Source organism: Ostrea edulis, chromosome 2 (assembly GCF_947568905.1).
Source record: "Ostrea edulis chromosome 2, xbOstEdul1.1, whole genome shotgun sequence".
NCBI classification, from domain to species: domain Eukaryota; kingdom Metazoa; phylum Mollusca; class Bivalvia; order Ostreida; family Ostreidae; genus Ostrea; species Ostrea edulis.
Genome location: NC_079165.1, coordinates 64822357 through 64894445, shown reverse-complemented (window position 1 = coordinate 64894445; position 72089 = coordinate 64822357). Strand labels below are relative to the sequence as shown.

Sequence of the window (72089 nt, the reverse complement as noted above, 5' to 3'; positions counted from 1 at the left end):
GTTCAAGGAGTGGCCATGGTAGAGGCTCCACTATTTACATAGAAATACAAGGGAAAGATATGCGAGAATATTCCTTTAAAGAATCACAAGGGAACAATATGTCAATTTGATTCCTTATGCATTGTAGGATATTGTGCTCTATGTTTAAAAGGCCCATAATTTCTTGTGTGAGCGATGTGGCCCATGGACCTCTTGTTATGGTATTTTGATAGAATAGATATATGTAAAAGATGTTCTCGGTAACATGACCACCGGTTCAAAATTGGCTTGATTAACCTTCGTGACCATAGTCTCTATGATTTTATTTAATCTATACGGTGAGCTCTGTTGTTTTCCGACAACTCTATTAAGATATTGAAACTCGAGAAAAAGATATATTCAATTTTTAAAAAAAAGATAAAAATATCATGGATTTTGAATATACTTTTAAGGATCAGTCTGTTAGAAAACCACACAAAACTATCTAAATACAATTATCTATTGCAAATATTAAAAATATTTTACAAAACAAAACTCTATCTAAAATATTTTTACATGCTTGAACGATAGATCTACGTCACGAGGTAGACAAAAGTGGGCTGGAAAACTACAAAATTTACAGATTCAAGGCGTCAAGGATACGTATTTCAAAACATAAAAACTTTTATAAATTTATGCATATTTCATCAACATGGAATTACTTCGATTTCTTAGAAAATATACCATGAATCTAGCTGTTTATAAGAATAAATACCGTCCATGAGTACGTTTTTTTGTGTTTGTCATAAAAAATTTTATAACAAAGATTTTTTTTGGGGAAAATTGCATCAACAAATTTCACAACATTTACTTCACAATTGGTAAAATTGAGAATTTTGATCTGTTTTCTGGCAGACGGGCTCTTAAAAGTAGACGGACAGAAATCCTCAGAAAGGTTTTTAGATGTATACAATAAAATCTAACATATTGGACTGAGAAATAGATGCGCAACTCTTACTGTTTGTATCTGTTCATCATTTCAATTCACGACATTTTGACACGTTTAAGCACTTGAAAATTGCATAATACCAGTTGAACTTACTAGCTGAACACAGAGTAAGAAAATTCCTTGTTGGTGGCTTTACGTAGAAATAATGATTTATTGTTGTAAAGCTTGCAGATGATATTTCTAAATTTCTGACAATGTTGTTATGGAGTACATTAAGATTATTAAAATGATATTGCATACGTGGAGGTATGCCTAGTGCTATCAAAGATACTACGAGAGAGAGAGAGAGAGAGAGAGAGAGAGAGAGAGAGAGAGAGAAAACAAGATTATTGTATTCTATCGAGGATGCACAGAAATTAACATTAGTTTAAACTGTATTTCATTTCAATAAAAAGAACGATTGAATACATATCTATGGAAAGCCGTGGCGTGCCCCCATATTATTATACCGAAATTATAATAGCTACCAAAAATTAAAAACTATTTGTTGACATTATTATTATATCGCAGCGATAATCATAATCTATCCCGATTTTTAAACACCAAATCATAACACACACCCCTCCTATCGACTGGAAAACAGGTGCATATATATGCACTTATACCAATTCCTCTCTCTCTCGTAAAGAATTTAATGTTGCATGAAAACCACCCAATACGATATTTTTGGAATTTTATATAAATATACTGTAAAGGGCGGTCGGACCAATCACGGCAAAACGATGATCTCCCTGGGGGCCGACAATAAACGACAGGTGTATATAATCTACATCCATTTACTTGTGCGGCAATTCATTATATTTCCTCAAAATAGAATTCTTCGTCTGGACGCTGATGAAGAGCTGAAGAAGTGTTGAAAAACATTTATAACCAATGAACAACAAAAAGTGATAATGTTTTTTTTTTAAAACGGCAGTAACACTGGAATCGGATGATATTGGACTTGGGACGCAAGTGTGAAAAATGTTAAAAAAGCATATTGACTTGTTGGATTTGTTTGTAACAATTATTGTCAAATGTGTGTCCGGCAACGAGTCATCAAACGATCAAAACATGGCAAATGTTCTCTCATCTGAAAGACATTGAGGCATATAATATATCGGTAAAGTAGCATGATCTGGGAAGTTCAAAAATAGCCCAGTCACCTTGTTTTCTTGTTCTTTCAATTAAACATCAAACGGAAGTGTTGTTCCTTGACTACAAAATGTTCTGTTCGTTAACAGTCTTTGTTAAAACCCAAGAAAACATCCCAGAGTTCTGCCAAACACCGGCTTTTCCAGATCCATCGTACATTGCAGAGAAGATATGAATAATTCTAGCCAGATTCCTGAGACATCAACGAATGATGTCATTTTTGCGTTATCTGGGATGTATCGCTACCGTGACGTATATCTGCTGACTGGTCTTTTGGTGACGTTGATGGGTATGACGGGTAACGCTATCATTTTTACGTCAGTCTTAAAGAAAGAGAAACTGCACACGCCTATGTTTGCCGTTATTGGATGTCTGTCCGTTGCCGATTTCATGGCAATCATTATTCGCCTGATATACTGTTGCCTCTTGTGGTATGACGTCGAGGGGATAGTGTTTGATGTTGCTATCATAATATCCGCATTTACGCTGGACAGTTCTTGTGCACATAACGTACTATTGGCAATAGTCCGCTTTATCCTTCTAGTTTATCCGTTTCGATACCAGGGAAAGTTTGAACCCAAGAAAATTATACACTACTCTTGCATAGCATGGCTGGTCGCGTTTATCATCAATATCGGGTATGGCATCTTCACCTTTCAAATCTCACATGGGTCAATTCCAGGAAATTTCCTACAGTACGTAGAACCGAGTGTCATGGCGTTTAAATTTTCCGTCATGTTTTTCACCATCACTATCTTGCATTTTATTTTCGTTTGGAATATGTGGAGAAAAGATACTCACAATTTTGCCCGAATGACGTCACAACTGTCGTTCGTGGTAACGCTCGTCCTATTGGTGCAAGTGCTCTGTATGGCACCGTTTGTGACGTCATGGATTATCCTTTCACTTTATCACCACGGACTCGTTCAGATGAAAACGGAAGACTACATAACAATGAACACGGTTTCAAGCTTTGCACTGCTTCTGAATCACGGCGTTAACCCCATTATTTACGTCATATTTCTACGTCAAGTACGGAATATCTGCTGTGGAATTTGCAAAAAGATATTTTCCAAGAACTTTCGACGCGGAGAAAGAAGTCGAACAACAGAGTTCAGTGACATACCAGAGACCACTAAGATGCACCCTACGAAACACACCTCGGTGTAGTAATGGTGGCAAATTATCTCATATCCCAAGTCTTTCAGAATATTCATTAATTCATTCTTTATTTGATTTTTGTTTTTGTGGCGTTATTTTTCTTTTCGCCATTTTGAAACAGTATACTTAGGGTTAGTAAAACCTTTCACTCTCATATATATTTACATGATATTTGGTAAATACAGGTCACCCTCGTAAAAAATTCGTAGAATTGGCGGTTATTTTTACCATAGTTTACATTTCTGCCCTGTTACGTCAACCCGAATTTTTCTCCAATGGGGAAGGAAATCTTATTCTAAAGTGTAATTAACACGATATGTACATGTAGTTTATTTGGCGTTGATTGAAACCGCACGGGGAATATAATTGATGGTGTATGAGGAAAATTTCATTAAACACTCTGCATTCCATTATCCATATCTTGTGATAGACACACGATTTACAAATTAAGTAACGTTGTTTTGACAATTAAAAACCAATAAATTTTGTATCAGTTATTCATATTCTATAAAGGACAATCTGGTTGTCGACAAGCTTTAGTTTAAATGTGTTTTTGTTAACATTCTTTTTTAATACACAGCATACATAGAAACACGAGCTTTCCTCTCCCAATAAAAGCTCTACAGATCATGGTTTCTCCTTCAGAAAGACATGCGACTCAACACAATGTCAAACCCATTTTTGGAAAACTGCGATACATAGCTTACAAATAATTTTGACAAGCTATAACTAATTCTATTCAAAAGGTATCTGATGTTCAGGAAAATCTTCACGGGCCAAGAGTGTCTATATCGGAATCCATTGGCTAGAGAAGATGGTTTTAACTATTTCCTATTTAGCTTCCTCATGGAGGGAGTAATTTGAGGGACTCCGTGTCAAGTTTGGTTAAATCAGCTAAGAGGATAGAAAACTGGTATGGATGGAAAGTGAACGATGATTACAATAAGATTTTGAAATCGGAACCTTAAACTTTTAAGTAGAAAGTAATCAAGCAAAATAAAACCTTGCAAGACATTTGAAATCCCGATTCACAAAAACAGTGGTAACCTCTCTCTCTCATTGATATACATGTATATCACGATAACATAACAATTCATTAAAACCTACAATAACACACAAGTATCACATATTTTGAATGTGAAGATGACATTGATTATAATCTTATGTCTGTATAAACCTAGTTACATCCAGAATTAGTTTATTAGTATTTGTCTTCTTTTACAGAATCTGCATACCAAGAGACAAAAGGTTATCCAAAACACATTCATGTTTGTTTCTTTTTGTTAAAATTGACATGAAGAGTTCTTCAAAATTTATTCATTATCTCAACAATGACTAAATGATAAAGTACAGAATTATCTTTGCAATTGGCACACGTTGACCCAATGGCTATCCATTGAAATTTTAAAAAGTCATAAATAAATTATCTAAATTCATTTGTCTATTTTAAGTTTCGCAACGATGTCAGCCAGAATATTCTAATACGAGGGATATTTATCAAGTATTTATTACCCCCCCCCCCCCCCCCGGTTAAAAATGAATGTATATGTATGAGAGTATCTTGTATACATATACTGACAGATACACGCTGTATAAGTTCTATTTCACGGACAGCACACTTTCTATGGAATGAAATTGTTTCCGGGATGATTACGGGAAGCCATATAATATGACCTGTCAAACATTCCTTTAAAACTCGAGTAGTGAATATGATATCATTGCATTTAGCTATACAGATGGAACTTTCTGGAGTGACCATATTTATTCTAGCTTGAATTCTATATTCAATGTAGCAACAGCAGACGCATGTTTCTCGGAACATGGTGGTTATTAATTCATGTATGCTTTCAAAAGGATTGATTGATTTTATATTGTTTAACGTCCATCTCGAGAATTATAGGAAGCCGATGAGGCATATATAGATCTGCAATTGTTTCAAAGGATACATATTACCAAGATGAAGCCGACTGTCATTAAATTTGCAACAGCCGACAAGAACGTGACGCCTTTTCCTCAAAATGTTTGTAGTTGATCGTTAATTTCCCCGTTTGTCGATTACAGGTACAAGTGATATTATGCGTATGCTACTAATAATCAAATGATTACGGAAGCTTATTCCAGCCAATCATTTTTTTTTATTGCAAATAAACGCAGAGTTTTGCAATTAAACCAGTGAACTTTGCGAATAAATGCAAAACCTTTTGCATTTAACGGCAATATTTTTTTTTGCGATTAAATGCTATTAATGTGAATAAACGTATATCAATCTAATTTTAATTAGATTGAACGTAAATGTATTCAATTCCAAAACTTTTGCATTTGTTCAGCAATAGAAAATATCTCCCAAACAATTGTGTATTTAGAAAGAATATTTCAGATTCTGTGGGCTTGATTTCTGGTGTCGTCATCTTTACCATAATTCACTTTGTATTGGCGGATGTTTTGACACATATCCATGATTGGGTGATTTTACATTAAACTATATAGGCGGGAGTAGATTAGGTCATTAAAAATAAGAGAGAGGTGAAAAGACACCCCCCTTCCCACACTTGCATGTACTTATCTAAGATAAAATTAATCATGCATGGAGGCTCCTATAGATTTACAACATACTATAAATGTAGGTACTTTATATCTAAATATGGATATGTGTGAGTGAAGGATGGACAAAGGTGAACAAGTCTGGTCCTCTCCATCAGAGTAAATTACTGTGTATGACTGTGAAAACACGTCACCATTCCCTCGCAATATCATCCATTTATCATCAGAAGGGAACTCAAGAACTGAATATACCCCAGGACAGAATTGTGTATGTTTTGCTGATGGCCTTCAGCTGCACTGTTTACACTCGGTATCACAAGCCATTCCACACTAATGTTCACCGCCCTTGTTACATAACCTTAATGGGGAAGGCGTTTCACCATAAATTTAACAAGTCGGCCAATTTACTTGTCCAACAGTCACTTGAAAACAAGGCATCTAGCACTTACACTGATAAGCAGGTATTTTCTGTTTGTTCTAATGTTTTGGCTGACAAGAGTTTGATTTGAGTGACAAATGATTGCTATTTCTGACACTGTCTCTCCCTCAGAATGAGCTTTTGTTGTGCACCATGTTAGGACAAGCCTTCAAGATTTCTTCCTTAAATCTCCATTTCAGAGGATAATGCTACATTAACTCCTTGCCTTTGATATGGCAGGTCTTTAGTTAATTGAAAAGCACCTTGAACATATAAAAATAAAGATATCTTTAACATTATTAATTACTCTCTATAGTGACATTTGTTAAGGTTCTATGAAAACATGACCTTGTGTTTGATAACCTTGGTAAACAGGAAACATTCTACTGAGGTACTCAGGCTTTTCTGATAATTTATTAGGAATGTACATTTCAAATTCATGTATGTTCTTGTAAATCATGTATTTCCATTTAAAATATTGCACTGCAGAAACGTGTAACAAATTACATTTGGATGTACGTGTAATTGCACACGTGTACACTACAAGACATTCTCTCATCACAGGTTTTCACTTCTAAAAAGTTGGTTTATATTTTTTGACTTCTACCATGACATGATGAATATTAATGAGTTCATTTCTAATTTGCATATTTTTGTATGGTCCCTGTCCGAGGACTTTCTGGAATCTGTGGTAATATTGAATCAGCTGTGTCAATGCTCCCTGGAATAAAAAGATTTTCAACATTCAAAAAGTTTGACTCAATCATTGACTCTCTAAAAGAATGCATGTACAACCAACTCGCTATGAAATATACTTTATAAAGAAATAAACTTAATATTTGAAAATACATGAGAGTATGGACTACAACGCTTCGCGTCGGTGTGTTAGTGCTTCATGAAATGTGTTAGTGCTTCATGAAATGTGTTAGTGCTTCATGAAATGTATGCAAGCATGATGCATTGCAGTTCATACTCTCGCGTACTTTCAAAAATGAAATTTATTTCTTAAATTTTTATTTTACATGTACTTCCATATCTGTCAGAATTCCTAGCCGTTAAAATAGACATACTATATATATATATATATATATTAAGATTCATATATGTATTGCTTACAACTGCAACACATTCACAAGAAAATGGCTACCATTACAATTTGTAAAGACTATACATGTATAAAAGGCAAAAACATTGGAAATGTAAATGTAGTCTTTACTCATATCATATTTGTTCTTGATTTTTAGCTGTATCAGGACTTGAAACCTCTTATTACTGACTGAAAAAACAAAAACTAGATATGAGGAGCTGTATCTAGCAAGGATATACATGTTTATTTCGTATGTAACTTGTAAGACTAGTTCTGATTGGTAAACAAGACATGTGTAAAATGTCTGTACACCCTGCGGAAGGCAGGGATAAATAAAGTGACGTCGCTATGCAATGTATATCTACACACAAAGAATTTTTTTTGTTCCTTAAACTGCATTTGTCATGTTTCAATGTATTGTGATGTCATGTTATTTACCCCTGCCTTGTAAAACACGTAAAATATCTGACATGAATTTCCTGATTTTAATCATTAAATAATTACATATAATATCATTTGGTTGCATGGGAAATAAATTTGTTATCTAGGTCAAATCCAGTGTGTACAAGGATTTACCCTGGGTTGCATTTCATACACCATTTGGCCTGCAGCCTCAGTGTTTGTAGAACATGGCCCAGGATAAATTCCTCCACACCCTTGATTTGACCTGGATAACTAATAATTTTCATACAAAATGCAAAAGTGCACTTGAATATCATTTCTTTTCCAAAATGCCAAATTTATGATTGTGTTCATGTACCCGTTAATTAAAATTTCATAATTAACACAATGATTAAATCATCAAAGACAATTTATTGTTAGAATCAACTGAGTAAAAGAGAAAATTTTCTCTAGCAAAAGTGATTTATGGTATGTTTACCTGAGAAAGAAAGTAAAATGATATCTAGATTAATAAAGAAGTATTACATCATCTCTGGACCTTGTTAATAGGAAATTTCATTACCTGTAAAATCTGGGTGCCATTTTTGAAGTTGGTAAATGCTCTCATTACATCCCCATTGATCAGTTCTAGAGCTCTTTTCCAATCGCTGTTAAATCCACGTACAATAGATTGAACTCGTCCTGTAAATAAATGATACGCAACAATAATACTTATTTACTTTTAACATTTTAATCATCTTCCTAAATATGTCCTTTAAACTATTCAGAAAACAAACTTCAACTGTTATACCAAGACCAATAATTTCCCTCCATCTTTTTGCATGAGGCACAATCAAACTTGACCATATCTCACCTTGAATGAATGACTTGATTCACATACTTTTGCTACACTCTCTGGTCAAAAGCAACCTTTATGTCAAGTATGAGCACTCTCGATTACAAAGTCAACACCCAGACAAACATGCAGATGGAAAGACAAATGAGCTGTTCCAACCCTCTCCCCCCACCCCCCAAACTGTGTTCAAGGTTTTTACTCTATTTTTTGGCAAATTATGTTATTTTCGTATGCTGGAAGTTTCCAAACTAGAGAACATTGACTGAATTTGCAAATTCAGTCAATGTTCTAGTTTGGAAACTTCCAGCATACGAAAATAACATAATTTGCCAAAAAATAGAGTAAAAATAAGTACATACGTTCATCTGGCCTAAGTGCTTCCACTCCTGCCCTCTCAATAATGTTTTCACAGTCCTTAACAAATGAGATCATTCCACCGAAGTGAGGTGACAAGACTTCCTCTATGAACTCCTGAGTACGAGCAGTCAGCAGTTCCTTAAAACTCTCAGATTCCTTCGATTCTTCTGTTGTTCGCTCCTAGAAAACCAAAGCAAAAACATTTTTATACCCAGATTTCTATTTTTACTATCCTAGGCCTTAATTTGAATATTGATTGTTTCCCTTTATTGACCCACCATTTTTACCAATCAGTATGTAAGCAGGGATTCACTTTTTGGCAAAAAATGTATAAAATGAATTATCCGTAATATTCAATAGACAAAGTACAGAAAATGTATAAAATAAATTATCTGTAATATTCAATTGACAAAGACAAAGTACTTTTACCAAGAGATATTGTTTCAGCAGATAGTTCCAGCAAAGATCTCATACTTAAAAACAAGTAAATAAAAAAAAAAGCAAATCCATGAGAAATGTAGAAATCATATTGATGAAGTGGCACATTTTTTTTCTGGTTCAATTGATAAGGGGAACCAACAAACTTCAATCCAGGCCCAAACAAATATCATTACTATATTCTTTTAGTTGTATGCACCATAATTTTGAACACATGTAATGTATTCCTATATTTTATCTTGAGTATGCAAAAAGCCAACTCGGTATTTATTTAAATAGTAAATTAAAAAAAAAAAAAAACCCATGAAAATAAGATTTCTAAAACCTATCTTTGATTTACAGCATACAAAGATACTGTCTGTAAAGAATTTTTAATTTCAAATTTCAAGCATCTACATCTATATACTGTATCACATGAGTGTGTACATGTGACCTTACCAAACAAGAAAGAATAAAAGATAATATAATGGGCAAAATCCAGTTTTACTTCATAGAGCATTAAACTACTCATTGTAATATGTGCATGTATCGGGTATACAATTTTATTATAAATTGTATCACTATCATTAATTACAACACAGGGCCTTTATATTTGAGTGTCAAAATTGTATAAGGAATTGGATTTGTGAAGAAAGGCAGAGAGGACAGCAACTAGTCAATGATCAAGGAGCATCCAATATTTCACATAAAAGAATATGTCAAGATAAATGAACCATAACTTAATATGAGTAAATTTAATGTACTTGTATAATCATGTTTTTTTCATATCATGTACCATAATGTAAATGTCTGTAGATTCCATAAATTATGTAGAGGGTAATCTGAATGTAGAAGCAAGCATTTCTTGGGTAAAAATATAGGTAATTGTAGATAAGAGTATATATCATAAAGAAATATTACCTGTCTAAACTTAGTAGCAGATGCATGCTAAATCATAAATCATGATCAATCAATCAATGTCACACAAAAGCTTTGTTTTCTTTTTTAAAAAGTATATTAGAACAAAACAGTGCTATCATAATTAAATGCAAAATCATTTAATGTAATGAATGCGACAAACTTGATTATTTTTCTTAAAATCATCCAGCCTTACCATTAGTACTCCTAACATCATATCATAGTTATTGATGAGGAAGATGAGTTGTTCTTTCCTCAGAGGAAACTCGGCTGCCATCTTCAAGATGAAGTTTTCCACCTCAGTCTGCAACTGTTCCAGATTGTGTAGCACTCTGTCATCAGGGAAGGACTGATTAATCCCCACGATGGCTGCTGAAAACTCAGCATATCTCCTGGTGATCTACAAGTTCATGATCGTGGAAACAGTTTACATAGATAAGAAACCACTACTTTCAAACAACCCCCCCCCCCTTAAATTATTTATCACTGGCAGATTGGTTATGATTTAGGATCCACAGAGAAAACTATACTTTCGATTTCAGCTCAGATAAACACAAAATGTGTCAGCTTTTTATCATAATGTACATTTGATTTGCTAAGGAAAACAAATTGATGGTTTTTTTTCCCAACAGCACAACTCTCTTTGTTCCAACTTTGTCTATAATTATTATGAAAAAGGGAAGATAACAAACGGTGATCAATCTCATAATTCCAATAAAGAATACAAAATTAAGAGTAGGGCTAATATGGACCCCTGAACACACCTGAGGTGGGATCAGGGCACATATTCACAAAATATCTTACGACTAAGATCAAAATTTACAAACACTGTAATTTCCTTATTTTTCATTTCTTATAGACTTTCTTAATTAATATGTAAAGTACATCCATGGTTTATAAAAGTTGAATACATACTTATGACCTTGTGCTCGGTATTTGATTATCAAACAGAGTTCTTTTTTCCATCTTAGTCGTAAGATATTTTGTGAATAAGGGCCCAGGTGCCTAGGAGAAGTAAGCATTTTCTTTTGACTGGTCACACCCACCATGAATCTATATCTTGATCAGATAGATGGTGTAATCCGCAGTCAAAATCAATGTGTAAAGAACGGCGTAACACTGTCAGACTATCCAATGTTTTAGGGGAATACAACATATACTAATTTTTACCACTGTACAGATAATAAAAATCTGATACTGTGAAACTTACGTAATGTGGCCTGTTATCGATATGTCCAAACTTCTGAGGGTCAACATCCCGCACACTATTTATATTCAGATGTAAAATGGTTTCAAACCTAGGCCACATGATTCCTAAGAGTGTGTCCCAGTACCTACAAAGCAAAATGAAACTTGTACTGTACATTCTTTCACTTGAGACTAAGTACATGTAATAAAAGTGAGTTCCTAACCTTTACCATAAATATTGATTCATTCACAAATCATAATGCTTCATAATGTCTCCGTATTAACCATTTTCATCATAACACAAATTTCAATGATCACTGAAATTTTTTTGCATCAAATTCACTGAACTGAAAAATGGGTCCCTACTTACCTGTCTAGAGATGGGACCCCTCTTTTGTGCATTAAATTTCTATATCTGTGAACTATGTGTATGGACAGGAAAATAGCAATTGAGTCGTAGCACTCTGACACATGCTCCTCCATTGATTTCTGAAACATATGACAAAGAAAGCAATAAAGCTTGAAATATCAAATGATGATATATACACATAAACACCATTTTGATTAATACTGTACATACCAGATATGTTTGTAATGTTTTTGCCATGATGGCATTAAACAAGTCCAGAGAAGCTGTGCCTGATGCCATGTAAAAATCCACCAAGAACAGGTACTCTCTGCAGCAGTTGTCCATCAAAGCATAGTGTAAACTTCGGAACAAACTCTCAAAATTAAACTGTAATAAATCAATAGGTTTCCAAATTTTGCAGCATGTATTCACATGGTCTGTATACATGCATAACACTTTATGTAAAAAGATTATGTTTAAAGTTTAAAAAAGAAACACATTACAATGTACAGAATCATATTCTCTCAAAGAATTAACATGTGCATTCTCCTAGGGTTCTGCATTTCTCACTCAAAAATACACTAAACACACACATAATTCCATTTCAAATGTATTTTCAACTACTGTGTATCATTTCTTCATGACTTTTATTTGCAAATCTCCATTGGGAACACATTCACAATGTTCTACAGTGAGTTTTAATGAAATGACTGAATAACAGTGACGAATGTTCATAACAAAGGGATGTTTGTGAATCTTACGGATATAAACAGATACAAAATGTGGCCTCTACAGCAACTTAACTGCATTGTCTCTTAATCAGTATCTTCTAAATTTACATGGTCTTTGTAAAATTTTGAGATTAAAGAGAATATGGCAAACCTTTGTCTCTGATTTTTGCTGAGCATGAGGAACAATGATAGGTTCCTCCAATCGTGACGTCAAAACCTCCCCTCGACTACCAAGGGTAAAAACCGTTGACCGATTCTTCAAGGCTGGTTTGGAACTAAAGAAACCTATTCAACTGTTAAGAAAATGTACTGTCTTCTACTGAACAAAGTGGATAGATAATTAAAAAATATATGTTAGTTTTACATACATGTGGAACCTTAATGTGTGCATTTTTGACAGAAATGTAGCTGACAGATTTATCAGAGATCCATGTAAAAGATAAATGACAGAAAGGATACTCTTTTTAGCTGTATCTTCGACTCCCATCAAATCATCTTTGTCTGCCACTTCCTCAAACTGAAAATTACACAAATGCATTCTTGTAGTGAGTTTCATCTTTGATATAAAAAAAATTTGCTTCATATCTAAACTTTAGGTATTCCAATTATACACTGACAATATATGCATTGAATTTTTGTGGTTCCTCTTCTAACTACAAGGATTTCAGATATGTAAATGTACATGCATTTGTAAATTTAATGCATCCCAAAATTTTTAATGAAGTTTCATATCTGATTCTGTAAAATAGCTAAAAGTTGTTAATAATTGCAGGAATACTAGCGACAAAGGCTATTTTTGGCTTGACTGACCTGTAATTTCATTAGCCGACTGAGATAGCCTTTGAAGTAGGAATAGTAAATTTTGGACATTGTGTCTAGGTATTCATCACGAATCTCCCTGGCAACATGTCGTTCGTTGGCCATTAGGAACTCATTGAAAAATCTGTCAATAACAAAGATTGAATGCAAACTTAAATGAGAGAGACAATTAAGCTCTGGATTTCTCCTCAACAAAAGAGTTATACATGTAATACAAAACTGAATTCCTGATAGGTACATAGTAAACATTATTCATTTACAAAGTTTATGTGTGAAATTACAGATGACCATACTGCATGGAGTTTGGTTTCAGTCTACTTACTTTACCCTACAGTTACAAATAATGGATCTACAATCATTCACAAAAAATTATGTATATGGAAAACATATTATTTGAAATATAAAATCTTCTGAAGCAATAATATCATAAGGACATGCCATATGTGAATCTATTGTCAAAGAGAGATAACTCAAGCATTTCCCAGAATCTTAATAAAATATGAACAGCTATAAAACACATGTAAGGACATTTCATGTGACCTTGATAATTTAAAATGATATATTTATTGAATCAAACCTGAACTTCAGCATAGCGTTTTGTGGGACTTGGTAATTACTCATTGGTTTTCTAAAGGAATAGATCTTCTGCATTAAGAATTCTCTGATTTTGGAAATAGCCTGTAACAAACAAAATAGGATCAATGTTCATTATCAGACATTTCAGCTCTTGTAGACAAAAATATCTTCTAAGCTTTTCTGATCAAAATTTATATATATCTATCAACTTCTCACATTTTCAGATTCTCAGGAACCAATGAGTCACTTTCATGCAAACTGGTATAAGAGTATTATAGGGGTAAAGGGCATCTTTACAATGTACTTTGAATGCAGGACTTTATGATAATTTAATACAGAAAGAAGTGTGCTGGGTTCATTGAATATATCCTGTAGCATCACTGGATCAGAAACGACAAAATTTACAGTGTAGATTCAACCACATTCCTTACTATAGGTTCCAAATGTTGCAAGGGAATGTACAAAGGAAAGTCTGGGGGGAAAATCTCAACATGTATTAATATGCCTCAAACCATGGTCCAGTACAATTGTGCCAATATCATCTTGATAATACAAAGTCCTATTCATATAGCTTTCACCTCTCAGTTCTTTTAAGTGCTGTAAACCACTATTTGTGAGATTTACTTCCACAAAATAAAGACATCGTATCTTTCCATTAGACTTATTTTTCACAAATCATTGACATGTTAAAATGAAAAATCTATAAGAATCCTTTTGGAATACTAGTAACTGTGTGAAAACTAATCAATAATGATTGTCTGAGTGGTTCTTTGGAAAGATATAAAAATCCATTAGTTGTTTAGTTAGTACCCTGCTGCCAACACCTCGATGCCCTCTAAAACAAATTTAATTTTATACCCAGAGTCAGTATGCATAGCATAACTAATTTCTGAAAGTATAAAAAAACCATCTGAAATAATCTTCAGATAACCAATACAAGTCAAGCAATTCCTGGAATTTAAAGCAAGAATCAGGATCAGTATTCTTGAAGCAGGGACAGACAACTCTGATTTACTTATAGATGGTGTGCTTTGCGATGCCAGTATAAAAAAGAATTTGGAAAACAATTTCACACATTTATCTTAAAACTTAGTTTTATTTTGAACGGAGTATTATAATCACATTTCAAATGGTCAGCTTTGTGTTATGCATCTTGTTGCATGTGTAAACTCTGCATGTATGAAAGCCATCTTTTCTATAATAAGTTTGTATAACTCTACACAAGTACATGTAACTCATCATCCATGAAAACTTTCGCAGGATCTCATGTATTTATGCAGATACATGTATAAAGTTATCACGAATAATACATGATTTACATAATAAAGTTCAAAAGTTACACACAAGGTTAGAGTTGTGAAAAGACAGACAGACCAAATACAATATGCCCCTTGATCTTTCATTCTGGGGACATAAAAATATTTTCAATAACACCAATGTGGAAAATTTCAAATTTACATGTAAACCACTAATGTGTGCTACTTCAATAAGCAGCAGTTCTCAGTAAATAATGCAAGGTGATTCAGGTGAGCAATGAAGACAATAGGCATCTTGTTTACGATTTACACACAGTACAAGGACACATGCCAACATCTATGTTGAATAATGCAGTGAAGTACTTGTCTGTAAAGCATCAAACTTTGTATTCTACAGGTTAACAACATTTATCTCTTAAACATTGATGTGTGAAAGAGAAAAAATGTGAATGAGACATAAGGGTGAAAACTTGTTATTTGCTCTGTGAGAAAATTCATTCCTGAACACAAGTAGTCAGTAACTCAGTATGCAATTCAATTTTAGCACAAACCTTAATTTTCAGTTTTTCCAGAATATCTTTCACATCATGACATGCCCTGGCATCTCTGAAGGATTGTTCTTTAACAAAGTTGATCTTATGGTTCAGTTCGTGAAGCTGCTCTAGAAATTCTCTCTCTGTCACTGGAGTGTCCAGTATGTGACTGCAAACAAAAACATTTCTGTTTGCACACATGTAAAGATCCATCAATTGCCTTTCATACATTGAATCTTGACGGATATTCTTTTCAAGAAAATATGGAAATTCTGCTGTGTCTTTTACTGAATATGTAGGTCTTCTCCTGGGTATTCATTTGATGATGAGTTATGGCATTGAAGAAGATGCACTTGTTTTAGGGCATTTGAAAATAATAGCCTTCTTAATTACTTAATCATGCATTAACTTACTTAATCATATGTTCTGGTATCACCATTTCATCCACATACTGACTCAGTTCTCCCCTCACTGCCTACAGACAGACAGACAATTCATTGACATACTGCTGTACAATGACAAATCAAACACTGAATGTGCCTGGTCAATACTGCTTTTGATACCAATATAGATCATTGATTATAACAACATAAAAAAAAAAAACATTTGTTGTATGATATAGCAGTAATTATTTTGGTGATAACTGTGTGCTTTATTTACTTACAACAAATCACCCCCATGGAACTAGAAATAAATGATCCTCCCATAAAACATAAAAATAAAGGAGTCCTATGTAAGGAAATGACCTGACTTGTAGGTAAAAGTGCAGGTGTGAACATCACAGTGATAGTAATCCCGGAGACAGTATGGAAACAAGCCAAAGAATGGAATTTAAATTTGTGTTTCCGTTTTACATATTGTGAGAGGGCACTGAGGAAGGTCAAGATAGGTGCTGACATTCCAGATATACTTATTTAAAATGGAAAAATAAGATATACTGTTATACAATTAACAGTTATACATGTAAATGGAGCCCATCTGATTTGCAATCTGAGAGTAAAATCTGGTGTACAGCAAAGATGCAACATGTCACCAGGGCTTTTGTTTCTAAAAATAGCATAGAAAGCATATGTATGAAGCAACAACAGAAGTAATGCATATGTATGAAGCAACAACGGGGGTTACAGGTAATGCATATGTATGAAGCAACAACAGAAGTAATACATATGTCTGAAGCAACAACAGAGGCATATGTATGAAGCAACAACAGAAGTAATGCATATGTATGAAGCAACAACAGAGGTAATGCATATGTATGAAGCAACAACAGAGGTAATGCATATGCTGGAAAGACAGCAATACAGACCTCATTACACTGTATTACTATCATATTATCAAATTTCAGATTAATTCATATGTTAACCATGTAACAGGATCAGGCATTGACATCAAAATTAAAATTTGAAAAGCAAGAGCAGCATATAAGCAAATAACATCATGCAGACAACTTAGATAAGCCTCTTTAATTCCAACACTGCTTTATGGTTCTGAAACCCAGTGAACTAAATGGTTCATAAAAAAGCTACAAGTCTCCATTCATTAACAACTGCTCAGGGTGAGTTTTAAACATTAGATGGGGCATCTAATGTTTAAAACTTACCCTGAGCAGTCACACCCTCCCCCCCCCCCCCCCCTTATGGGAAAGAACAAAAAACCTTCAATAGAAATAAGAAAGAGGACATGGCAATGGATTGGACACACATTTAAAATAAATTCCAGAACTTACATCAATCAACAGGCATTTCAGTAGAACCCACAGGGAAAACAACCTAGGGGGAGACCAAAGAACAGCTGGCAAAGGAGTGTTGTGCAAGGGGAATACTAGTGGAACCAACTAGAGAGCTACCCCAAGACTGGGTGAGGTGGGGGGGGGGGGGGGGTATTGTTAATGGCCTGGATGAGGTGGGAGGGTATGGTCAATGGCTTATGCTCCTTCTAGGAGCAAAAAGCTTAAGTAAGTAAGCATCCATGCAACAAAAAATTGGCTTAAATATCTGACTCTGGTAAACATTGTGGGTTTTTTTATATAGATAGTCTCACCTGTCTGTTTTTGAGCTTTATGTTCATGCTGACAGATTGTTCCTGTAAGGTCTGAATCTCACTGCTGATACTGCTCAGATCTCCTTGGAAGCCATTTAGCATTTCCTCCATCCTCTATCATACAAACATTTCAATTTTTGAGAAAAAAAACAGTTATCTGCACTATCTTTTGACTAGATAAAATTCATACACTTGTAGGACAGTTTCCCCCCATTATTCCATGTGTGCAAAACATGAATGAACGTTGCCTTTCAAAATGCAGTCTCACAAGCAGAATAAATCCAATATTCAACTGCGGTACAGAATGTTAAATTTTCCATTTACATGTATTACATAATCAACTGTTTCTCCTGTTAATAGCCTCTTCTAAAGTCATCACAGTTTTAAACAACATTGTCAAGGGAAATGTTTCATGAATACTTAATGCTATTGAAATTTCAGTGTTTCCCAGTTTAAGTAAGATGCAAATAAATACTAACTGGCAACAAAAATAGTTCAAACTTTCTGTAAAAAAATATTCTAAAATCTAGAATGAACTTCTGGTGTTCATTTCAAACTGTGAAACATCATTTTTGTTCAATGTTTAAATCACAATATTCCAGTACGTAACAATAATCTAATAGCAATTATGGATATGTATGGTAGTTAGGTGACCTCATAAGACATCATTATCATAGTTGTGATAACCCATTATGCATATCAATGAAAATATATAGTTTTACAATAATTGACAGAATCTACCTCTAGTATGGTGTCACATGCTGCTATCTGTTTGTGTAAACTAGCAATATTTCCACTCTCTTTAATATCTTCAGAACATTTAGGAATGAAATATGTGATTTATTCATAAAAAAAAAATTGAAGCAATGTTTGATACATGTATCAATTTCATTCATTCATTATCTTCAATAAATTCATCAAGTATATTTTTTGAGATTGTTAAAATTCACAGTAGATTTTAGAGAGATCCAATACAAATTTATAAATATTTAGAGATACAATGTACACACAAGAAGGATACAATCTTGTATTGAGGCATTTTCCACATCCAGTAGCTCTCTTTCAACTTCTTTGGCATATGTTCTTAAATCGGTGCCCTGAAGAATATCAAACATTTTATGATGTAGAAGTAAATGTAAAAAAAGGTTGTATTTTTCAAAGTACATATGTGTTATTTTTTTATTTGAGTATGACTGGTCCATTATAAGACAAAATATTTGTATCTGCAAGCTAATGTCCATATGATAACTAGACTTGACTTTTTCTACATTTTTCATGGGCCAATATTTGACCACATTACAAGCTATACATGTACTTTTCCCAGTTTGATGAAAAATCAAATTCAAAATTGAGTTAACAATCACAGTCCGAAAACAATATATTCTGTATTTCCGCAAGACTTTTTCATGTCATATCAACCAGACAATTAACTACAGCACATACACCATATTGGTAAATTTGAGATGACCAAAGATCAGCTGTTTAAAATTAATCTAAATGAATCCAAGGTACTTGTATTTAAGCACAGGACAATCAGACCCAATGACATTTTCTTAAAACAAACAGAAAAGGCCAGCATAACACAAGTGTTACCTTTTTAAGAGCGTCCTGCACTACTTCATCCTCCAAGTTCTTCTGAATGTGCTCTGAAGTGTAATAACAACAAACTGATGGTACTGTATTTTGTGTACATATAAATGGGGATCGGAGTGGTTCAAAAACCCTTGGTACAAATTAAGAAAAACAGAGAATGGAATGTGCATGTGGTTTTTAATGGATTGGAGAATATCAGCGATATACATAATATAGTAGGTATGGGCAGTTACTACAGATCACTAATTTTAAAAAAAACAGACTATAAGAACTCTTCAGTATCTGGAGATAAACAATTCCTTCACAGGAGTCCTCATTTGAAAAGAAAATTCAGCTAATGTTTTTATTTTGGGATCTTCATACCTAGATGGTAAGCAATGCAAAACTAATTGTGATAAAAAGTTCGTTTAACAGTTAATTGATAGAACCGACTGACGTTGAATGTAAATTTCCAGACATTTATTATGAAGGACTGCTTTAAGATTCGGTGAAGGTGTCAGTCCAAACATTCAGCTGAGCCGAATCTAGGCCAAGATTAAGTGGTTAGGGTATTTAATTTTCAATCCCAGTACCGCATCAAAGTTAAGACGTTTAACATATAGGTATTCTTAGGTAGAGAGTGTTTCTTTGCGAAGCGAGTTGGTGTGTCACAGTAGGATTTGGCACATTAAAGAACCCTCACTGTCACAGTTATAAGCACCACGTATAGGTAAGAAGCAAGCACATTAAAGAACCCTCACTGTCACAGTTATAAGCACCACGTATAGGTAAGAATTTGTGGTACTTCGTCTAAAGCTGGTGACATCTCTCTATGAGTGGAAAATTCTGGAACGCGACATAAAACAACAAATAAAACCTTTTCTTATTTCACATGTTCTAATCATAAGCACAATCATGACAATGCATACTTTCTTCACTAACCATCTCAAAGATTACATGCTATGGCAAGGTTACGGTGATATTGCCACTATTATTAAAAAAACCATACATCAATGTTTTCAATGTCATAAATTCAGGTACATGTACAGTTGATGCATTTACCGTCAACTTCATCCAACCAAAAATCTTCTGATGTCAAATCAAGTTCTCCTAAATTCAAATTAATATCCCCCTAAAAGATAAAATTTACATATCTGAAGCAAACATACGTCTGTACAAGTGTATAGCAATAGAAATTTAGCAGGTTGGGAACACTTCCCCTATAGCGAGATATTCTCGCTAAAACGTGATTATCCCTCTTTAGTGAGAGAGTAAACATTACCATAAACAGGTGTTTTGGCGTCTTTATTGAAAATAATGGTGAATCCCGTGCAACGCTGAAAAAGTGCGACACACACTCAACTAATCTCAGCGAGATTCGTCGAGGCTGGATATTTGGACTGACGCCTCTTCGGAAGAGGCGTCAGTCCAAATATCCAGCCTTGACGAATCTCGCTGAGATTAACACTCAACATGATGCGAATTTTTCTATGAAATTCACAACATTGCATATCAAAGTTGCTGCGTAAGAGGGAAGCAGTCTGAAATCCAATACACATCGTGAGCGTTTTTGTTTTCATTAGTATATTTGCAGAAATAAATATCAGACATTTTAGCACTTTTTCTTCTTTTCACATGAGACACGAACAGATGTACTCCACGGGTGTTTTTCTAGGTTGTATGGGATATATTTACTCTCGCTTGAGAGGGATAATCGTGTTTTAGCGAGAATATCTCGCTATAGCTATAGGGGAAGTGTTTCCAACCTGTTTTATAATAGGAATCATATTAACGTATACAAAATATGAAAATATTGAATTTGCATTCTTACCATCGCAAATCCCTAATCAGTCATTTATGCTTGATGATTATGTAATTCATATCTTGATCGAGATGTACATCATTACATCCCTTTAATAAAAACATAACAAACTTTCCTGTCAGTGTGACTTGTCACTGACCACTGACTAGATATTAACCTAGTCTTCAAATTTTCGCATTTCCGGGAACTAGTTTAAAATTTAAGCAACTCGTTCTCTTACCATTTCGATCTATATGGCAATCAATGATCTATCAGCATATTTTATTTCTCGATGAAAAACTGATCGTTCACCTTAACTAAAACCTATAGGCCTATAAATGTCTAGGTTGTATGAAAACAAGGGATGGGGTAATATTGAGAAAACTGCTTTTTAAAATTAACCCACGCGGATGCTTCAAAGTTGTTCCTGATGTTCTGAAATTTAAAACAGTTTAAGAAATTCTAGCCAGCTGTTCCAATAAATTGCACAAAAGAAAATTTTTGTAAAGATATTTAGGATGCATATTTATGGAGCGCCAAATTAATATAAACACAAATAACTGAAGATATCTTTAATTATTTGAAGATATCACCAATTCATTTGATATGCGCAATATTAATGACTAATAAAATATTGATTTCGTACAAAAATCAAGAGAAACCCAATGAAACTACGTTAGCTAACCGCTCTTAATGTAAAGAAATATATAGGGAAAAATTATTGTCTTGCAAGACAATAATTATTTAATTACCAAAATTACATAATCATGTGTCTGCTTTGCGGTTAAAGGGTGTTTGAAATAATTAAATAAATGAAATACTGGTGTTATTACTGAAATAAATATTAGAGCAATTTTCATTCAATTCAATTTTGGTGACAAAATGACAGCTAATGCCCTGCCACTTTAAGATTAATTTTATTATTTTTTTTTAATTCGGTGAACCTGCAGATATTCCGACACATGACCAGTGGTTGAAATCAAATTGCAGATATTGAACACGTGAACAAAATAAATCTATAATTGGGTTTGTAGGTCATGGTAATTCTGGGACTTCACATTTATGTTGACAACAGTGTAATCTGTCAAGGTTTTATCTAAAATCACAGGCACCTGAAGTATGGATATTACTACCCCCCCCTTTTCATATTTTTTTTGGGTGGCAATAATTTCTCTGAAATGTATGAATTCTCAGTCTATCTCATCCCTCTTTCGATTCATGTAATCGTTTCACGCTTTTTGTAAGCTTTAGAGATTAGCCTTCTACCGCACAGGCACTTGTTTCTGTAAATGACTTATGACCTCTGTATACCAATAACAACACTTGTTTCTGTAAATGACTTATGACCTCTGTATACCAATAACAACACTTGTTTCTGTAAATGACTTATGACCTCTGTATACCAATAACAACACAAGGTACCTAGCTTCAAATGACACAGAATGGCACCCCCGGAGAATGTCGGCCTTTTGAGCCTCCAGGGAATATGCGATGCTAATGTATTTACTACCGTTGTATTGTACAACCATTCAACTTAAAAACCATGTATGACATGACTGCATTCATTGCCTCTTATCGCCGAAAACTGCAACAAAAAATGGATTTTCCGTTTTATACCACGAAGTGCTATGTACTGATACCGCACAGAATACGTGGGCGATTTTGACTGGCTAGCACGCTCTTCTAAAATTACGTTTGGAATTCTTTAGAGTTATTTATAGAAAGATAGAGCATCAGAGATGAATTAAAAATAACAGGCAAAAGGATGATTTTAATGGTGACCATTAACCACAATTGATCTTATTTTATATAATTTAGTTACTAACATTAGGGGGGAAATGCTACAAAAAATAAAGGAGACTCCACCCCCCCCATATTTTTTTCCACAGACACCTGATAACTTTAATCCCCCCTTCTGATTTTTTTTTTCGGTGGCAATGCCTCCAAAATGTGTGGATTCCTTGTCTCTCTCAACCCAATTTCGATTGATGTAGTTGTTTCACGCTTTTCACAAGCTTTAGAGATTGGCCTTCTACTGGACTGGTATAATATAGAATATACTTATTATAAACAGTATAAGGTATTTAAGGCTTACAAAAAAGCAAGTTTACGATTACATAAATCGAAATTAGGATGGAATAGACGGGGAATCCACACATTTCGGAGAAATAATCGCCGCCTCAAAAAATCAGAAAGGGGGGGTGTCCATACTTCAGATGCCTGTGAATTTTTCCATATCGGGAAAGATCCGTAATATTAGGGATGCGGGGAGGGGGTTCGTCGGAGAAGTTGTAAGTTGTACATGGCTTGTTTAAATTTCCTGACAGACAATGATAAAAATATGATAGTCTTGATAAAGACCTTCAGAACCTTAATTAGTGTGTGCATGGGGGGTGGGGGGTGTTATAGTGTTCGTCAATGCTGTCTCAATTTTTTCCCCCTCAGGCTGGGAGGGGGGGGGTCATTCTTTGCTCCAGGGCTTCAATTTATAACTTTCAAGCTTACATGCATTAATATCTTCTCATTCACTACTACATAGTACTATCAAAAATAGTGGAGGGGCCATTCTCGCAATATATCTTCATTTGCATGCATGAAAATAACAGTTAATGTTAAGGGTTGGCCAGTCGCCTCCGAAAAACATTGATATGTGCCTGCAGCGTTCTTGGTACTTATGGTGGGTTTCATAAAACTTCAATGTAACAACAGTTACTTGCCACATCAATACATATCACAAAGTCAATAACACATCACTAAAAAAAACTTTCCTTGCTCTATTTTGCATACTTCCAAATAATCTTTTATCTGTATTTTCTCTGACTTTCCATAGATCTGCATGAAACATGCAATTGGCAGAAATATTTCTCATACTAGTTAACGAAGTTGTATTTACAGTAAGTCATAATTATTATTATCTTCAGGCGCGTAGCCAGACAGAAAATGAAGTGTACGCAAAGTAAGGCAGGGGGTCTGGGGGCCGCCTTGAGGCCCCCAGTGGGTCCAGGGCAAAGCCCTGGTGGGGGCCCAGGGGGCGAAACCCCCGGAAGCTCCTGGGTTTTATTGATTACAATCACCAATTTTTTTTAGTATACAACGGGTTTTTTGGCTGTCAATTTTCGAAACAAACGAATTCAAACAAGACAGAAAAAGAATCACAGATTTGTTTTAGGAAGCTTGATATTACCAAATCACCAAATGTTAAATTGACACTTGCTTTACGAACTGCGTTGGTTTATTTTTTAGTTGTTGCCGACAGGTGTATGAGTAGAGTATAGACACACATGGTATATATTGCTAATAAGAAAGGGTATTCCAAATCCGTCGAACATAAATGGTGTACATTAAAATCGATTCGACATTTGCTGGACCAGGTATTAATAAGGGAATTATGGATACGTGTTCAACACAGACCTGTAATAATTCTGGTATAATAAAATACACTCAAAGTGCTAGTCCGAAATATCTGACGTTTTCCTGGCTTTTTTATGATTTTGATATTTACCGTGCCAGGAAAACGTCAAAACCGTATGGAGCGCCAAATTAACATAAACTCAAATAATTGAAGATATCTTCAATTATTTGAAGATATTATCAATTCAATTATTGCTCTCTTTAATTGAATTAATGCGCGCATTAAATCCATTATTGCTCTCATCAAATGAATTAATGCGCGCATCAATTCAATTATTGCTCTCATCAATTGATTTAATGCGCGCATTATATCAATTATTGCTCTCTTCAATTGAATTGTAGCGCGCATCAATTCAATTGTTGATATCATTAATTCATTTGAAGAGATCATTAATTCAATTAAAGCGCGCATCAATTCAGCAGAAGAATTAATGCTATCATCAATTCATTTAATGCGCGCAATAATTCAGAATTGAAGATATCATTAATTATTTGAAGAGATCTTTAATTAAATTGTTGCGCGCATCAAATGATTTGATGATATCTTCAAATAATTGAAGATATCTTCAATTATTTGAGTTTATGTTAATTTGGCGCTCCATAAAACCGGCGCCATTATGTAAACTGCAAATTCGCCGTCTGCACCTGGAGGCGGCATTCTCGGGCCGATTTTAAATACTTGCGAGCCGAATTTAATGTTAAAGTAATAATTAATCAATAAAACGATGCTTTTTGTACTAACTAATATCGATTAAAAGAAAATATCACTCCGAAATTCGATAACATAAGCACACAATTGTAGTCAACCGAATTTTCGCTGTCATTTGAGCGAACGAGTCACGTGACTCAAAACAGCTCGACTGTTTGTTAAAATGTTTTCATGAGGCTGTTTATGTTATTAAAGAACTCATAAAATCGATATTAGTAAGTACAAGAAGCATCGTTTTATTGATTAATTATGACTTTAACATTAAATTCGGCTTTTTAGGGATTTGAAATTCAAGAAGCTTTTTAAATTGGATTGAATAGACATGATGATTGGAGTTAATCATAAATCGGAAATACATAGCGCAAAGTTACACATAAAAATGTAAAAATAATTTCTCCCTTCTTTTTTTTTTATAGCAAATAATGTGTACGCAGTTGCGTACTTGCGTATAGGCAGCTACGCGCCTGATCTTCATCAGAAATGATTCCGACACGAAAATATTTTTAAATCTCCACTCGGGAGGTCTTAGCTTCTATCTTCTGATGACATGTAAAATCCCGAAACGTACGAACAGCTTTGGTTTTTTTGAGTAACTAAAAATAGCGTACAGCGTCTTCAATTCAAATTTTTTATTTTGTTAACAAAGCAATATGTTCAAGATTTTTTGGTAATAAACATCGTATCAATTTATTGTGATTATAAAACAATGAGACTTTATTTTTCAACACAACGAATATACAATTTTCATTCGATAAGAGGCAATGAATGCAGTCATGTCATACATGGTTTTTAAGTTGAATGATTGTACAATACAACGATAGTAAATACATTTACATAGCATATTCCCTGGAAGCTCAAAAGGCCGACATTCTCAGGGGTGTCATTTGAAGCTAGTTACCTTGTGTTGTTATTAGTATACAGAGGTCATAAGTCATTTACAGAAACAAGTGCCTGTGTTCTACCGGTATAATAAAATATACCGGTAGAAGGCCAATCGCTAAAGCTTACAAAAAGCGTGAAATGATTACATGAATCGAAAGAGGGATGAGATGGACTGGGAATTCATACATTTCAGAGAAATTATTGCCACCAAAAAAAAAATTATGAAAGGGGGGGGGGGGTAGTAATATCCATACTTCAGGTGCCTGTGTCTAAAATCGCTCGATAGTTTTAATGTATGTAAAGTTACCTGGCACTTTAAGATTCGTTTTCAGTTTGTGATTGTGACTAATCGGACTTTGATTTCTTTCTTTTCGTCTTATAAAATAGTGGCTCCGTGAGCATTAATCGCTCACCTGAGATTACTGTGATTTCTTTCTTTTCGTCTTATGAAATAGTGTCTCCGTGAGCATTAATCACTCACCTGAGATTATTGAACTACTTCTTGTATAACAAAGAAAACAAGGTGAACCCCTTAAACCGGGTTTTTATCATACTGGTATCACTACATCTTCATTATGGTTTTAATGAGCAAATGATTACGTTCAAGCACCCCCTGAGTTTCAGCACGGTGGCCCTAAGACCTAACCCATGCATGACCCCGCCATAAAATTCAAACCTTGATCTGACAGACTGGTCATATGCACACATACAAAATTGAAAAAAGTTGATAAGGGCCTTAACTATGACCTGTCTAAATTTTCATGAAGGGTATAACGTCAGGTAATCGAGTGGACATACACTGTCACATAACAGTACACTGTAAGTAAATACTGGTTCTCTAAATACGGGTTTTCTAACCTTAGTAGTCACCACTGAGAGGTTAGAGTGTTCGCCGCGCATGCGAAAGGTCGGGGTTTGAATGCCCAAGTCGTTAAAACAGGTAGTGATAATTTCATCGCCAAACGCTCGGCATCAGGCCAGGTGTGAATGTCACGGGTCCTCGGAGATGACCTTAAAAACGGATGCCCCGTGTCACAGTAGGTGTGGCACGCTAAATAACCCTCACTGCTCAATGGCCGTAAGCGCCGGGCATAGGCCAAAATTTGAAGCCCTTCACCGGTCTTGATGACGTCTCTATATGAGTGAACAATTCACGAGAGAGACGTTAAGCAAGATACAATCAATCAATCTAACCTAGTCATAGACAAAGGCCTTAAAGGACTTTTACAACTCGCATAATCCACCTACGTTCGACTAAAAGTTTCTTTAAAAACTGGAATGGATTGGAGAGCTAGGGGCAGATGGAATTTTGACACGACTTGGAAAATTTATAAACATTCTTTTTCAACTTTGTGCCAATAAAAAATATTCAAAATCTTGCTTCAAATCTTTTTGACACCTAAATGTTTTTTTAAAAAAATATATCATTGTTTGTTTTCTTCTATTCTGTAATATCAACACAAGTGGCATATGCATCAATCTTCAATTTACAGAAAAACGTTTTATGAGAGAGAGAGAGAGAGAGAGAGAGAGAGAGAGAGAGAGAGAGAGATGGGGGGAAAAAAGTAAATATATCAAAAGGCTGTTTCAATTGAATAAAAGGTTCCACCATTCCAGGTTGTATCAAATTTTGTTTTTTCACCATTTTTACAGAAGATGTATTTCAAGGTCTCATAGTTCTTTTTCAAATGAGATATCGCTACTACTATTAGGTAAAATCAAGGGATTTTGTACCTTTAATATAGCCCTTTCATTATTTTTTGTTTTCATTCATGCTTTTACTGCCTGTAATATACCCATAAATTCTTTAAAAAATAAAATATAATATATGTACACAAGGATAAATGGATGAAAATTTTTCATACGTATAAAAAGTACCATCTTCATGTATGATATCATTTACACATTGTATGTTATACTCAAACAGATTTTTATTGAAATACGTTTTTTTTTTTTTTTTTTTTTTTTTTTTTACCATATCATAATAAATACCTAAATGATGCCGTAAGCCGAATTCATGACGGCACCTTGATTTGTCAGTTGAACCACTATTTGGTGAACGATACGCATTTCATCGCATGATCTGGATGTGCAGCAGACGGTCACCATTTTTCACCTAAGGAGTGGTAGTATTCTACGACTCCGCCTCTTCTGGGGAAAGCTTCCTCTTACTAGGATGGACAAGAAGGATATTTATTTTGCTCGTAAAAGATTTAAGTAACCATCGATTTTATCCTTTTCTGTTACATTTTAAAGAGACAAGTCGAATTCTGGTTACGGCAACAAATATAACAGGAAAGGAGAAAATTCATGGCTGGGATTGGGAATCGAACCCGGTACACCTGCATTACTGGACTGGTGCTCTAACCACAGCTATCCGGGCCAATATCCACGGTCCATATAGCACAAACCACGACATTCCTCCCACCTTGAATTGTCTTCGCCCTCAAAGGTAGTGAATGCTCCTTTGCCGCAAGCTCGGCATTTAGAAGTGAGAATCACGGGTCTTTCGAATATGACCTTAAAACAGAGTCGTGTCGCAGCAGGCGTTAACACGCTAAAGAACCCTCATTGCTCCGGCCCTGAGCATTAAGCCTCTAGTCTAAATTTGTGGTACTTAACATTCACCTACAACTGGTGACGTCTCCATAACTCGACGGGACGTAAAACAAACAAACAATAAAACAATCAATCAATACTTTTGTAGCGACTATGTGGGCGGTTCAAACTTCTGATTTTAGTCGGAATCAAAAGTTGCTATATACACAGAAACTTTCCTTGCGGAATGATAATGAAAATTAATACAAGTAATTTCGGGGGGGGGGGGGGGGGTGTCAATCAATCGTTAGAAAACTGCTAATGCTAGAAATAGTTGATTAGAAATATGAATTAAGAACAAAAAATGCTTGTGAATTCAAATGAAACCTTTAATCGATCGACGATTAACAAAAAGAGATGATTTACAACAAAGTCTGACGTTGCAAAATTTCGGCGAAGATATTTGTGGCTAGCCAGCCTTTCCAACCTACAAAAAATATTTGACTCTATGATACATGTATACATATACAAAATGTCTTTCTTTCCATTTAATTTTAGAAAAATAATGTGTCTTTCGCAAAATGATGGCGCTTATTTTCGACTTAGTTTCGGACGCGTATACACGCATCATCATTGACAAGGCTTTTGTTTTCTTCTCAATATCTAACAGGATTCTCTCTGTAATGAAATTGATTATGTTTATCAATATGAATTTTGTAGTTTATATCATCTAAATTTCAAACAATAATAACAAATGCCATAACTATTCACCGTTCTCTTGTTTCTCTTTTTCCATGGCTTCAAATTTCAGCTTTAACTCTCGGTTTGCTAAAATATATAAAGCAAATTAGAACATTGATAAATATAGACTACATTGCTGATGAGATTTAGATGATGTAGACAAATATTAACCTTCTGCGACACTGCTCACTGTCTTGTTCATCACTGCAAGCCTCCTAGAGAACTCTCGTGCTGTATCCACAACCGAAATACACCAAGTTATCAAGCAGAAGGACGCACCGAGGTGAAGGATATCCTCCGAAGACACAGAAGACAGAATGGTGCTGACTAGGTATACGGCCTGAGTGGACAAAGAGACAGCAGTTCTGGAACAGTCTAAGCTGAACGCATACACACTGCTGAAGAGGTAAGCAAAGCAGGCATACATGTTCTCCATTTCAAAGACTGTAGTTTCAACAACACTATTGCTCAATTCGACGGAGAAATCTTTGCCATAGTTGTGGATACGAACCAACATGGCGTTCAAGTTTGAACAAATCTCAATTGCAAAAATAGCCAAATAGTCCATGACACAGGTTAGAGAGACCACGAGATCGTTTTCTTTGACTTTGATATACAGCTGTTGCTGCTGAAGATAGAGAGAAAGAAAAGAATGCCAAGTAACTGAAGTTTGAAAGTCAGAAATACGATTTATAAAGGAAATCAGTTACTGGTAACTTACGAATATATGCCAATCGACCTCCATTGTTTGATTGAACAGCACTTCTCCAAACCTCGGACGTATTGAAAAGTTTGAGGTAGATTCCCTGTAAATATTATATTTCAGTATTTTATAATAGCATCTTCCTTCCAACAGCCCACTACGACCCTCAGGCTGATTTGGAGTATTAAGTTAATACACGGTGTAATACACTATAGACAATATGTGTTATTCTCTATTCATCGTGTATTTATTTAATAATATATATATATATAAAAAAAAAAAACAAAAAAAACAAACAAACAAAAAACAAAAACAAAAACAACAATAACAACAAAAAACCAACAGAAAATTTTAGGATTCCAAAATAATTAATGCTATAAAATATTATAGATAATTTCTTCATCTACACTTACTCATACATTTCCGGCATTTCAATCGTGCCAATGTGGCCAACCGAAACAAAATATCCGAGCAAAATGATAAGCAGCATCGCCATATTGTTTATCATAGCAACTGATGCTGAGATGCGGGAACTCTTCCTTATATAGCCTCCTGTATTTTTGCGCGTTTTTGATTGGCGCGAATTTGCATGCCCTGATTGGCACTATGATATCCTCCAATCAGAAATGAGCGTGAAAATTCGCGAAAACGAAGTTGGCCATCTTGAACGTTCATTTGTGCTTCTTCTGTTGGATTGAAATAATCAATGATATCTTCAATTCTGAATTATTGCACACATTAATTGAATTCTTAATACATATGTAGCATTGATTATTCTGTTGAATTTATGAGCGCTACAGTTAAATTGTTACTCGATCTCTTTAAATGAATTAATGATAACAATAGAGACGAATAATTGCGCAATTATTGCTCGTTTCTGTTGAATTGTAATGCGCATCAATTCAATTAATGCGCGCAATAATTGAATTATTGTTCTCCTCAGTTAAATTAATTATATCATTCATTCAGTTGATGACAAAATAATTCTGTATAGCAACTATATAGTTAGAGATATCTTCCATTCACCATACCCACAATTGAATAAATAATATCTTTATTGAATTGTTGCTGTCTTTCAATTATAAACTTTTGCGAGCGATAATTCCACCACATTGATGCACGCATCAATTGAATTCACGAGCAGTAATTGAATTTCTATGCATGCATCAAATTAATCATTGAAGGAAGTTCCGAGATATCATCAAATACGCATAAACTTACTAAAATTGTGTGTCCCAGCAATTTGGGTGGTTGCATGATGTCTGATGATCATCCTTTAGGCAATATATGAAGATAACGATAAACATTTGTACCCACCGCCTGTGGACGAAAGTATGTTTTGCGTCTCACTGTGCATAAGAGTTCCACAAAGGGAAAGAACCTTTGGGCAACTCGGAAATTGCGTTGAATAACTTAAATTTTTCGATCTATCATGCGACACCTTTAGGGAAATTAACATGAGACGTGCAACACCTTCTTTCCGTCATTGTTTTTTTAAATGCTGTTTTAAATATAAGAAATCACTTTCCGGACGAAGCATTCCAAATGAATTATTAGAAAATAATTGTGACGGATCCAGGATTTCGGGGGGGGGGGGCATTTGAAAGTCAAGTACTAGCCAATATACTCAACCCAGGTGCCCAATCTGGTGTTTTACTCAAATTATTACTAAGTTTGTGGCAAGGGGGAGGGGGGGACTCTAAATTTGCCACTGGTTAACTTACTGAGTCAAAGTTTATATTTATGTATAAATTTAAAGGAATTAGTAATTTGTTGAATATCTTTTTTATCTTAAACAATTGAGCATTTTAAACATTATCCCAAAATAACTTTTTGATGAAATTATCCATATCTCACAGTCCCCCGTTTACCAAATCAAACGTTTCCAAGACCATTCATAAGTTGTGCAACTCAGCTTTGTATGCATATTTCTTTCTCGTAATTTCGAGAAAATTTTCTAGTTACTATGAAAACTTTACTCGAAATCACGAGCTCTTTTCTCGTAATAACGAAATACTTTTCTGGTAATTAAACGATCATTTTTCGTAATTTCGAGATAATTTTCTCGTAGTAACAAAATCTGTTCCCGTAATTACAAGATAATATTATCTCGTAATTATGAGATAGTGGAATGTGAATTTATTTCTTTTTTTACATGATACATCCCACCCCACAACTACAAGACAAAAATCCCCCTCAGAACAGATCGACAAACAGATAAACACCAACTAACAAAACAAAAAAAAAAGAAGAAAAGATAATGATACAACAACCCACAACTACAAGACAAAATAAGGATTATCCCCCCCCCCCCCCCCCCCCCCCCCCCCCCAAGAAGCAAAATGAAAACCCGATTAAAATAATAACATAGTAATAATAATATGTATCTATGTATATGTATGTATATAACATAAATAGAGAAGAAAAAAAAAACATTCTTGGAGACAATATCACACATTGTTTGGCGATTACCCCTCCTATTATCATGTAATCCCATTAATCCCATATTGACGACAGTGATGTCCAGCGTTACACAATGAGGAAACTGAGTGTTATCCCACAAATGAATTGGTCACTGACACATACATGGACCAACAGACGACAACCTGTCACGCGCGAAAAAATGACAGAACAATATAAAATACAAGTAGGCAATGTCAAACACGTCTACTGTTTGTCACTTTCAATCGGGACCCTATACGGTGCTGCGGTCCTAGCCTCTAGTGAATTAGCCCACGTAAAAACCATTATTTTTTCGAATTTTTCGAATCATTGGTGGAATTTCTGCAGTATGGACTGCAAATGTAAAGTGATGCAATAACTAACTGGATTTCTCAGTGAACATTAACAGTGAACAATGATTGTGATGAACAGACTATGTACATTTAATCCTATGATGGATCTCATAATTCCAGTATTATTATTATTGGTAAGTTATATCGTTTACATTGCAGAAACAGATGTCAAGATTCTAAAGCAATTGAATTTGACGTAAAATGTTTCAAGAAAAAAAATCATGTGATTCAAATCCGGACAAGAAATAGTTATGCAGCATCATAATTCCTTGAAAAATATATATTTTTGCTATTACATGTATTTGACATTTCAGCAAAGTTTTGTCTAAAAAATATTATTTTGTATATGTAAACTTATCAATCTAAATTTCCGAAAATTTAAAGTAACTTTATTTTTGTTTGACTTTGATATTGAAAACTGTCAATTCTTTTTAACGTTTTTAATATCATTTTTGAATTGGTTTTCTTTTATATATAAACTGTTAAATTGAAATTTAATTTTTCAAATGCAAGTGGTCATGCTAAAGCCCACAGGCCTCTTCTGTACATTAAACCCTGACAACAAAAATCGTGATGCAGTGGATTGTCCACGCTGTAAAAATAGACCTTTGAGACGATTTCGGCAGTTTCCAACGTCTCGTTGTCATTTTACGATGTTCTTGACAGATACTGAGGACTAATAGGGATTTATTGAAATTCTTCCCAATACATCACCTTAAAAGTGGCAAAAGCATGGCCGACAAAAACTTACAATTTCAATTTATGTAGCAGTTTTTACTGCATTTTCATGAGATTGGGATACTACGCTGGTAAATGTATTTTCCCACAGTAACTTATTCCCGATACTACGTGACCTGCATATAATTTAAAAAAACAAATCACAACGAGGTGTGAAAATGCTTATTGAAATAAAATATTGAAACAAATGTCAAACAATATTTTTGAGCCATTTCTTCAACCACCCTTCCTATTAGCAACGTACGCTCATATTTGGTCGTTCGCGCATGTGTAAATACACACTGATCTCCTCTATCTGATGTTCATACACTCATTCGCAAACGAAAAGGTAAAGATAACGAACAGTGATCAATCTCATAACTCCTATAAAGAATATGAAATTAAGAGTATAGGATACATGGACTCCTGGAACCAATGGTGGGATTAGGAGGCTATAAATAGTAAACATTCCTTGCGACCGGTCACAGCGACTAAACCCCCCCCCCCCTCCCATTTTCGTGTCGACTTAACTATTCGGCTACAGATTTAATCATAAATCAGTTTTAGTGTGATTTTGTAAGTTTTGAATAGTTATTTAATTCTGTATATTTTAGCATTTTACGCTATTTTATTTCGCCAGGTGTCATTATTCGCTGTCGCTAAATTGCCATTAACAAGCGTTACCGTTTCATTTCATCATCTAACAACGGTTTTACAGGAACAGAGTATGATTATTTATTACAATTACATTGCAGTCGTGGTAATGATTATACTCTGAATAAATAAAATCTTTTGTTGACTATCGAAGATGATACTTGCAAAAACTCATTTTCATACGATTGACATTTAACACCTGTTACCAATTTCCCCAAGGTTTATGTACAAAATAAAATAACATATACATCGGTTAAGCTTACCAAATAACAACGGCCTTCAACTGAATATATTTTTGGCAAATTGCTGTGGAAAAATCTGAATTTCATTACATTTTACATTAACGGGCGTTATCAAATACAAGAAATGAAAATAGAATTTGTACAATTAGTTCCTAGATAATTTTCAAAAAGGACTGAAAAGTCACCATACCACAGCCACGTGACAACTTCACGTGAGCGCCTTTCAGTTTCATCGACTGCATGACTACTATATCAAGATATTTTGTCATTTGCATATATAATTCTTACACTCGAATATAACGGGCTAAAGAAAAAGGAAGTTTTATATTTAGTGTGTGGATAAAATTGAATTGCTTAAAAAAAATAATAATAAACGAAATAAAAATGCGAGTTTTATAATGACTTTCTCTTATTCTTTAACATCCATTGCTAAAACGAGAGTACTGAGAACATATCAACATAGCTACAGAATTCCAGTAACATTCTTCGAATATGAACGAAATGGTATCCATGATATAAACTATTTACATTATACAATTATAAAGCACAACTTTATTTAAATCAATATTTATGACTACACAAGAAAAAAACTTAAATAAATAGAGAAGGACACCAAGAAAGAGTGTGGTCGTTACCTTACATGTCTACATCATTCATGTATTTACCGCAACGGTTCGTAAACATCAAATTCATGTTTTGTTTACAATTCTCTGTGAGTAATAATGTAATTTGTATAAATTGAGTAATGTGTTTAACATTCATTGCCATAAAATTTGCCTTCAAAGCAAACCATAAGCAAACTATTTCATATCTTAATAGCTTTTAATGACGAGTTTTTGTTTTCTTAAAAAAAAAAGAAGCGAATGAAGATATTTCAAATGCAACATTTTACCTAACTAACGTGGAGTCGCGTGTTTGAGAATGAGTGCATGACGTATATAAATTGAGTTATTATGCAAAATATATTTTTGTCAGTCGATGCAAAGAAAACGGAGTTATGATTGCTGCTTCCGAGCAGGGACAGAATACCACAGCTAAACACTGTCGCACGACGACTCGCAGCTGTTCTTTTTTTCACTCACCTCAAAACGAAACCCGTCATTGTTTTTTGGTTGTGTTTTTTTTTTTTTTTTTTACATACCCATCATGTACACTGACTATATTTCACAACCATTCAATGCTATATTTCACACCAATCCAGTACATTTACACCATACTACACACTCAGCCAATAAACAAACCATATAATATGATATATTGCACACTCATAGCGTAAACAAACTCTGGAATTTACTTTCAGCTTCAGTGACACTGCTGTTCGCTTCAAATAAGTGATTTGACAGTTAAAGTAACTCTACCACTATTAATTTTGCATTGCTTACCGACTAGGTATGAAAATCCCAAAATGAAAACAGTCACTAAATTTTCCATTCAAATGATGACTTTCATGGCACAATCTCCTGAGATTGAAGAATTCCTATAGTCTGTTTTATCAAGTTACTGATAAATTGTATCTCTACATACCTAGTTATATATCGCTAATTTAAAGAACAAACTATAGGAACTCTTCAATTTCGGGAGATGAAATATTGCACCATGGAAGTCATCATTTGAATGGAATTATTTCAGGGAATTTACATACTTAGACGGTAAGTAACGCAGCATTAATAATGATATAGAGATGGTTTAATAGTCAGCTATCTTATATGAAGCGAACAACAGTGTCTCCTAAGTGCACATTAATTGCTAGATGCAGCCAAAGCTGAAAGTAAATTTCCCGACATGAATTAAGAAGGACTGCTCCGAGATTCGGTAAAGGTGTCAGTCGAATCTCGGCCGATATTACTATGCTATATAACGCACACATCCAGTATCGGTATCTTCATCAATTGAAGTGATAGCCTTTTCCTCATGAATGTGAAAATGTGCGCTTGAATCTTGATAAATATAGTCCGACTGTTTTAACGGCTGGGAATTCTCGGACACAAATAGAAATAGAATGTAAATATAAGAAATACATTTCGTTTTTGAAAGTACCTGAGGGTATGAACAGCAAAGCTTCACATGAAGTGATAACGCGTTTCATGAAGTGATAACGCAGGCGTAAAGTTCATGCCCTCGTGTGTATTTCACATATGGAATTTATTTCTTAACACGCACCCACCTAGTACACTTATTATCATATATCCATTCAATACACTTCTAGTATGATACACATCCATCCAATACCCCTACATTATTCTCCACACCCGTTACAACTATACTATATTACACACCAATCCTTTATGCATATATAATTACACCGCTATAGCTATCCACTACACTTATATCACACACCCATGCAGTGCACTCATTTAATAATATATCAGTTTAGTACATATATACTATAATACACACCCGTTCAGTATACATGTGCTATATCACAAACCCATCCAATGATACTACAATACACATCCAATTCAGTACACCGGTAATATATTACACATCCCTCCAGTAAAACTATGTTATATAACACCTACATGTACATTATATTATGTACCCATCCGGTAGACAAACTATATCACACTTATATTTGTATATCATATGCATCCATACAGTACATCTATACTATGATACACCCCAATACTTATACTATAATGAGACCCGTAGCTAGCACTGTTTTAATGTGTAGGCAATTTTATAGGTATCACTGGGACGAGAAGCACCGAAAGGGGTTGGGGCTGGTGGTGGTGGGTCCCCTCTTGTCATTGGGATGGCGAAAAATCTTAGAAAAAATAAGGACTGGTTTACTCTAATTTGCGCATTAAATTCATTAAAATAGGTATAAACTCTCGTGCATTTTTATAGTTTTAAAGCTGTTTTGTTGGATGAAATCTGGGGGGGTGGGGGGGGGGTGTATTTTTACCAGCTGAGGCTTGGTTTATATACAGGTATCAGTAGTATGATAGGAAATGTAATGACAGGAGTTCGTAAATATCAAATATAACTTAGATCTATACTTTGGGGTACACACCCACTAATATCCCCTCCTCCTTTATGATTCTGTTACTTTATGTCAATATCTAGATCATAGAGATTGGTCAGGGAATGACTGTTTGTCGAAGGAATTATGGTATTTTGGTGTTTATATCCCCCTCAATTTCATTTTTGATTAATTACTGTTATTTGACATTGTATTTTTGATAATACATTAATGATAAGTAGATAAGTAAAAATAGTTCAAATCATGATTTTCCACTTTCCTATTTTCTGTTCATTCTGAACCAAATGTTTCCACAACAATTTAAAAAATATTTATGTAATAATGTTCATACATACACGTACTATAGCTTTGATGGGAATTCAAAGTTGTGACTTTGGAGCCATTTTGAAGTTATAAATTCAACTTTGATATTATCCGGAGTCTGAATTTTTCATTTTCCTCTTTTAAGATACCAAGATCAGGATATGAATTTCTTGTTAGGCCTACTCACGACACTGTCACTGGAGTCTACATAGAAATTATTTTTGAATTTTGGCGGGTTCTATGTAAACTTATCAAAACACTCTGAACTGTCATAACACCTTTTTAAAAGATTCGTCTAAATGACACAAGTAATAATAAAGTATGTGAAGAAAATCCCAATGAAATAAACGATAGAGAAATATAAAATTTTATTGTGAGCAATTTTTTTGGGTAAAAATATGTTACGAAAATTAAAATCATATGTAGACACGTGCCTACTCAAGCCTAACGAAGCCACGCCCCTGAGTGCACGTACATCATACAACCTTTGAGCGATGTTTCGACAAACGTATATATAGATGTTGCCCACAATGCGCTTGCTATCGGTACTCGCCACTAATCCTCATCGATCAACATGTGTGGTGACCACTTATTTACAGATTACCACATTAGGAAATGAAGCTATTGTTCTGATCATATTTAAACACATACCAATCGTCATTCGCGATAGACGAGAACGCAAACAATCAGTCACTATGCTGTCAGTATGTTGACTGGGGGTTCAAGGCAATATATTCAAGGACCGACCTAGACATCACGAGATCAGTGATAAATCTTAATATCATGATGCAATAAATCATTATGATTCCTTTAATATGAAGTGAGTGATTACTTTCAAAGTTTGGCTGGAATGTGTTGAATGAACGCCTCTAAGAAACCTGAATTTACAATTTAGTGTTCAGCTGGTCAATGTTTCGTAGATTCACAACGATAAATGTTTCCACACTGAAAGTCGTTTTCTTTGATTGGAAGTGATACAAAAATCCAACTCATCTACACGTACATGTATACTTGTAAAGGGCAATATTTACATTTAATATCATCATTATTATTGTACACTTATATAGCGCCTTATCTACTCTAAAGTACTTTACATGTAAAACAATAAAAACAAACTAAAACAAAGGACAATAAATACCTAGGAAATGGCATAAAATAATACTAAAACCGAGGTGTTGTTTTAAATAACTGTATACATAAATACTAAATTACAGATTAAATGCAAGTTTAAAAAAATATGTTTCAAGTTTGTTTTTAAAAACAGTTAATGAACCTTCGACACGAAGATCCAGCGGGAGGCAGTTCCATAGAGTTAATGAAGAAACATCACATCATTTATCAATGTTTTGTCACAATTCTCGATATAAACAGCTACACACAAGTAATCTATGAAAACCTATATCAAAAGCAGAAAGCAAGTTACACTGCGAAACACAAATATAAAGAATTAATCTTAGTTTGTATTAAGTAAGGGTATAAAAAATAGAAGTATGCATGTTAATCAGTTCCACCATTAAACAAATTATTCCCCTGCTTCCATCGTTTTCATTATACAAATAGTTTCATCACAAAATATACGAGTAAAAACCTTACGATTATATATCTAATCGTTACGGTTCATTAATAATGTATTTTATTGTCATTAAAAATGTAGTTGGAGAAAAAAGTATAACTCTACTCATAACGAATCTGTTTTGGCAGATATGGATTGCAATTGACAAAAATTGACATCTTTGATTTCCTCAGTAGAATTATACATCTAATCAACGAATATTTCCGTAAGGATAATTTACGCATTTCCCTTTTACGTGTTCTGTTATTCCCGATCTCTCGCCGAAAGTGTCGTTTTTATGCTAAACAGAAGGCAAACATTGTGTTCTTGTATTACAGCGCCGTAAAACAACGCTCCATGATGGTATCCCAAACAAATCCATCTATGTCGCAATAATTCACAGAGGAATGTGTATCACTTATCGATAAATCAGTCCGTTTTAGTTTAAGTGCCGTACAAATGATGTCAGTGATTGACAATGGGCATGAACTTGGACTGTAGTCATGGTTTTACACGGTTCATGCTAAGGACAATATAATCATGCCTCTATCAGATACGTTGACTTTGTGCATTCAGTATACATGTACTTCCTAAAGGGACAGATCAAAATTTCAATGTCGGATAAAAATCGATATTCAAGTAGTTGAGGGGTGGGGGTGGGGGTGGGGAGTCAAAACTTTCATTGGTCTCTGTTGCTTGACATCGATGACAGGATTTTTTCTGGAACGAATTAAATGTACAAATATAATTGAAGACTACATTTCCATTTTTCAATAAACAGTAGAAAATGTAGGGTGTTATTACTACTGTTAGTACTTGTGTTTGATAATCAATTTGGTTCAACATTCATCATATTTAGTTTCAAGGGGTGGGGTGGGGTGGGGTGGGATGGGGTGGGGTGAGGGTCTGGATGAAAAGTATGTGAATGTAGGTTTTATCAGATATTGTTAAAAATTACCTTATTTAGAGAAATTACAATTTTATTGTAAAATCGTCACGAGAAATAAAGTCCTAAAGGTAAGCGCACTCATGATCTACAGAATGTACGCTAAATACTTTAATTAATACCGGTAATCAACTGACATTTATTTGTACGTATTTTTTATACTCCCAACTGAAAACCTCCCCATAACTATACCAGATGTTGTTATAAGACAGTAACACCCTTACACAAGTGTTTGCCTTTGAACACACGGTACTCAACTTTAGATGAAAAACATGCCTTTGCATCACTAGCAATGTTTGACATTCAATATCTTATTAAACCCAGGTATAAAACATGTATTGAAACAAGGCATGAAAATCGTGACCGTCTCTGTCAATCGGAAATGGGATAGACTGGTTACTTATTGACTCGCCCTCGTACTCTCTGTCGTACTTGTATAACTAGAAAATATTTCTTGCTGCATATGTCAAGATGCATTGGATATTCTGTTGGGCAATCTTATACCCTATATATATCCGCTATATTTTCTTTAGAAAGTGCGGGTATAACTATCACTTCGATTAATCTCCCTGGCCTTCATTTTCACATACGTACAGTTTAATCTAATGAATCTGTATTTGTATTTCAGTAAACTTTGTTTCTTTTTGTTTTCAGATATCATCACCACCCTGCGTGGACACATTGCATGCCCCACTCAACATTACAAGAACTTTCACAGTACAGCCACCTCCAAGTTTTCAAAAACAAGTAAATTTTGGTGCTAAAAAGTCAAAAGTATTCAGCTTTTCTGGCAATGCTAACGCAGGGGTAGCAGCACCTATCGCACCCCAACCAAAGCCCCTCCCAGGAAAAACATGGAACGCAAGGAATTCTTATCAGATTCAACCCCAAAGGGTATTCCCGGCTATTCAGCCGCGGAAATCTAATGCACCACCATCATTTCAAAGGAATAGCCAGCCTAATCAGTTTATGCCACAGCCATTTAACAGAAATCAAATGCTACAGGCCGGGAATTCCGGATTTCCACCTAAACGACAATTTCCGGTGACGACTCCAGTTCCTACACCAAGTCCAGATATCTTGGGCGGTGCACAAGTGCGGTTCAATTTCAAACAAGAACAAGCCAGACAAGCTCGACTAGCTCGCATGCGCACCACTTCACCCAAACCATCACCACCCGCAATGAAGAAGAGTAAACCTAAAAAGTTTAATAAAGTCAATCGCTTTGGAAATTCAGCTGTGAAGAAGCAATATAAAGAACCAGCACCAAAACCAAAAAAGCAATACGTCTCTGGTAATGGCGTTCAGTACACAGATTTATCTAAAATAGCCAGTGACGGAAGTTATATGGGAAATCAGGATCCATTATATGTTTACTCTACAACTACGACACCACCGCCTACATATCCACCCACCCAGCCCCCCTATCGACAACCTTACAGGAACAATTATCAAAACAACTACTACCAAACCACCACATATGGATATCAGTACTATCAGACAACCAACAATTACAATTACGACCCGTACTACCAGAGTCCGTATCAGGGGAATAATGCACAGTATCAAGGAAATAATCAACAATATCAAGGAAACTATCAGGGTTATGCAACTACAACTCCATATTATCCAGACCAAGGATATCAAAATCAAGGACAATATAACCAAGGTTATCCGCAAAATCAAGGATATCAGTATACAACACCGCCATATTACCCACCTAACCAAAAATATCAAAACAACTATAGTCCTCCTGAAGGAGGAAGTTATCAAAAAAATGTATATTCAGGAAATCAAACATCCTATCAGAATTACAATTATAAAGGCCAAAATACACAATATCAACCACCAACCGCTGGAAAAGGTTCAGATAGCCAATACAAGCCACCGCCTTTAGGTCAAGGCCAAACTCCTCAATACCAACCTCCGCCAGCAGGTCAAGGGCCTCCACCTATGCAAGGTCAACCTCCACCATATGTACAGGGCCAAGGGCTCCCGCCAGTTCAAGGACAACCACCCTATCAAGGACAAGAATATCAACCAGCACAACCACAGCAAAGTTATTCTCCACCAGGAGGTCAAACAGCACAACCACAACAAGGCTATCCCCCACCAGGAAGTCAATCAGCACAACCACAGCAAGGTTATCCTCCACCAGGAAGTCAACCAGCACAACCGCAGCAAGGATATCCTCCACCAGGAAGTCAACCAGCACAACCGCAGCAAGGATATCCTCCACCAGGAAGTAAACCTGTACAACCACAGAAAGGCTATCCTCCACCAGGAAGTCAACCAGCACAACCGCAGCAAGGTTATCCACCACCAGGAAGTAAACCTGTACAACCACAGCAAGGCTATCCTCCACCAGGAAGTCAACCAGCACAACCGCAGCAAGGTTATCCTCCACCAGGAAGTCAACCACAACAACCACAGCAAGGATATCCTCCACCAGGAAGTCAATCAGCACAACCGCAGCAAGGTTATCCTCCACCAGGAAGTCAACCAGCACAACCGCAGCAAGGTTATCCTCCACAAGGAGGACCTCCTTACATAGCCAATCCTGCTTTAAAACAAAATTACCAAGCTTCCAACACAACATCCAATCAACCATATCAATATCAACCAGGACAGGGATATAATGATAATTACATAGCTCCATCAAATGCTGGATCTCCACCCTCTAAAGAACAGAAATGGGTGAGAATTGGCAACTTAATGACAACAATAAAACCACCAAATAATGAACGATGGGTACAAGTTGGATCAATCAAGCCAACATGGACAACGCAATCAACTTTAACCGTAAAACAAAATAAGAAACAGCAGGATACCACAACAAAAGCACCATCAAATGTTGCAGGATGGAGTAAGTATTATTTTGTATCCATGAAAAATAAACTATTGTTTGTTACTGTGACCTGTTTAACTATTAGCTAACAGTTCTAAATTATGTAGACCTATTCATAAAAAGTAAAGTTATCGCGTTATTTCTAATAATAGTTCAGAGACAGTATGTACGGTTGCAGTCCTTAAACTTCTCAGAAAATAATATGGATAGCAAAGCAGTTAAATCTATATATATCAGCTTAATTTTAGCTGCTTTCAGTAATCAAGTTGCATGACTTTAGAAATATATATTCAGATATGCTTATTTACGCATTACAAAATGAGCATCATGTATTGCCAATTTTGATTTTATTTATGCCAATCATTTGTTTCAGGTGACCCTGCCCCTAGCCCCAATGACATAAATCTTGATATAACTGGAGACATTCTGATAGATACTCCCATTCAGGTCACAAAAACCATTGAAACAATAGACAAAAACATTACATCTAACGCAATAGATATTGGCTTTGATAAAGTTAATAAGCCTAGGAGGGGGGACATTCAAAAAGACACGAAGAAAGAAAAAATACAGACTGTCCAGGCTGATAAAGTAGAAGTAAAAATAAGTAAAACGAAAACTAAAATATCTGAAAAAAAGAGTTCAAAACTTGATAAATCCCGTACTAACACGCACAAGATTAAAGTAAGTAAAAAACCCACTAAAGATGCTAAACTTGTTCCAGACAAGACAACGAAGAAAAATGTTGCTACAGAAGAAATAACCAAAGTAAGTGAAAAGTCTAAATCAGAGTCCAAGATTAAAGTTGAAAGCACAGTAAAAGTTGAGACGGTGAAATCTGTGGTTCCTGCAACAACAAAGGCTCCTACGAAACCTAAAACTACAACCACTACTAGCACCAGCACAACTACCACTACTACCACTACCACCACTCCCAAGCCGACGACGACGACACGCAAGCCGACAACGACCACACCCAAGCCGACAACGACCACACCCAAGCCGACAACGACCACACCCAAGCCGACAACGACGTCAACGCCGACCCCTACGACCAAGGCGCCATCAACTACAACAAAACGTCCTAAGACGACTACAGAACCTCCAAAGAAACAAACAGACTTCCCTAAAACGCAGATGACAGAGGCTTTAACCAAAGCCGAAGTCGATGTTCAAGCAGTGACTGTGAACGAAATATCAACATTGCATAAAATAGAAGCCTCTAGCAATCCTAAAAGTGAAATTTCTACGCAAGAAATATTAACAGGTAAGGATTCCCTTTCAAAGAAGACTGATACAGTCTTAACCTCGAATAGAAGAGGTCTCGGTAAATTTTCTAGTTCTAATAATGACATCAAAATTGATATATCTAAATCCTTAGAATCTGATAAACTTAAAAATTCCAAAACTTCTATCTCCTCAAAATTTCAAAACAAAATTGTTACATCCAACACAAAATCGAAACAAAACATGAAGATAAAAGATGCAGGTATTCATATGGAGAATCCCATCGGTAAAACTGAATCAACGTCAATTAAAGATAAAACGTCGTCAAAAATGACAACCAAAACAAATGAAATATTAACCAATTCCCGAGTCTCCGAAACCAAATCCATCTTGTCTAAATCTCAGAAAAAAGAAAAAATAGAATCTGTGAAAGTAAATGATATAAAAAATGAACTGAAAATGAACCGTAATAAACTAGAACAATTGACGGGAACAAGAAATGTTGTGATGATGGATGCAGAATTGATTCGTAGCTTTGTAAAGCTGATTGAACATTTTACCGCTCTGACAGAACCAGTTTTATCCGCAAGACAGGCCATTATGAGTATTAGTGGATCCGCAGCAAACACATCTCAAAGTGTTGTAGATCAAAAAACTCAATTTTCCAACAAAGGTAAAAAAATTCCCAGTAAATCTAGTTCACAAACGGCAAAAATGACGGAGAGTAATAGAAATAGACTTCCATCAAGTGAATTCATCAAACAGCTAGCAAGTGGATCAACAAGTACGACAAAGAATATGCAGGTCATTCAATTATCAAAACTGGAAAGAGAGGCTCAAAGTAATTATGCACAAAGATTAGAGAAATCCACAATTAATCAACTGCGAAACCAATATCTGAAAGAATTCAAAACGAAATTGCATAACCAAAACCGCAACAGTTTTCATCTTGAACCACCTGTGTTATTTGCATCTGAAATTGCTGCTCTGAATAATGAGCCCATTACGCAAAGTGATGGTGGCATAGAAAAATCGCAATTCCATTTGAAAAGCTCTTCGGTACCACAATCTTTGGACAACGTATTGCCTTTGCCGGAAGTTAGCACCCCGCCTCCTATTCCATTAGACTTGGATCTTTTAAGTACACAGTTTGTATTTCCTGGTGAAACACGAAGCCGTGAAAATTTATTATATCCTATGCAACTCAGAGAAACAATTGAAGCTCAAGTAGTGCCCAAATTACCAACTACAACACCGGATATATTTGTAGCATTAGAAGGAACTGGACTTTTAACACCAAATGACCAATCTAGATCACGACCACAAATATCCAGTGTTATGAATAAAAAAATACCTAATAGAAAGAATTACTTTAACCCCGGTAATACTCCCGCATTTCAACATGTTGATACAATTCATACGGAGACGCTCTATACTTTGGATGGGACACCAGTAAGAACTCGATCAAAAAAGAAACATTCTTTTGAATCAAACACAATTGACTTCAGAAAGAAACATCAGGTCCTACACGAGAAAATGGTAAATGATGCGTCAAAGCGATTAGCTGGTGTATCTTCTTCGCATTCAGGTAAAGCGTTTGGTAACCTTAAAAGATTCGGTAGAGTAGATATGAATAAAAACCAGCAAAATATTTTAGCTACCTTACCACCTACATTTGAAAGCGAAAATATCTTAAAACAAAATACAAGAAATAGTCTGTTTATGAAAACACAAAGTGATAAGTTTTCTGTTGATAGAAATCGAAAAACATATAATGTTCCTCGAGGCATTTTTGACCATGGAGACCTTGTACAGAAAGGCAATAGGCAAAACGTCAATATCAAAACCAAATCGGACGCAAATCACAGAAGGAATGAAAGAATGGGACCAAATTATCAAACAAGTAGACTACCTAACTCTTCCAATGGTGGGAGTGTTCAACAATCTCCTAGCAATACAATAGATTCTTTTCATCGACAGGGATCCTTTGATATTCACCCTATGGACATTCAAAGAGTAGATCTACCAAACATGGTCGTTCCACTTCCTCCTCCAAACATTTATCCAAATATAAAACCATTGCCAAAACAAACGTCTGTCAGTTCAGTTCAATATAGTACTATGAAAAAAACTTCAGGATTTAATAACGATGTATTCAGCAAGCAAAATGGTGTAACAGGTGCATTTGGACAGGAAATCAAGTCACCTCAGTATATCCTACCTAGTCATAATTCTGAGTCAACACATATTCAAAAGGATATGATGAGGCCAGCCGAAACAATACTCGACACACATGGAAACAAAAGGCAATCAGCTGTGGATAAAACTTATTTCGAAACTGACTTTCAAAACCTGTTTGATACAGGATTTGATCCAGCAATTACACAAGGGGCCATTGTTACACCGTCTGTTACCAGACAAGTGCAGAATGTCAATGTAATGACACATAATAATATGTTAGGGAATTTAAATACACATTCATTTGAACTTCCCTTAAATACTATTAACACTGCCAGCACTGCATCTGGAATGCAAAGGGAGACCAATAGAGATCCAAGTATAGCATCAGATGCGATGCTTAATCAGAAGTCATTTGAAAACTTTAGAGACATTGTGAGTAATCAACAAAATAATGAAAACACTATGTTGTCCAGAGTAAACAATATGAAAATGATGAATAAAGATATCAGTGTAAATCATGCAAAAAATTTCAAGGAGGTTTTAGTTGAAGGCATCAGTCGTGCACAAAATATTGTCGACAACAAAAAGCGATCCAGGTCTACACAACAAAATGGAAATAAGCCGTGGACATTGACAAGTGTTTCAAGCGGTGACAGATATTCTGTTGGAGAAAGTGATAAACTGTCGGACAAAATTACCCCTCGTAGACTAGGAACAAAAGAAGTGAATAAAAATAGGATGAACAAATTTCTTGGGGTTAGTAAGAGCCAGGCGCCGTTATTACCAGGAAATACCAACACTTCAAAGAGAAATATTAACAATGTATTCAAGGACAACGTTCATTCAATAGGTTCTAGAGGACACATAGAAACATCGGAATATATAGAACAACCAAACGACAAATCTAAAAGTCTAGTATCAAACGAGAGATTATCCCAACACAAATCTGAATCTAAAAAGGAAAGGAAGAGGAAAATCATCATTAAACATGATAATGGGCCGGTAATAATAAAGAAAACTTTGGTCAAAAGAATTAAGTATGTCAGAAGAAAGGACATCGCACCAATTCAAAAATCTCTGATAACAATACCCCAAACTACTACAGCAATAGAAGATTTTAAATCCGAAAAACCAGAGGAAATGATAAAACCAACTTTAAAATCGCCATTGGAAATCATCAAAGAGGCCAAAAAGCCATCCACGTCACTGTTGAAGAAATTTGAGCAAATGAAGTATTTGATAAATTTGATTGAAGTTGCTGAAAAAGAAAAACTTCAAAAACCAACTGAACCATTAATGGAAAAAAAGACACAGGATTTGGAGAGTTATCAGCTAGTGAACGATGGTAAACAACCAACGCGAACGCAACCGTTTGAAAAGGAAGGTACACAACGTGGAAAGCTAGAAAAGACAAAAGGTATCCAGATAACGGAAAAGGATAAAAATCAAGGACGGAAAAGTATCAAACAACAAAACAAAACAATAGAAAACAGTGTGTCAAAAGTTTTAGTTCAGGAAAATACCAAAAAAGAGCCCAAGATTCTTTCCATAAAAAAACAAAAACAAAATGTGAAAAATGTAATTTCCATTAAATATGGAATGTCTACACTTACCTCTGGAAAAGGGCGTGAAACGAGGACGTATTTATCAAACCGAAAATCAGTTCCAAAATTTGATCTTCCAAAGAAAACATTGGAAAAAACCATCAAGACCCAAAGACACAATAAGTTTATTACAATGAAGAAAAGTAATATCACCAAAGAAAAGAAACTGAAAGAAGAGACCACAATCAGCAGAAAATATAATAACATCAAAGTACCGAAATTTGTTAAAAATAAAATGCAAACACAAAATACTACCATGAAAATGAAAAATAATACAAAAAATAAATTGAATGATATTCAAAAGAATAGTCGTGCAAGGAATGTGATTACAAAACAAAAGCAAGACGTTAATGTGATGGCCACACAATTTCAGAAGAAACAACATGCTAACAAAACAAAGAGTATTATTAGTGTGCCAAGAGAACATCACTCACGATGGAGTACCGGAAAAAGCGATAGAAAAAGTATAAACTCCAGCGATCAAAATCTGATCAGTAGCGAACGTTTAAAAGGCACCAGGATAGCAACGGAAAGTAGGAAAAAGAACAATTCACAAAGGAAGATATCTAAGATACTAACTAACACAAACAATTCTGTTACATTTTCTGGATTGAAAGTAAGACTCGGTAAATCACTCACTACCGTAAGCAAGAAAGAAAACAAGCTAAAATTCCCATTTGCAACAAAGAGAAATCCACCAACACAAAAACTGATAGAAAAAAATCCACCGACGCAAATAATAAAGAAAAATCCACCAACACAAAAAATAACAAAGAAAACCCCATCAACACAAAAAATAACAAAGAAAACGCCATCAACACAAAAAATAACAAAGAAAACCCCATCAACACAAAAAATAACAAAGAAAACCCCATCAACACAAAAAATAACAAAGAAAACCCCATCAACACAAAAAATAACAAAGAAAACCCCACCAGCACAAAGGATTATAAATTTAACGAAAACACCATCTAAAACTATGCAAAAACTAATGAAGAAAACCTCTCCACCACAAAGGATTGCAAAGTCAAAGAAAACACATTCGAAAACTAGTGGGAGATCATTCAAAGTAAGAGATAAAGGAAAGATGAGAAAATCGAAACATCTCACTAGAAAAACCTCAAAGGCACAGCTAATGAAAAGACTTGGAATTACAGTATCTGAACCTTCCAAACCTCCCAACCGGAAGGTAAATCTAAGTGAAAAGACGAAGCAATCCTTTAAAAGAAATAAATCAACAAAATATGATAATGATTTTAGCAAACACTCTGTTAATGAAGCAAAAATGTTTTCAAGTAAAGGTAAACGAGTCATAAAACCCAATGACACAATGCTAAAGAAAGCGATTCAGAAAAAGTCCCACACACAAAAGCCATTTGCGAAAAATGTCTCAAACAAACAAACTACTCCTTCTAAGATTGTTCAGTATAAAACTCGACAAAACCCACGCCAAACAATAATATCCCCCTTTTCCACAAACAAATTTAGCGTGAAGTCAGCAAACAAAATGGAAAACAAAAATAAAATTATATCTTTCAATCCCAGATTGAGATCGGTTTCTATGAAAATTAATTCTAACACAATGAAAAAGGTATCATCCAATAAAGTTACAAGAGACAATAAAAATAAAATGAATAGGCGTGTAAACCCGAAAGTCACAACTATTAATGATAGAAGATTTATTCGCCCTACTCCTAGTCCCTCGTTAAAGAAAAGTAGTAAAATGAAAATGGCATCAAAGAAAACTCTAATATCAAAAAGCAATACTGGGAGATCCCAAAGAAATCAAAAAGTAGTGATGTCATCCAAATCGGTAACAAACGGAATGTCAACAAAATTCGGACGTCTTGGTCCTTCTCATACTTTGACAGCTGCGGAAAATCAACTACTTCTAACTCAGAACAATTCTCTTATCCATTCAGTTGAGCCATCAAACAGACACATACTAGTAAAGATTATACAGTACCTCTATAGCAACTCCACCGACCCAACCTCCTTAGATAAAATCAAACAAGAAATTATCTCCACGACGTCCAAGGAACAACAAATCATCATTTTCGACATCTTAGCGGCCTACCTAGGAGGCACCCCGCCTGATAATTCATATCTTGTAGGTAAACGGTGTGGGTTGTAGATCCCAGATGTTCAAACCTGATCCTGTAGGAAGGTAGAGATGATATTAAGCTTACGAGCGTGGTTGTTTCCAATGTAAGCGTTTTGTTGTGGTGCACAATCCCTAGAGCTCAATCACTCCAAATTTTCACCATCAATCTGAAACGTACATGTAGAATAATCACTAGATATACTGTTAAGTAGACGAGGATATTATTCTGCACATTCATGTACACCCTGTTTCCAGTATAAAACACCCTTAAAGCTGAAACATTATTCAATAACTAATCATGACCGATAACATAAAAGATTTTCAAGGTGCATGCGATTATGTTGGTTATTGTTATAGGACACCCAGAGAATTTAAATGAAATACACTATCATACTAACAGTAGCTTTTGCTGGTGATGGTAAATACTAACTTACTTGTCACGGTGCATGATGTTGTTGAAAACCCAATGCAGTAAATATTACAGTTAAATAAAGTAGACGTATTACTATGTATGAAAATATAAATTCGTGAGCTGTTTTTATATATTTATGTGTTATTCATACCGTCTACTAAATATCTAGTTCTTTATTTATGTGGCATCAACCATACCGATTAACTATTTATTATTTTCACATATCTTTTTTAAGCAAACGCTAACCGCACATGGTCAAGGAATGTCCGCATCCATCAAAAGCCAGTCCCGAAAGACTCGCACCGTTTCGCTCCGCCGCCGAACTACAGAGGGCAACCTGTAGATCAACGTAGGATTAATAATCTTGGCACAACCATTCTTCCAACTGATTTAACTTCTTTACCAACTTATCCACCAACTAAATCTTTCTGGGATAGTTTGTTCAGTTTTACCCCAACGACACCTTTTCCAGGAAATAAAGCAGGTAGTTGTCCGACAGCATTTGCATTGATGTTTGATTGTAACGGTGCCTGTAATCATGATAACCATTGTTACGGTCGCCAAAAGTGTTGTCATGACGGAAGAGGAACTGGTTGTTGCTCTCACCCGGAGACTATGGACATTGGCTTCAACAACTTATTAATACCGTTGATGGGGGCAGAGAATCAAGGACAAGGACAGGGGCGGAATCGAAATGGGTTATTTTTAGGTGAAGCATTGACAAAGAAATAAAACGAATTTCTCTATTAGGAGAATTTGAATTTTAGTTGTTATAATTTAAACGAATTGTAAAATTCAACATTTGCTACGTGTCATTTTGAATGTTGTCTGTATATACCGTTGTACTTCTTATGTTATTTTATTAAATATGTTTGAAATACATTCTCTACAATGCAGACGCACTTGTTGTCTCTTTAGCACTTCGAGTTAACTCATTATTGATATTTACATACATTTTAACTTTACGAAAACAAATCATAGATAAATACATGTATTTAAACCAAGGCAGGTTTATGGTGCAGGGGTTTTAACAGTCTCGTTTAAAGTCAGCATTTCGCAACTTTTATGGTCGTTATAACGATTTAGTTTGCCACCACAAGCTATCATTGGATCAAATGCTGTCTGACGTGTTTCATATCAATTGTTAGGCCGTTCTTGGCACACCGAATTTGACTACGGATAACTCCGTTTACCTGATGAAGATATAGGGCTCACGACGGGTGACTGGTCGACAGAGGATGCTTCTTTCAGGCACCCGATCCCACCTCTGGTGTATCCAGGCGTCTGTGTTTGCCCAACTCTCTATTTTGTATTACTTATAGGAGTTATGAGATTGATCACTGTTCGTTATCTTCACATTTCATTCAGTAGTTCACTAATCTTAATAATTATGAACTAAATCTAACGATGAACTGATCATTACAAATTATAGTTGCTAATTGTTTGATTTACATTCACGGATAATGTATTTTAGAAAACTGAAAATTTGATGATAAATTCTACTTCATTATGATTATTTTTTAAACTGGTCAATCGCACCAGCAGAACATACAAACTGCATCCCGTTTCCCAAAAGGATAAAAATAAAGCTGAACTGTGCACATTATATCTCACTACTCTATTCAATTGCAAGAAGTAAATGTACACCCAATCGTAAACTTTATTTTACAGACCTTAACTATTCGCATGTTTGATTAAAAGATTTCTGTTATGAAACATTATGCTTATATGAAGTGTATGAATGCCAATCTTCTTATGATAACCTCACGCATGGAATTGCTGTCATCTTCATCCCAATCAACAGCAGTTATAACAAAGTGTCGTTAGAGAGAGAGATACAAATTTGCACTGTTTTGCATTTAATTTTCATCATAGAATAGTTGAATACTACATGTACTAGTTTAAGTGTGTTATGAGTTATAACTTTATCGTTAAAACGTTAAGATAACGAACAGTGATCAATCTCATAAATCTAATAAGCAATACAAAATAGATAGTTGGGTAAACACGGAACCCTGGACACGCCAGAGGTCATTAAGTGCTTGGACAATATCATTAATGTAAATGCACATTTGTTGAAAAAGTCAATACTTATATTAGAAATTCAATGTTTTTAAAAAAAAATGCATTTAGAGGTATTGACTCTGTAGAAAGATAAGATTGAAATAAGTTTGCTACCATATTGAGAGTGAAAAAGTGAAGATAACGACCAGTGATCAATCTCATTATTCCTGTGAGGAATACAAATTTGAGAGAAGGGCAAACATTGACCTCTGGAAACACCAAAGGTGGGCTCGGGTGCCTAGGAGGAGTAAGCATTTCCTATAGACCGGTCACACCCGGAAACAGTTGGTCAACCATAACATTCATTTTTTGACTGACGATCATTCCACTTGCATATATCATAATAACAGTATTCATATTTCTGAATAATTTTTTCCATAACTAATCATTAAAACACAAATGATCATTAATGACATTCGTGCAGTATGGATCATTTCTTAGGTGGAGAGATTATTAAAGATATTTATACAATTTCCCCCCCAAATTTAGATTTGTTGTTGACCTTTCTGATATCACTTTTTATATAACATGAACTCTTACACTCATAACAATATTTATTTTGATTGCACCCTCAAAACAAATCTTTAACTGTTAGATATTTTTGTGCGTTTAAAATTGTCAGATTTTATAGATGAAATCTGCTTTTGATCTTTGAATGAATCATATAGTAATTTATGTAGCCGTTATATTCACAGCCGGCCCACTAAAACTGTCTGGTGTACAGCCAAACAGCTGTCAGATCACAAGGATTTCCTGATACAAGTGTGCCGTATAGTGCTACACATAAATCAACACAAGCGGAGATCAGTGCACTCTTAACTCCCCTAATGAGTGTCTAACTTATTAGTATCATTATTGTTTATGATTTCCTTTATACCTATATAAACTTACACGTATATAAACTTTTACTTGGGTGGTTGTTTTATGTAACGGTAGATAACACTCCGCTCATCATTCCAGAACCTACTCGGTTAACAGATAAAAATGAGAGAAATTGGCTTTATCATTCCAGAACTTACTCGGTTAACGGATAAGAGTGAGAGAAATTGGCTTTGATATGTAGCCCCAAATAGGAATACTTCTTCAAGATCAGAATTATGTGTAGTATTTCGATTAACTATGAAATGCCTTATAACAAAGAAAGAAAAAAGGCACACATGTAAATAGACGCTTCAAGAGTTTACCCAATACTCAAGCATGAGTTCAACTCCGTAATGGAAGAAGAAGAATATGAAATAAAATCAACATGATTTACAACATCACTAAATATACGGTGGTAATGATATGTTTCAATCTTCATCAAACAAAGCTCATCGTTGGGACATGCACACAACATAATTACTGCTTGATTTTTATTACAATACCAAATGAAACTTCTTAACACGTCGTAGTGGGAAATATAACCGCAACACCAGCCTTTACATGGTCCAAGTACACTTAAAGTTAAATAATCATGCTCTAAGCACATTTCAACACATGGTATTACCAAACATTTCATGCTCCAATTACATACAGTGTAAATATAGGATGCTCCAATTACACACATTTTAAACATTACATGCTCCAATTACACACATTTTAAACATTACATGCTCCAATTACATACATTTTAAACATTACATGCTCCAATTATATACATTTTAAATATATGCTTTAATTACATAAAAATGTTAAACATTACATGTTAGACCGGTTTTGGCACACTGATTTTGATCACGGATAACTCCGTTTACCTGAACAGGATATAGAGCTCACGTCAGGTGTGACCGGTCGACAGGGGATACTTAGTCCTCCACCTGATCCCACCTCTAGTATATCCAGGGATCCGTGTTTGCCCAATTCTCTATTTTGTATTGCTTATAGGAGTTATGAGATTGGATCACTGTTCGTTATCTTCACCTTTCATTGTCCAATTACACACATTTTAAACATTACATGCTCCAATTACACACATTATAAACATTACATGCTCCAATTACATAAACTTTTAAACATTACATGCTCCAATTATATACATTTTAAATACATGTATTACATGCTCCAATTACACACATTTTAAACATTACATGCTCCAATTACACAAATTTTAAACATTACATGCTCCAATTACATACATTTTAAATACATGTATTACATGCTCCAATTATATTGAATTTTAAAAATTCCATGCTTCAATTACATTTAAACACCATCGTCAAAAGTTTCGTAGAATTTTTCATGACTTTCAAGTGTAAGTGGAATATTTGCCTGTGGAAAGGTGACGATAACCAGCAGTGATCAATGACATAACTCCTATAAAGATTATAAAAGTCAGGGTATGCCCTGGACACACAAGAGGTGGGATCAGGTGCCTAGAAGGAGTAAGCATCTTCTGTCGACCAGTCACACCCGCCATGAGCCCTATATAGGGTAAACGGAGGAATCCGTAGTCAAATTCAGTGTGCAAAGAATGGTCTCAATTGGTATGAAACATGTCGGACAGTATTTAATCCAATGACAGGTTGTATTGGTACATGTAAATTAGATCGTTATAACGACCATAAAATTTACGAAATGCTGACTTTAAACGAGACTGTTGAAACCCCTGCACCATCAAGTTATTTGTCAGTAGACTCCCTCTATTTAAAGACTGACCATACGCAGAACAAGCTATTGGTATCGAATCAGTTGAGAGACATAAACACCATATCAGGTGGCAGTGGAATATTGCTATATAAATATGGGAAGATGATAATGTATAATTCGAAAGTATTTTGTTTTGTCTTTTAAATTATCCAAAAGAGGTTTGATTGGTTTGCATTTGGCAAATGAATTGGTTATTACATTCAATAAGTTAAATAACATAATCAAAATTTTTATCGATAATATCACTTTTCAAAAAACAAAAGTGACATGATATAGTGTGTTTTTAGAAATGTGTAATTGTTTTGCCATTTGAATGGCGATCGGAACTCATACAAAAAATAAAATGCTTCAAAATAAGCTCATGTTAGTTCTCATAAAAGAAATCATTGGATTGTTTGAAAGTGGGCGAGAATGACCCTTTACAATGATACACTACAAATGCTAGTCTTGACCTTAAAATGTCTTGACTGTGTTTAACACTTTGGTGATAAGAGTAACGACAAATATGCATACTGGACATATTCTATTGATTCTATCAACACACTGGATTTTTTCAAATGGTAAGTGGTTCATGTTCGTAATTAGCAAGTGACAGTTTAAATTCCCCAGTCGACTGGTCAAATGACGTTTTGATCTCCCCTGCAGCGATAACCAGTTCAATTCAGCAACGTTAGAAGTGTCAAAATCGATAGACCTGCAAATATAACATTTAAAACAATAAAATTTCAAGAATGATATCTACAAGAAATAAGAAAAATTCACAAGTCGTACTTTGGCAGAAAATAGATAATAAAATCATTGCTTGAACATTAGCAGTGTCGCAAATCACGTGATGTAGCTAGAGAGTTGGATAAATGACTTTCAATTATGAAAGTAAAGCTTATCCTTTTCGATGAAAAGTGAAAGTTTCACCTTTCGTTGTAAATTATTTACAGAAAAATTGTGATGATCCTAAAGGTTACCAACAATTGTCAACTAAAAATTGCATAATCAGTTTATTGAACAACATTGTGGCAACTCTAACAGTAACATTGTTATTCAAATTTCTGACTAACTGTGTTGTAGATGTCACATAAAAATTAAAGTTTCCATACATCAAATTTGAAATTGGTTAGTGATGCTTTTGGGGGATAGATCTAAAAAAAAAAAATGAAAGAAAGAAAGAAAGAAAATGAAAAAAAATGAAAACAGCTACATGTTTTGACCCATTCCTAGCAAAAAGACCCTTATCTTATCCAACAATGTTTTTTAAAAAAAAAGTCATAATGAAAAACAAATGTGACGTCATTTTTAACACTATTATACTTAAGGGCCTTTTTTGCTACACGTAGGAACGGCTCTTTTCATTTTTGCGACAAGCGAAACGGTAATCAAGACTTTTCAAAGACGTTTTGATGACATGAACAGGGAAGGGACATTGTTGACTTGTTTTACATATTTCATTTGTAATCCCTTAGGAGGTATGTTATAGGAACTTGAACCAAATATTCTAGGTATGACAGCATGCCCAGCTTGTACTAGACATTCCTGCCACGTTCGGTCTTGTGCAGCTTGTTTGTATCATCTAAACCCAGGCCATTTGCCTACTCTAACTTGCGAGGTAAGAAAGCACTGGTTTGTTTTGCTTATTGAGACATGCTATTCTACACTTTTGACTTACTTAACATTGCAGTTAGTAAAAATATTATTTGAGATTTCTAACCTGTCAATGCATGGATATGAATAGATTCTAGCTGTACAAGTTTCAACCAATATATGAATATTCTAGCATTGTATTTGAGTATTGAAGGATACCTGCTGGAATGTAAATCGTGTTCACTTGTTTTCAACAATTTAACTGTATTTTGTTCTTTATGTCTTTTTGTACCAGTAATCTACGTAACGCTCTGGTACTAACCCATAAAATGTTTCACAAAATGGCAACAATTACCCATATTCGCCAAGGAGGAATCGTATTGGTATGTTGATAGGGAATTCAACCGCCACCAAATGACTGTTGGTGAAATTATAGTTTCAAAGGACCGAATAGGTTATATATCGACAACATATCAAACAATGAGTGATGTGCTGACCTATCTGCGAACAAATAAACACATATTCAACAAGATTTTGACTTAAAACATAGTTATATAAAAATTCTATAACTTGAGGTGGTGAGTTAGGAATTGACCTTGTGTAGGATGCCCTTGTAAAATAATAATCTTGAAGGGTTTACATTTTATGATGAGCCGTTCAATTATTAAGTCTCAAACCAAAACATCTCTTTAACTGACAGAGACTGGTTTATGTTACAGAGTGTTTAAGATTTACGAGATTGAACACCGTTCGTTATCTTCCTATTTTTCATTGATATTCATAGAGGAAGAAGTATAGTGAATTTGAATTGGTACCATGTATGCATTATGTTACTTTTATCAAGCCTAATATTGCTTAATCATAAATGAGAAGTTATTGTGGTCAATGTGAATGTTGCCCATAAAAGATATCGGTATTCTCTTATCATGATTGAGGTATTTGTTCGTTAAAAAGGTAGGCCTATTTGGTTGGGGTTTTTTTTTTGGGGGGGGGGGAGTAAATGAATTACTATAATTAACGTTTTTACAATAAAATTTGATGATTTTGATTTTAAGAGAAACTGTCATTCCCACAGCAGTTCGGCTACCAAATGCTGCGCCAATGACGAGGGGTGCCTAGGTACGATACTTCAATCATATTTTTAAAAATCAGATCAAAGCAGGCAGATAAATCAGAAATAGGTCAACCATGCGTCGCTTTGAATGGAGGAATGCGACCGGTACTCCAAAATAGAGTGCACCTAGAACTTGAAAAAAAATCTATAGTCCTATCAAATTTTTCAGGATGAACTTTTCCTGTCATAGAGTGAATATATGATATGAAACCCACTTAATATTGATATATATGCTGCGGAATTTCATCGGAAATTGATGGTAAAATAATAACAAAGAAATGAAAAACCGAACATTCTTAATAGAAACATCTTCGCAAGCCAAGTATCCGATTCGCTTACTCAGATGAAAGTATGCGAATCCGACACTTATAAAGATGTGATACATGTAGAACGGGGTATGCTTAAAAATTTCCAAAATGCTAATTTAATCATGTGTTTCATTTAATGCCAGTTTGACAGGATTATTACTACAAAGTACAGTTTATGTGGTAAAGTATCCGTATGTGTTCCGCAATTCTTTAAACAAGGTGGGGAACTATCAGTTTTCTATGAGAAGTTCTAAATGTGCGATACATCACAAATTTCATTAAAAGTAGAGAAATTAAATGCAAGATCATGGATCATTTACTTTTATTGTACACTGCTAAAATTTGACCCTGCTGATATAGGTGAAACCCCAATACATATGAGATCGCCTGCTAGTTTTCTGAGAACGATTTTCTATAGTAAGAGAGTCAGCACTATATGGCGTTGGATCGAAAATTTAAAATCAAATAATGCTAATTAATTTTCACTTACACTCAACACTTTTTAAAAGGAATACAACATGGCAGTTTGATTTTGATTGGAAGTGCTCATTGTATAATGTGCCCTTATCCTTACTACACTACAGTGGTATTTGAAATCACTCTGCTGAAGGAAAATGTTAGGAATCTTTATCAAGTGGGATTTTTCTTTTCTTTTGTTTCAGCTGAAGCATTTGGAAATTACTATTCAAAAACATGTGAGCATCAAATCTGAATACTGTTGACTGTAATAAGAAATTTTAAAATTTGAAATACTCTTTTATTAAATCTTTTTTATTTGCTTTTTGAAATATTGGTATGGTGATTTTTTTTAACAGTTGTTAATTGTCCAGTTTGCCATGGAGGTGTTTGTCATAATGTTAAATGCATCAATTGTAAAGTAAACACGGAGGACTGTCTGATGCAGGGGACTTGCTACATAGAGGTACCTTTTATTCACAAAATTGATTTAAGTATAATGAATACGAACCATTCCCCTTTGGCTATAATCCATTTGAAATATTGTTTTAAAGGGTCATCAGTGCCACGCTGGAAGGAATGAAATATGCTGCAGAGACCAGCGATGTATCGGTGAGAGATAATTCCAAGATATAGGAATCCATCATGAATATTAGGGGAATCTCACGTGAGAGATTGAATATTTCAGCCTAAGGACGAGGCTTACCAATGGTGATCTTTTCCTTATTCCACATGGATCACTTCATGATATTACATTTTTCTCTCAATACTAGATTGATTTTGAGACAGAATTATTTCATTTATAATAAGAGCAATAAAACCAGATTTATTCCGGAGAATAACATACCTATATAACAGCTATGATATAAAGACGTCATTTTTGCATCAAGCTAATCGTCGTCCAATATTCTGGTGTGCATACTTGTAATTTTGTGGTATCAAGGGACGAAAGTTGTGCCGTCATAACGGTGACGTCGAATCTACGTAAGATTAGCCGGTCTCTCAAGCCGTTCTCACACGTGAGAATATTTCTGATATCATCGCCAGTGTGAAATCGACACTATCCATGTGAGACAGCCATCAAGATTTTCTTTATTACATAATCACCAGTCTGAGATGGAGATTTTTCTTTTTCACTTGCCTTCTTTTCTTAGAATTACTGATAACGTGAGTTTTATTACAGTAGTGCATCACAGAGACGAGAAATGACATTTTTGGATGATCTATAATGCATATTTACAAAACATAAGTAGAAAAAGATAAGTCTATCCCAGATCAGAAAAAATAAGGTGATAAGGTGTGTATGTGAGATAGGGGTTGGTTGGAATGATCATGATCCAAGTGCCTGTGGTCTAAAGGAAAGTGAAATTTATTAATCTCTGTTGTTCACTACAGAACATGAATTTTCGAAATGTCATACAACAACTACATCGAGGACTTCGGAAACTACCAATCATACTAGAACTGAAACCACCTCAACGACTTCAACGACTTCAACGACACCAGTGTCTACACAAACGGCAACACATCTCACGACTAAATCACCACCCACAATAACTACTACACGTGCCGCTCCTAAAACAACAATTAAACCATCAACAAACACTCATTCAACGACAACAACTACTGATTCAACGACTACAGTGGAAACGTCGACAACTACTAAGGATAACTTCACAACCACATTAAAGGAAGTCGTGTCGACGTCACAGAATACACCGCTTTCAGCTTTGACCAAGTCAACCGTTTCTTCGACTACCTCTCAAAGTAATTCCTGTTAATTTTGTTCGTTTTTATTTTCATTATACTACCACAATCTGGTGTTGTACATCAATTTACACAGATCTTAATCTAATACAAACATAACTCTAGAAAGCAATTATTATAGAATGCTGACATACCTTTAAGTTTTCTATAAATCGTTATTGAAGGTTCTCATGAATATGCATGAACATCATTTTCAAATTAAGGCAGGTCAGTCCTCAGACTTGAGGTTCATATTTCACAGGGTTTTTCAAAGCAGATTAGATTTACCTTTAAAACACACGTACTAGCTTGTATATTAGATATTTTACGTACATCAGTTATTCCATGTATTATCAATTATCAATAGAGACGATCCCATGGGAATCCGGGTTAGAATAAATCCTCAGTACCCCTCACTTGTCGTAAGAGGTGACTAAATGGGGTGGTCCTTCATATGAGATCGTAAAACTCGAGGTCCCGTGTCATAGTAGGTGTGGCACGATAAACATCCCTCTTTGCTCAGTAGCCGTAAGCGAGGAACATAGGCCTAAATTTTGCGATCCTTCACCAGCAATTTTTTATGTCTTCATATGAGTGAAAAATTCTCGCGAGGGACAATAAAAAGTATAAAACCATCACAGATACAGCCGGGGAAATAATTATGGTAACTGTCGACTATTATCATTACATAATTGATTAAGTTTTGAACGCCCTATATAGATAAGATTAATATCTAAGGGATTTATGTTTTTAAATGTCATAAAACTGTTTGGGATAATTCAATTGTGTTGATATAAATACGAGTAAAACGAAAAAGAGCTACGATTTGAATTATATGTACAAAAAAGGTCAAATTCAACTTCCCAAGCACACTGGCCCTTCCTGTGGGATTTTGTTTTCTGTCGTAGATGAGGATATTTAATTGACTCTTTGTAAGCATATCATCGATCTGATATACGGTAAAGTGACTAACAGTGTGTATTGAAATAAATGCATCTGTTCTTATCAATGAGGAATTATTTTGATATATAAGATATATACAGATTCATAACCTAGTTAGGTGTAAGTCAGAAAATCTGTAAAGTTTGCGGTGACTACGAGAATGGAATACCATGTGACATTCGAGATGTGTACTTGGGACCCTCGGTACAATGTCCGCCTGGAACAGAATTCTGCATGACGGACATAGTCCACGACATTGCAGGAAATGATAAAATTTTCAAAAGGTAAGTTCTTTTAGATTTTTGACTCGAAATACTGAATTAATTGGCATATATATACAAAGACAAAAACCACCGTCATTATACCTTTATGTCTCTTGTAATTGCCCCAGATCAACGACCTTAAATAGAAGTTGCTGAGAAAAAAGAGAAAAGGAAATGCTTATGAAAAGTATTTCACATTAAAAGAGATAACCAGATATACTGTTTTCAAACAGATGTGTAGATGAGACAATATGTAGAAATGAATGGTTGTCGCAGACCTCGGATCAGGACAGGTGTACTCAGTTCGGCAATGTCCCAGCTAGCGGTGCTTACTCTTGTCATTTCTGTTGTACAACGAATGATTGCAATCACGGACTGCTGCCCGACGTATCAACATTCTATACTAGATAGTGATGGAATAAAATGCTATAGAAATACGAATGTAATTGTCATTTTACTACGAATTCTGAAAGCATAGTGAAAAGTAGTCACCTGTGTATGGTGTTTGTGTCTCTCGGCTGGTTTGGTGCGCGGAGACTTTTTCTGCATGTGATCGATTTTTGAATCGAGGGGGGCTGCTGACTGTTGGGTTGGTGTTATGGCAGTCTCGTTAGGGATCGGCTTTTCGTGGATTTTGTGGTCGTTATAGCGATCTAATTGCCAATACAGGCTATCGTTGGGTAGAATGCCGTCTGGGTTTTTTTCTGCCGGTTATTGTACCATTCTTTGCGCACTGGTTTTGACTGCCGATTGCTCCGTTTACCTGATTAAAATTGAGGGCTCACGTTAAGTGTAATCGATCGACAGGAGATACGTACTCCTCCTAGGTACCTAATGTCACCTCTGTATATCCAGAGATCAGTGTTTGCCCAACTCTGTTTTGTATTCTTTATAGGAGTTTTGAGATTGATCACTGTTCGTTACCTTCACGTATTCACGCAATTGTATTTTCTGTAAGGTTTTGCTTCTATGGAAAAATGGATAATTGGAATGCTGTTTGGAGGGTATCTAACATCATCTGCTTTGAATTTTTAAGGAAACATCTTATTCGCCTTTTATTTCTAAATCCTCAAAAATGGATTGCAGATATTGATAAATGTTTAACTTGTTCTAATAGAAAATAGACTTGAAGTAAAAAATAGACTGCATTCAATGTCCGTCGTTTCTTGTCCAGCCTGATCTTCATCTTCAGACTACTATTTGTTGTCTCTTCCTCAATGGTGCACACTGTACATGATTCTCAATATTGTTTTTGTAGGTTAAGACTTATCATTTTTTGTAGGTTTTTAAAATTGTGAATACATGTATATTAAAGGAGGTATGTTGATTTCAAACATATTGCACGGAATAAACAATTAAAAATATGATAATAAGCATGGATGATTGCGTTACATGTTAATGGGGGAAAAGAATATGTGGTATCTAGAAATTTAACATTTATCAACAGATGATAATATAGAATAAAGGATGTCACAATGTCATTAAAAGGTTTCTCAATAATAATGGACACGATAAACATCATAGTCACGAACAGGATGCAAAGAAGGAAGCAATGAGGTGATTCCACATGTTCAATACATATTTATGTGGTCACAATAATTATACAAGATGGACATCGTCGGCGCATTGATTTGATGATATTACATAAAACACCTGTTGGATGTTCTGTCATTGTGTTGAAGTGGTTATCACAGTCGATACAGTTGTATCGTTGTATTCGAGCTCCATCTCATCGTAGATGTGATAAGATGGTGAGAGATTACGAGAAACAGCAGGTTAATCCAACAACAGGTGAAATATATTTGACCTTGTGTTATCTTGCTGAGAGGTGACAGGCTAGCGGTTATTATCAAGGAAAGGGGTGAAATACAAACGCACAAGTTCGACAATAGCGATGGCCTTGTAAGATTCCCATCTATGACAACTAGACCGTTTACTCCAAGAGCATGTTACCCTTTCCCAAATTAAACCGCTTCCACCTCCCACCGGACAGCGTCAAACAGCAGGCATCGGACTAATGTTATTCGTGTCGACAGTGTACTCAAGAATGACCGTCAGATCTATCAAAATAAAATCTGGATTCGTCCTTGAAAACAACGGCAGACAAATCCCTATATGAAACCCGTATCACTCTAACTGAGCTTATCGATGACGTTGGAGAAAACCGGAACTGAGGAGAGAACGTCGCAGGGGGTATTGCCTTCCCAGATTTTGTCTTGTATCGATATTTGACTGATCCCATGAAGTCCAGATATGGTCCTAGCTGTCCAAAGAGATAATTTAATTCTCATCCGTGTAAAGTTGCATTGTTTATGAGATGTAATACAAGGATGTTCAAGCCGGATACATAATCTAAAAGACTAAAGTATATACAAAAGTGATATGTCCCCAAAACATCAAATGTGACCTGCTTGAAGCATCCCAATTACACGATTACACGCAAACTATCAGTTTCATTCATCCGCGGCTGGTTTCTCTAGATTCTATGTTCAATTGAATTGTGTATTTCCGATTCAGTTAAAGATCATTATGTCATCAAATACAGGACATACAGCTTTGATTTTCACCACTTGTCGATTAGAACCAGAAACGGTAAAATCGTGCTAAACGCATTTGAATGTGATGACCAGATGGTTTTAAACGTCATACCACTCGAGATTCAATTACTAACCCCAAAAGGACAACGTGGGTATCTACAATTCCCACTAAAAGTCGACAGGTACACCCTTTATTTCAGAATGAGGTGCATTTGTTAAAAATATTATTGTAACTGTTGTTATTCTCAATTTGATAAAAATAAAATTACATGCAGTCCAAATTACAGTCTACTCCGGATATAATGAAATTCAGGGGACCGACCTGAATTGTTCATTATATCCAAAGTTGAATATAACCAATGCTGAGCTACACAAATATTGCTACTTGGGGATTTATTTTAACTTCAGTATAACAGATATTTCAAAATAACCTACTTCAATATAAGTCGAATGGATTGTATTACGTAAAACATGACGCTTTGCCGTCTTTCTTCATTGGAATTAAAACATAGAATGAAAAAAATTGTGAAATCGTATTGAACTTTATCTGTTTTATGAATTATATGTATAAGGAGATTTAGCCCCACCCCCCACCCCTCCATGTGTGTGTATGCACTCCAACATTTCGAGTTTTACAGAACCCCAGAGAGCCTGATGTATAATCCTTTTTCATAAGCATGATGAACACAAGACGAATCAAATTTATTTCACATTTAAGTTTAGTAATATGCAGTTTCTTTTCCCCATTAATTTACATACCAAGTATAAGTGTCACGTTTGATTCACTTTTACCTTACGTCAATTAGCTCCACATCATGTTCGCACAAAAATTTACTCTGTTTCATTGAGGGTTCCACATACGTTATTTGAAGAAGCCACAGCTAGTCTATATTTGGATTTTTCAACACCTGAACATAGACTGAACTCTATGATTATGGATGTTGCCAATCACAGACTCTTTAAACCACCGCGGGTCATGGATGATATTCCTTCCGAATCATGCCGCCAGTACCTTAAGCTCAAATTTACACACAAAGGAATAGATGCCGTCAACATAAGCAGCATTCTTCGTCATAAAAGAGTTCAATCTTGTATTCCAACTTATTTCCAGTTCAAGTTTACACCCTGTATTTCCTACAAATATACTTATACTATTGCATCCAAATTTTTAATTATAAACAAACTTTGCAGTGCTTAGATATAGACCATATTATACTTAATCCACTTACGTGTTCTTGTTCTTCGTCTCCGTAGGTATTTTCGTCTTCGTCCAGCTGGACATATCATTACTGGTGATGTTGATATAGTTGAAAATAAGGACCTCAAATAACATATTCTAAACGCAAGGTGAAAATAACGAACAGTGATCAATCTCATAACTCCTACAAGCAATACAAAATAGATAGTTGGGCAAACACGGACCCCTCGACACACCAGAGGTGGGATCAGGTGCCTAGGAGGAGTAAGCATCCCCTGTTGACCGGTCACACCCGCCGTGAGCCCCATATCCTGATCAGGTAAACGGAGTTATCCGCAGTCAAATCAGTGTGCCAAGAACGGCTTAACAATCGGTATGAAACACGTCAGACAGCATTTGACCCAATGTGAGGTTGTATTGACGAACTAGATCGTTATAACGACCATAGAATTTGCAAAATGCTGACTTCAATCGAGACTGTTGAAATCCCTGTACCATCAACTTGTTTGTCAGTAGCTTACCTCGATTTAAAAACTGACTATGCCCAGAACAAGCTCTTGCATATCGAATCAGTTGAGATATATAAACACCATATGCAGATGATAATGGAATATTTCTACATAAATGTGGGAAGTTGACGATGGAGAAGCTGAAATCATCCCGTTTGTCATACAGTTGAGTTGTCAGTTTGCCGTTAATGTCTACTTTCAATAAAATATCTAAGTATGAAGCAGAAGTGGACGACTCTGTGGTGTCCTTTATTTCGAGCTCACAGGGATATATCAAATCGACATATGAATGAAAGCTATCATTGTTAATAGACAAAACGTCATCGATATATCTAAAAGTCGAATTGAAGGTCACAGCGAGAGATTTGTTCTTCTCACATAGAAGTTTTTGAATAAATTCTGCTTCATATGAATATAAAAACAGGTCAGCTAACAAAGGAGCACAATTCGTGCCCATGGGAATTCCAACAGACTGTTGGAAGACCTGATCACCAAATACCACGAAGATATTGTCAATGAGGAACTCTAGCATATTTTTTATTTCAACTTCAGAGTATTTGTGCGTGGAATCAGAGTGGTGTTTAACAAAGTAAGTTTTTGAATGACTGATCACTAGATATGAATATTTCCGTTTTCCGTTTTTGCTGAAGAAGCAACTGTCTATGATGTCAAAATGTCTAGTCTTTAATTTATCGTGAGGAATGGTCGTGTATAGTGTTGAAAAGTCATAGGTTTTAATGCTATTGATTTGGGGAAAATTCTGTGATTTCAAGTTTACTAAAAGTTCTTTAGAATTTTTTAGAATCCACATTTGATTAACACCACTTCTGGCATATGTAGTCGCACAGTAAGTTTGAAGTTTCTACTTCACAGCTGTTAACATTTTCGTGAGGAGCAAAGATAGGGGCTTGGTAGAGCACTTACTGGATCCAGCAATGTATCTTTGTTTGTAAGGGTTTTTATGTAGTTTAGGAATCCAGTATAGGTACGGTAACTCATATTCATTCGACCCACTGACTGGAATATTAAATGTGTCTAAAACTGAAGCATCGTTTTGAAGAATTTCGTCTTTTGAAAGGGCAGTTGGAGTATAAGTATGATTACCAAAAGTGGAATTAATGCCAAGTTCGTTTAAAATACAGTTGTAATAATGAGCCTTACAAACAAAGACAATGTTGTTACTAGCTTTGTCAGCTGGAACCAAAACATATTTCTCATGTAACCTATCTAATTCTTTTATCACTTCTGGTTTACTAAACACAGAAGGATAGATGGTACGTACTTTGGTTTTCATGTGTCTAATGCAGGAAGTTTCTAAATACAGAGAACCTCGGTCTTTCAACTGATGACAGAACTTCATCTCTATTATGAATTGTGTCGATGCCAGACGATGGGCTAAATATGAAAAAGAACTTGATACATTGTCAGAATGGATTAAAAGTGTTAGGGGAATATTAAAATCCCGCATTACACATCAAAACAAAAGTGCATACCATATGAAAGGTGAAGATAACGAACATTGATGAATCTCATAACTCCTATAAGCAATAAAAAATAGATAGTTGGGCAAGCACGGACCCCTGGACACACCAGAGGTGGGATTAAGTGCCTAGGAGGAGTAAGCATCCCCTGACGACCGGTCACACCCGCCGTAAGCCCTATATTCTTCTGTGCTTAGTAAATCAGAAGTGATAAAAGAATTAGATAGGTTACATAAGGAATATGTTTTGGTTCCAGCTGACAAAGCTTGTAACAATATTGTCTTTATAAGGCTCATTAGTACAACTGTATTTTCAACGAACTTGGGATTAATTCTACTTTTGGTAATCGTACTTGTACTCCAACTGGCCTTTCAAAAGATGAAATTCTTCAAAACCATGCTTCAGTTTAAGACACATTTAATATCCCAGTCAATGGATCGGATGAACATGAGTAACCGTACCTATAATGGATTCCTGAACATCATAAAAACCCTTACAAAGATGCATTGCTGGATCCAGTAAGTGTTTTACTAAGCCTCTCTCTTTGCTCCTCACGAATATATTAAAAGCTGTGAATGAGAAAATTCAAACACATTATGTCACTACATATGCCAGAAGTAGTCTAAATCAAATGTGGATTCTTAAAAATTCTAAAAAACTTTTAGTAAATTTGAAATCGCAAAGCTTTTCTCAAATCAACAACATCAAAGCGTATGGTTTTTCAACACTTCACTCGGCCATTCCTCATGATAAATTGAAAACTAGAATTTTTGAAATCATAGACAGTTGCTTCTTCAACAAAAATGGATAACGGAAATATTCATATCTAGTGAGCAGTCATCCAAATAATTACTATATTTAATACCACTCTGATTCCAAGTACAAGTACTCTGAAGCTGAAATTAAAAATATGCTGGGGTTCCTTATTGATAATATCTTTGTCTTTGGTGATCAGGTCTTCCAACAGTCTGTTGGAATTCCCATGGGCACGAATTGTGCTCCGTTGTTAGTTGACCTGTTTTTATATTCCTATGAAGCAGAATTTATTCAAAAACTTCTACGCGAGAAGAACAAATCTCTTGCCGTGGCCTTCAGTGCGATATTTAGAGATATCGACGACGTTTTATCTATTAACAATAATAATTTTTATTCATATGTCGATTCCATGTATACATGTAAACCTTAAATAAAGGACACGCTGTCATATCGCTGTTTGTCGATCATTCAAAAGATGTGTATGTAATTTAAATTTACATGTTCATGTAGTAGAAAGTAAGTAAATGTAACTATATCGTATAATCATCATTGCAGGCCTAGTTCACATCAGAAAGTGTTAAAAATGTCATTTTCTTTCGGAGAAAATTAAGGATGATTAACACATCCTCATAAATGGCCAAGTTCTTTTCCAATCATAAATGGAAAAAGATAAATATGAATATTATTTAAACTTTATACCCTAGATAGTTAGTTCAATTTTTTTTATTTGCATGTGTAACTCAAACGTATTCTAAGAGAGTTTACATGCTACTCGTAATGATTAACGAAGAAAGCATCACACGACGGAAAGTTTAAGGAAGCAATGATAAATCAAAGTCATCCTCTCCTAGATTTGAAGCCGTATATCAATAAATATTAGTTAAAAATCTTCAATTCTCTGAAACAAAATCAAAATAAACTTAATTCTTTTCCAATATGATATTTAGAGTCAAAATAAATTTTGTTTCAAGTATTTAGTTTCAAACAATCAAAGTATGATTTCATGCGATCATAACTTATGTCAAAAGTCAATTTAATTGCTCAATTTTAGCATTTATCAATTAAGCAATACTGATCACAGTCGATTAATCTAATACAATTTTACATTCTGTTGTTACACACAAGCTTTTTCATTTAGTTTTTGTCTTCGGAAATGCAACACCATTGGAAAATAAAAGCAATAAAAAATGCAACAACTTCCTGATCTGTAATCTTCGAAACATTGTTTTTAAATTCAGTTCCTGTGTAATGAAACCTCTCCCAAACTTGCCAAACCAATATATAACAACCAATTTTGTACTTGTTAATCGTCCTAAGAAATGTCAAAGAAATTGCCAATTCTTTGACTGAAAACATTAAATTTCAAATCGAAGACATCGAATGCTTTTTGTTAAAATGGGAAGATTGATTTTTCTAACATGACGTATCCTGATCAGTATATGTAATACTTTTTATCGTAGATACTCTCAGATATTCGGTGGCGTCATTGACTAATGTTATTTTATTGAATACTAGACGAAATCCCGCGCAAGCGCGGGAAATCACTATTGAATAATATTGCATAGAGAAAGAACTGTTACTTAACAGTAACTGTTAATGAATTATTACAAAAAGCTAGTCGTAACAGTGACTTCTATAATCACGGAAAAAATTAAGAACATCGAAAATATCGGATGAATATCGCATTAAAAAAATCATCGATGTGTCAGATCGTTGGTCTCGGGAGGGAGGTTGTTGAATGAAATGAACATAGGTAATATAATTATAAATCTTCATAAAATGATAAATATGGGCCTAGTCAAAACTAGTACAAGTATAACTAACACTGAACACCTACACAATCTATGCTGATCATACTGTAAACGAATCACAACTTATCAGCTTGCTGGAAAGGCCCGAGAATGTGATCGGTTGTAGACCTAAGGAATGAGAGTACCAAACCCCCGTATGCGTAACCCGGACGCAGTTTACCCAAGATTGAGCGGAGGTATAAATGTCTAGGTGTTGCGTGATTGGCTAATATCAAGAGTGAAATTATTTGGAATTGAAAGAAATATTATAGAGGTTCAAATTAATTGTCAGGATGAAAAATTATCGCACAAAATCGAGAAATGACTGAGGAAATTACCATGGTAGGGATGTGCTTAAAATGAAGTGTATAACTTACTGCAGATTGCTATGTGTTGTAAAAAAGTACAAATATGGCCTATAAAAGGCACGGGACCCTATATATTTTTTGTCATTTTTTATCAACACTTGGAATGAACTTTGAATTAATGTTTGCGTTCATTTGTTTAAAATCGATATAGTTAATCAGTGAGAGGGCCAAAGGTTAACATTGAGGTTTATGGGAAATGAATTGGTACTCTTTTCCCCTAAGCCTTGCTTAGTTCTTGAAATTTTCATGAGGCTGATTCAAGACTAAAATCACGGATTGAAGAAACGAAAAGACATATTTTATTTATTTAACAGTTATCAAAACTTATTTCTTCTGTAAGATCAAAATCAAGTGTTGATAAATAACGGATTTACTTCATATCGTATTATCATTAAGTTGTCATTTTAGAAAAAAGAAATCTGGCTTAGATCCGCCAAGCGTATCCACCACTCTACTCTCATTTTTGCGATTTCAAGGTAGTTTATCGAAAACGAAAGTATGTTTCTAATCAATTTTACGATATTTGCTAATCAAGTAAGATTCTATTATAGCTTACGGATTTCATCTCGCATATGAAGCAATAATAAAGGTGCAAGTAGTAACTCTGGACCAAGCGTTTAGGAGTTTATTGGCAATATTTGTTAATTTATAAGTATAGCTAATATGATGAATAACAACACTGATTCCAACATCTTCAAATATGACAAAATTATTCAGCATGCTTAATCATCAATCTAAAACAAGTTTATTGTTGTGTTGATTTTTATAATCTTCACATTAAAGTGATAAAATGAATCTTTCATTATTTCCGAATATCTTTCCCTTGATGGCTAAGGTACAATGTTTATACATGTAGACATCAATCAAATTTAACACATTTTACAATTAGAATTTGAACTTATCCTTGGAAATAGATAAGAGAAACAGTAGAACAATAAATTCACGCCGCAATGCACGAACAATGATAAGAAGTGTTAAGGAGCACCTGTCAAGGAATATATTGCATAACCTTGAAAGTAGCATAAAAATCCATGTCGCTGAGTCCGTAGTAACCTTTCTTTTCTGTTGCACAAGTAATTCTTAAAGCTATTAGGTAATGATATAGAAATCCAGTCCTTTTCCAGTTTTTACCAAGCCTTTGTGCCAAACCCAAACCCAATCGAAAGCATGATTAAGAGCACAAAATACTGCTCAAGCTTCTTTCTCTCCCCTGTGTCAATTGTAATATCAAAACGTTGGTTTATTCTTGAGTCACCTGTTTGAAAACCGGATTGATTTTGATAGAAAAAATAAAAGAGGCAAAGTAATCCCAAATATGATTGTAAACGCTTTCCCCAAAAAAGAAAGAAGATATCAATGTTTAGGGTGATAGCATTCACTTTAAAATGTATCTGGAAATTTGTCGCTTCGTGGGAGCATTGCAGACCATGTAAAGTATGAGAGTTATTAAACCATTGAAAACCACATGACCTAATTGTTACACTCTTATATATGGAAAGCACTTTACGTGCTATAGTAGAACGATTTAATGTTGCGTTGAAGTCCGATTCCTCAAGATATTCAAATTCTTCTCAGTATATTGTACATTGAATTCAAGTTTACCTTGTTATATTCGTTGGCTTGTAAAAACAGTTTAACAACTATCATATATTACATGGAAGCATATCGCAGATGAGACTGCTTTGATTAGAAGAACATACGTA

The 72089-nt window shown here is 34.9% G+C and overlaps 5 protein-coding genes across 9 annotated transcripts; 3 read left to right on the top strand and 2 right to left on the bottom strand.

Moving 5' to 3' along the window:
* Positions 1-6619: 6619 nt before the first annotated feature.
* On the bottom strand, positions 6620-21328 carry LOC130052305 (vacuolar protein sorting-associated protein 52 homolog). Of its 5 annotated transcripts, XM_056156778.1 has the most exons (20): positions 21133-21328; positions 20364-20433; positions 19323-19375; positions 18751-18826; positions 18471-18538; positions 17730-17843; positions 16103-16164; positions 15708-15858; positions 13902-14002; positions 13316-13448; positions 12965-13022; positions 12657-12790; positions 12006-12161; positions 11796-11914; positions 11448-11571; positions 10434-10637; positions 10241-10267; positions 8905-9082; positions 8273-8391; positions 6620-6942 (listed from the first exon to the last, which is right to left on the bottom strand). In XM_056156778.1, exons 1-20 carry the CDS (start codon positions 21133-21135, stop codon positions 6796-6798), a joined length of 2097 nt encoding a protein of 698 aa, XP_056012753.1. In that variant the 5' UTR covers positions 21136-21328; the 3' UTR covers positions 6620-6795. The 5 variants fall into 5 exon arrangements, with proteins under 5 accessions (XP_056012753.1, XP_056012754.1, XP_056012755.1 ...); XM_056156779.1 differs by lacking the exon at positions 10241-10267; XM_056156780.1 differs by lacking the exon at positions 18471-18538 and having other exon boundaries at positions 18740-18826; positions 21133-21302.
* A 7682-nt stretch (positions 21329-29010) lies between these two features.
* LOC130052304 (uncharacterized) lies at positions 29011-30799 on the bottom strand. The gene is made up of 3 exons (XM_056156777.1): positions 30105-30799; positions 29555-30011; positions 29011-29470 (listed from the first exon to the last, which is right to left on the bottom strand). Exons 1-3 carry the CDS (start codon positions 30126-30128, stop codon positions 29406-29408), a joined length of 546 nt encoding a protein of 181 aa, XP_056012752.1. The 5' UTR covers positions 30129-30799; the 3' UTR covers positions 29011-29405.
* Positions 30800-32777: 1978 nt separating this feature from the next.
* Positions 32778-44256, top strand: LOC130051479 (uncharacterized). Its single transcript, XM_056153430.1, has 4 exons — positions 32778-33015; positions 40933-43144; positions 43851-44160; positions 44247-44256. Exons 1-4 carry the CDS (start codon positions 32944-32946, stop codon positions 44254-44256), a joined length of 2604 nt encoding a protein of 867 aa, XP_056009405.1. The 5' UTR covers positions 32778-32943.
* A 2-nt stretch (positions 44257-44258) lies between these two features.
* LOC130052303 (uncharacterized) lies at positions 44259-51643 on the top strand. Its single transcript, XM_056156776.1, has 2 exons — positions 44259-44393; positions 50890-51643. Exons 1-2 carry the CDS (start codon positions 44264-44266, stop codon positions 51384-51386), a joined length of 627 nt encoding a protein of 208 aa, XP_056012751.1. The 5' UTR covers positions 44259-44263; the 3' UTR covers positions 51387-51643.
* Positions 51644-55765: 4122 nt separating this feature from the next.
* Positions 55766-62185, top strand: LOC130052302 (integumentary mucin C.1-like). Its single transcript, XM_056156775.1, has 9 exons — positions 55766-55903; positions 56837-56943; positions 57974-58037; positions 59003-59035; positions 59156-59262; positions 59351-59408; positions 60192-60563; positions 61603-61768; positions 61981-62185. The coding sequence occupies exons 1-9, from the start codon at positions 55849-55851 to the stop codon at positions 62156-62158; spliced, it is 1140 nt and encodes a 379-aa protein (XP_056012750.1). The 5' UTR covers positions 55766-55848; the 3' UTR covers positions 62159-62185.
* The last annotated feature ends 9904 nt before the right edge of the window (positions 62186-72089 follow it).

What these genes read in the sequence shown, in the direction of transcription:
- LOC130052305 (XM_056156778.1), bottom strand. An exon ending in CATGTGACACCATACTAGAG is followed by an intron (nt 17,844 to 18,470) that starts GTAGATTCTGTC and finishes TTTGTATGATAG; the next exon opens with AGGATGGAGGAAATGCTAAA. An exon ending in TCGATAACAGGCCACATTAC is followed by an intron (nt 10,638 to 11,447) that starts GTAAGTTTCACA and finishes ATGAACTTGTAG; the next exon opens with ATCACCAGGAGATATGCTGA.
- LOC130052304 (XM_056156777.1), bottom strand. Translation starts at nt 30,128, where the DNA reads ATGGAGGTCGATTGGCATATATTC. An exon ending in AGGTCGATTGGCATATATTC is followed by an intron (nt 30,012 to 30,104) that starts GTAAGTTACCAG and finishes CTCTATCTTCAG; the next exon opens with CAGCAACAGCTGTATATCAA. An exon ending in AGTGAGCAGTGTCGCAGAAG is followed by an intron (nt 29,471 to 29,554) that starts GTTAATATTTGT and finishes TATATATTTTAG; the next exon opens with CAAACCGAGAGTTAAAGCTG.
- LOC130051479 (XM_056153430.1), top strand. Translation starts at nt 32,944, where the DNA reads ATGATTGTGATGAACAGACTATGTACATTTAATCCTATGATGGATCTC. An exon ending in TTCCAGTATTATTATTATTG is followed by an intron (nt 33,016 to 40,932) that starts GTAAGTTATATC and finishes TTTTGTTTTCAG; the next exon opens with ATATCATCACCACCCTGCGT. An exon ending in ATCAAATGTTGCAGGATGGA is followed by an intron (nt 43,145 to 43,850) that starts GTAAGTATTATT and finishes AACTTGTTCCAG; the next exon opens with ACAAGACAACGAAGAAAAAT.
- LOC130052303 (XM_056156776.1), top strand. Translation starts at nt 44,264, where the DNA reads ATGACAGAGGCTTTAACCAAAGCCGAAGTCGATGTTCAAGCAGTGACT. An exon ending in TACGCAAGAAATATTAACAG is followed by an intron (nt 44,394 to 50,889) that starts GTAAGGATTCCC and finishes ATCTTTTTTAAG; the next exon opens with CAAACGCTAACCGCACATGG.
- LOC130052302 (XM_056156775.1), top strand. Translation starts at nt 55,849, where the DNA reads ATGCATACTGGACATATTCTATTGATTCTATCAACACACTGGATTTTT. An exon ending in CAATGACGAGGGGTGCCTAG is followed by an intron (nt 58,038 to 59,002) that starts GTACGATACTTC and finishes CTTTTGTTTCAG; the next exon opens with CTGAAGCATTTGGAAATTAC. An exon ending in AAATTACTATTCAAAAACAT is followed by an intron (nt 59,036 to 59,155) that starts GTGAGCATCAAA and finishes TTTTTTTAACAG; the next exon opens with TTGTTAATTGTCCAGTTTGC.